This window comes from Pelobates fuscus, chromosome 7 (assembly GCF_036172605.1).
Source record: "Pelobates fuscus isolate aPelFus1 chromosome 7, aPelFus1.pri, whole genome shotgun sequence".
In the NCBI taxonomy this organism is placed as follows: domain Eukaryota; kingdom Metazoa; phylum Chordata; class Amphibia; order Anura; family Pelobatidae; genus Pelobates; species Pelobates fuscus.
In genome coordinates, this window is record NC_086323.1 from 170,016,947 (window position 1) to 170,089,035 (window position 72,089).

At 42.3% G+C, this 72,089-nt stretch overlaps 1 protein-coding gene across 1 annotated transcript; it reads left to right on the top strand.

Moving 5' to 3' along the window:
* The first annotated feature begins 15,246 nt into the window (after nucleotides 1-15,246).
* Nucleotides 15,247-55,783, top strand: FAM120A (family with sequence similarity 120 member A). Its single transcript, XM_063426919.1, has 17 exons — nucleotides 15,247-15,840; nucleotides 32,028-32,274; nucleotides 34,221-34,303; nucleotides 37,852-37,980; nucleotides 39,977-40,073; nucleotides 40,739-40,824; nucleotides 42,573-42,835; nucleotides 44,070-44,157; nucleotides 45,230-45,451; nucleotides 45,675-45,849; nucleotides 47,802-48,051; nucleotides 48,638-48,752; nucleotides 50,089-50,298; nucleotides 50,533-50,716; nucleotides 51,823-51,961; nucleotides 52,740-52,836; nucleotides 53,781-55,783. Exons 1-17 carry the CDS (start codon nucleotides 15,367-15,369, stop codon nucleotides 54,090-54,092), a joined length of 3,171 nt encoding a protein of 1,056 aa, XP_063282989.1. The 5' UTR covers nucleotides 15,247-15,366; the 3' UTR covers nucleotides 54,093-55,783.
* Nucleotides 55,784-72,089: the final 16,306 nt, after the last annotated feature.

Here is a 72,089-nt window from a genome sequence, read left to right on the forward strand (position 1 = left end):
AGGGGAATAAATTATTTTGCTTGTCAACGGCGGTTCCAGCATCTCTACACAACAAGGTCTTGCAGGATTACAGTCACCAGAGAATATTGCCTCCTCCATTTAAAAGTTTGAAAAGTCCTCATGTCGCACGAAAATTGCCCTGGCCGCCTCACCCAACCCTCCATGCGTCTCATCCCCCGCAACCCCCCCATGCGCCTCATACTCCACCATCCCCACAATGCGTCTCATACTCCCCCATGCATCTCATCCCCTCAACCCCTCCATGCGTCTTACCCCCTCAGCCCATCCATGTGTCTCATCCCCCCAGCCTATCTATGAGTCTCACCCCCCCAGTCCCTCCAAGTGTGTCATTGCCTCCGTTCCAGCCCCTACATGTCTGTCGTTCCCTCCGGTGTGTGTGTGTGTGTAGGGATGCAGTGTGTGTGTGTGTTTAGGGATGAATATTGTTGTGTTTGTGTGTAAGGGTGCAGTGTGTGTAGGGATGCATATTGTGTGTGTGTGTGTAGGGATGCATATTGTGTGTGTGTAGGGATGCAGTGTGTGTGTGTTTTGTTTGTAGGGACGCATTGTGCGTGTGAGAGCGTTTGTTGGGTAAGACAGGGGCTGTGCGGGATGAAAAGGGAGCATATTTTAAAAATATTTATTTTAATGTAATTTTAAAAAATATATTATTGAGTATATCTCCCACTCTCTACCAGCATCCAGGAAGGGGGCAGCATATTCCCTGGTGGTCCAGTGGTGCTGCAGAAGCTCTCTGCCTTCACCTCTGCCGGGAGATGGGGGTAGGAATGGGACACAGAGAGAGTGGGAGAAATGGGACACATTGAGGTGGCTGGGAGGGAGTACAGTATGGGAAACATAGAGGGGCTGAACATAGAGAGGGGATGGGACATATGGAGGGGCTGGGGGGTGGAGGGTATGGGACACATGGAAGGGCAGAGGAAATGAGACACATGGAAGGGCTTTGGGGTCAAGGGAATGAGACAAATGGGGGGGCCTAGGCGTGGGAATGAGATACGGGGGTGAATGCTGGTCTCACCACGACTGGCTCCCGTCTCAATCTTGGTGATCTCAGCCAATCCAATACTTTCCCACAAGTCACAGAACGCTGCAAATCGATCTTGCTTAAGATTGAGCCCAAACGTGTAACTATGGCTCTGAATGAGCTGGACACACAGGCAAAACGTTTTTGGGGACAACTTTGTAAATGAATTGGGCTCTTGTGTCCACACATTGACTACTCTAGATAAAGTGCAATTTAAGATGCACAAGCTATTTAACCCTAGAGTTTTTGATGGGGCCAGAAAAACCAGGAGCCATCTGTCCGGCTGAATAAACAGAAGTTCTTAGACAGAACCAAGGCTCTTATACTGGCAGAGCTGATTTCCTTGAACAATGCACTATACAAACCTTCTTCCCACAACGTGGTCGACCCTGGGTTGTAAGTGGCCCAAGAGGTGCTCATTCAGGATGAAGACCTTATGGTAAGTCTTCACAATCTCCATTATTCTTTACTGATAGTGGGGGGCAGGCTCACACATTTTATCAGAAGCTTAGGTTCTTCACACTTAGAAAGGGTATTGCATAGACTTCCTTTCTCTACCTGTTCAATGTTCCCCATCGAGGGAAATAGTTTTTTCCCAATAAGATGCAGACCTTGTCTCCGTGGAAATAAGAGAACTGATGCGCAAACAAGCCATCGTAGAGATTCTGGCCCATACCCTGGGTTACGTGAGCAACCTTTTCTTGGTTTCCAAAAAAGGCAAAGGTGTCCATCCAGTGATACATTTCAGAAAGCTCAATGGTTATAAGGCATATCAGCACTTCCAAGATAGAAGGAGGACATTGCTTAAGGGATCTTCTCCAACCAGTAGGTTGGATGGCCAAATTGGATCTGCAGAATGCATATCTCACAGTGCCTATCACAGTCCAACATCAAGATTCCATCAAGATCAAGAACTTCCTGCAGTTCACATGGTAGGGCAGGAAATAGAGGTTCAGGTGCCTCCCATTCGGACTGTCTTCAGCTCCATGGTGCTTCACTAAGCTCATGAAATCTATGGTCGCCCTGCTGCGCAGTCAGAGAGTACGTCTTATAATATATTTAGACAGCATTTTCATTTTCATTCTGGCTCAGTATATTCAATTAATCCGGAAATACCTTGCATGGATTTTGACTCTGTTACTGAACCTAGGCTTCCTGATCAATTGGAATAAATCCATTATCATTTGCATGCAACAAATCAAATTTCTGGGTTATTTTGGATTATTGTAGATTCTACCCTTCAAACTCTACACCTTCCGGTGGCAAATTTAGCCAATATCAAGAAGGAGATAGGCGAACACTATAAACCTCTCAACTCTCTCTCAAACAACTGTCGAGAATGTTAGGCCTTCTAGCGGCATCTATACAGGCCATTTTTCCAGGTTCTCTTGTCTATCGATTCCTACAACGATTACAAACTTCATCTCAAGGGCATCATTGTCACGGTAGTTTACCCCAACTCGCAAGATTTAGTCCAACAATTGACAATATAGAGCAGAGATACGTCTTACCGGACCTTAGAATGGCCGGACTCGACGTAGAGGAGAGAAATACAGAGTCAGGAATGATCCGAGGTCAAGGGTACAAAGAGACAGCGAAAACAAGAACTAGCCAAGGTCTGGTACACAGTAATCAGTAAGTCGGCAAACAGGGCAAAACAGGGATAAAGAGATAAACGGAGTCCGATGCAAAGCCAAGGTCAAGTACGAAAAATCACATAGCCCTTCCAATGCACCAGGTACTGGAGGCGATCCCTGAGAAAACAAGAGTCAAGTACAGCAGCTACTTCGAACTCCTCATGACCCTGAACAGAAACAGGAGGGGGAGGAGGAACATGCCGGGTATAACGGTTACACAGGAGGGGTTTCAACAAGGAGGTGTGAAAGACGTTAGGAATACGTAGGTTCCTAGGAAGATCCAAGGCATATGAAACAGGATTAATCTTATGTAAGATACGAAAAGGACAGATAAAACGAGGAGCCAACTTCATAGAAGGTACACGAAGGCAGATATTGCGAGTGGAAAGCCAAACCCTTTCTCCCACGACATAGGATGGAGCCGCCCTGCGATGCTTGTCAGCTTGAGCCTTCTGGCGAGCAGCGGAGTCCACCAAAGATCGCTGAACCTGCTCCCAAGTAGTACGTAAACCAGCCAAATGCTCATCCAGAACTGGCATGCCCTGTAAGGAGAATGCAGCTGGAAGAACAACAGGATGCCGGCCATAAACAACGTAAAAAGGGCTTTTACCGGAAGATTCATGAGCAGCGTTATTACGAGCAAACTCAGCTCACCATTGTTCTGATGGTGGGATATGAAACAACGAAGATACTGCTCTAGGGATTGGTTGGCACGTTCAGCAGCTCCATTAGACTGGGGGTGGTAAGCGGAGTAAAACGAGAGAGAAATACCCATCTCTGAACAAAAGGCTTTCCAGAACCTGGAAATTAATTGGCTACCCCTATTGGATACAATCGATACAGGAATACCATGCAACCGAAACACTTCCCTGGCGAAGATAGAAGCAAGTTCCTTGGATGAGGGCAATTTGACAAGAGACACAAAATGAGCCATCTTAGAAAACCGATCCACTATCATCAGGATGACTGATTTACCATTCGAAGGAGGCAATTCAACAATAAAATCCATGGCTAGATTGGACCAAGGCCTCTCGGGTATGGGCAATGGGTGCAACAACCCACAAGGAACTCTATGAGAAGACTTCATACTGGCGCAAGTAGTACATGCATGTACGTAATCGGTGACGTCCTTGCGTAAGGAAGCCAACCAAAAATATCTAGAAACTGCTGATAAGGTTTTAGAAATACCAGGATGTCCAGCAGTTTTGGTGTCATGATATAATGACATAATGTCCCATCTTTCGGGGACATCAACGAACAGTTGATCAGCAGGTCTCTCTCTAGGTGCCATGTGTTGTTTAGCCTGTATAACTTGCAAGAGTGAAGAAGAAATAGATAGAAGTAGCGATTATTATATCCTGGGGGAATGACAGGGGTATCATCAAACTCTTGTTTGTCAGTAGTTTCGAATTGTCTGGACAGAGCGTCGGCTTTAGCGTTACGATCACCTGGTCTGTAGGTGATGATATAATTGAAATGAGATAAAAACAGTGACCACCTGGCCTGCCTAGAAGACAATCTTTTGGCTTCACTAAGGTAGGAAAGGTTTTTGTGATCCGTAAAAATGAGGATGGGATCCTTAGTACCCTCTAATAGATGTCTCCACTCCTTAAGTGCTAAAATAATAGCAAGGAGTTCTCGATTGCCTATGTCATAATTCGTTTCGGCTTTGGACATCTGTTTGGAAAAGAAGCCACAAGGATGTAATGGCTTTTCAGGTGATTCTCTTTGAGATAAGACAGCACCTACCCCAATATCAGAAGCATCAACTTCAAGAATATAAGGCAAAGAAGGGACAGGATGCTGTAAAATAGGAGCAGAGGCGAACGTAGTTTTAAGAAATTCAAAAGCCTCAAGCGCCTCTGGGGACCAGAAACCAGTATTACCATCCTTTTTAGTCATACGGGTTATAGGCGCTACAATAGAAGAAAAACCTTTAATAAAGCGTCTATAATAGTTAGAAAACCCAAGAAAACGCTGAATGGCTTTCTGTCAGGGTACCTGTGGTCTCTACCTCCGAAAGAGGTAGAGACTTAGCTGTTCCTCCATCCAGACGGTCTGATGGCTCCCTTCCCCGCGGTCTATCCGGTCATGCTAGGCCGGCCGCGAGGGAGTGACTGCCTTTTACAGCATCTAGGCAGGAAGTAGTCATCAGGACACTCCCCCGGAACGACCTGTCAGTCAATTGCTGCAGGACCAATCAGGACGCCTCGGAGGCGTGGTTACTGCTCTGAACAGGGTATTTAACAGAGCTTCTTTCATTAGCTCATTGCCCTGTCGTGGTTCTAGCTTGTTCTAGTCACTCAGTGCTTGTGTATTCTATTATCCCTTTTGGTTTTGACCCGGCTTGTTTACCTTACTCTGCTTATCTCTGTTACCCTTGATTCGGCTTGTCTCTCGCTTACCTGTCTTCTGTTACCCTCGACCTCGGCTTGTCTTTGACCATTCTATACTGTACTACTTACGTTAGTCCGGCCATTCTAAGGTCCGGTATACGTATCTGGCTACTGTTTGTACTCTGCGTGTTGGATCCCTGTCCCGATCCTGACACTTTCAAACCTTGAGGTAGAGGCCATTCTATGACTGCAGAAAGCTTCTGGGGATCCATACAAAAACCCTTAGCAGAAATTAAATACCCCAAAAACTGGATTTCGGATTGATCAAATAAACATTTTTCTAGTTTACAATAAAGACCATTAACAAGAAGGGTTTTCAAAACTGTTTTAACATGCATGTGATGAGTATGCAAATCCATTGAATATATTAATATGTTGTCCAAGTACACTATTACAAATGTGTGAATAAACTCTCGTAAGAAGTCATTAATAAATTCTTGAAACACTGCTGGGGCGTTACAAAGACCAAATGGCATCACACGCAGTTTTCCATTCTTGGTCTTTCTTTATACGTATTAGATTGTATGCACCTCTAAAGGTCCAGTTTAGTAAAGACAGTAGCGTGTTTGAGCCTGTCAAATAGTTCCGTGATTAAAGGTATAGGGTAAGCATTTTTTATGGTGATTTTATTTAGACCCCTATAATCGATACAAGGTCTCAAATCGCCCTCCTTCTTCGACACAAAGAAGAACCCAGCCCCTGCCGGAGAGGAGGATCTCCTTATAAACCCCTTTTGTAGAGATTCTTTAATAAATTCCTCCATGACACGGTTTTCTTGAGGAGATAAAGGATACACCCTGCCTTTGGGAGGTATAGTGCCAGGCAATAAATCAATAGCCCAATCGTAGGGTCTATGAGGCGGTAATTTGTCAGCCTCCCTTTTATCGAAGACAGACTTGAGAGATAAGTACTGAGGATGTATAACAGTAGACAAAGGAGGAGTAGTAGGAACATTAATAGAATTTAAAGGGGTGATTTTAACGATACAAGACTCTTGGCAGGTCTCGCTCCAAGATACTATTTGTCCTGACTCCCATTCAAAAATGGTATTGTGAGAACGTAACCATGGGTACCCTAACATGATATGAGGGGAAGGAGAGGTAATGACCTGAAACCGAATGGTTTCTAAGTGTAAAATCCCTGTATTCATATGCAATGGTTCAGTTTCATGTGTAATAACTGGGGAGCATAATGGTCTACCATCTATGGCATCAACGGCCAAGGGTGTCTTCTTCTCTCTAATGGGAATGTTGTTTTTCCTATCAAAACCAGAATCTATTAAATTCTCAGCTGCCCCAGAATCAACCAGGGCTAGTATGTTCCCAGCTATGCAATTCTTTTCCATATGCAGAGAGACAGGGAGAAGTAATCGGTTAAGAGGCAATTTTGGGGACTTAGATATCACACCCAAGGCCAGTCCCCTATATGGCCTTAGGTGCGATAGTTTTCCGGAAGCACGGGACATTCTTTTAGCATTCTTTTTTCTCCTATACAATTTTTCAGCATCAGAGAGTTTGGCAACCCCTAATTGCATGGGTTCCTCCTCTGATACCTTGAAACTCTCAGGATTAGCAACTCTAGGAGTATTTAATGTAACAAAACGTCTATTCCTATTCTTAGTATAGAGTCTGTCATGAATCCTATTGTCTATATCAATGAGATAGTCGATAAGGTCCTCTAATGGGATAGGAAGATCCCTAGCCACTACCTCATCCAATATAGTGTCAGATACACCTTCCATAAATACAGTAGTTAGCCCATTGTTGGTCCAATCTACCTGTGAAGCAAGGGTACGAAACTGAATAGCATAGTCAGCAACAGACCTAGATCCCTGTTTAATTCTCATTAATGCTCTGGCAGCATTCTTCGACCTTTTAGTTGTGTCAAAGGTTCTACGAAAAGCCGTAAGGAAGCTATTGAAATCATGCACCATAGGTCCATTAGCCTCCCAAATAGGATTTGCTCACTCAAGTGCTTTATCAGTAAGTTGGTACATAAGGAACCCAACTTTAGACCTATCAGTGGGAAAGGAACGTGGATACATCTCAAAGTGGAATTCCACTTGATTAATTAATCCCCTGCACGTCTTAGCTTCCCCTCCATAACTAGGAGGAGGGGTTAAATGTGCAGAAGCATTAGGCATGGTAGATACATCTGGAACAAGAGGTGCAGGAGGATCTGGTACGGTTACTGGAGTAGTTCTAGATAAGAGTGTCTGGAGGGCCTGGGCTATCTGATCCATACGGTGATCCTGCTCTACAAATCTAGCCTCATGAGAAGCCATTTGCTGAGCTAAATCTGCGGGGTCCATGGCCCTATCGTAATGTCACGGTAGTTTACCCCAACTCGCAAGATTTAGTCCAACAATTGACAATATAGAGCAGAGATACGTCTTACCGGACCTTAGAATGGCCGGACTCGACGTAGAGGAGAGAAATACAGAGTCAGGAACGATCCGAGGTCAAGGGTACAGAGAGACAGCGAAAACAAGAACTAGCCAAGGTCTGGTACACAGTAATCAGTAAGCCGGCAAACAGGACAAAACAGGGATAAAGAGATAAACGGAGTCAGATACAAAGCCAAGGTCAAGTACGAAAAATCACAACTGAACACAAGCGCTAAAGGGAACTGAAACAGAAACCACGATAGAGCAGGGAGTTAAGGGAGAGGTAAGTATAAATACCCTAACATTTAATTTGATTGGCCCCTTTCATATCCACGCCCCCAAAATGTGAGTGAATGGGGAATGTGGGATGACAGGGGCCATTGGGAGACCGTTTTATTTTTTGGCTCCCACTTCCCCTTTAAGAGTGTGCCCGAGATGCGGGGCGTGCTCTTGGAGCTAGGCGGGACACGTGACCGCATCCCGCGGTCAGTGCCCGCCGTCATCCGAGCCCCGAGCGGCGGGAACTGAGGACCTCGTCCGGCCCCCGGATAAGGTAAGTACCGCTACAATCATACACAGATATGGTAACTCTGCACTCAGAAGCGAAGAACGAACTCTAATGTTGGCTTCTTCACATGGAAGCTTGAAATGAACTCACCATATTCTGTACAGCTCCAGATTTGATAATCAAATCCGATGCAAGTTTGCATGGTTGGGGCGTGCAATGCGGAAATATTTCCACCAAGGGCAGCTGGTCACACTTGGAATCGACACTCCACATCAATTGTTTGGAACTTCTGGCCAGTTTCTTTGCAGTCTGCAGTTTCTCACTAACTCAAGTATGCCAGCTGTCCGCTACATCAATCACCTGGAGGCACAAAATACAAAATTCTGACCTACAGGGCTCGTGATTTCTGGCAATTTTGCCTGATGCACGGCATTTGTCATGGCAGAATATATTCAAGGTCTCTCCAACACTACGGCGGAATGGTATTCACGCCAACAGAGATTCCAGCGACTGTCACTTGGATTCCACGGTCTTCCAAGAGATCTTATGGGAGCATGAACTTCATTCCACTACATTACGGAATCCTTTGAAACAGGAACTCTTCATCTCCTACCAAAAGTCACGTCTTCAGGTGTCTACCCTAGCCTGGTGGGTCAAATACGTTATGTCTCTAGCAGGTATTGATATCTATGTGTTTGCACCTCATTCGGTTCGTATTGCAATGGCTTGTAAGGCATCCTCGATTTGGTTGTCTCTTGGAGGATATTATGAGAGCGGCTGGTCTTCGGAGTCTACATTCCATGATTTCTACTTTAGACCTATTCAACACTTCACAGGAAACATAATTTCACAGCTTTACACTAGCATAATTGGAATTCACAGATTTTACTATTAAGATGAAGTAAATCCATGATTTTAGTAATGACACGGAGGCGAGTATTATCCCGCCCTCCCATCCCTGAAGGTTTAGTCTTCACTGGGTAAGTTGACTTCACGGTAAGTCTTTTTTTAATACTGGGTTTTATCCTTGTTAATGACTGTCAAGAGCTTAAGGTTTGAAGAAACTGAATTTCATGTTATGTATATACACTGCGTGCAGAATTATTAGGCAAATTAGTATTTTGACCACATCATCCTCTTTATGCATGTTGTCTTACTCCAAGCTGTATAGGCTTGAAAGCCTACTACCAATTAAGCATATTAGGTGATGTGCATCTCTGTAATGAGAAGGGGTGTGGTCTAATGAAATCAACACCCTATATCAGGTGTGCATAATTATTAGGCAACCTCCTTTCCTTTGGCAAAATGGGTCAAAAGAAGGACTTGACAGGCTCAGAAAAGTTAAAAATAGTGAGATATCTTGCAGAGGGATGCAGCACTCTTAAAATTGCAAAGCTTCTGAAGCGTGATCATCGAACAATCAAGCGTTTCATTCAAAATAGTTAACAGGGTCGCAAGAAGCGTGTGGAGAAACCAAGGCGCAAAATAACTGCCCATGAACTGAGAAAAGTCAAGCGTGCAGCTGCCAAGATGCCACTTGCCACCAGTTTGGCCATATTTCAGAGCTGCAACATCACTGGAGTGCCCGAAAGCACAAGGTGTGCAATACTCAGAGACATGGCCAAGGTAAGAAAGGCTGAAAGACGACCACCACTGAACAAGACACACAAGCTGAAACGTCAAGACTGGGCCAAGAAATATCTCAAGACTGATTTTTCTAAGGTTTTATGGACTGATGAAATGAGAGTGAGTCTTGATGGGCCAGATGGATGGATTGGTAAAGGGCAGAGAGCTCCAGTCCGACTCAGACGCCAGCAAGGTGGAGGTGGAGTACTGGTTTGGGCTGGTATCATCAAAGATGAACTTGTGGGGCCTTTTCGGGTTGAGGATGGAGTCAAGCTCAACTCCCAGTTTCTGGAAGACACCTTCTTCAAGCAGTGGTACAGGAAGAAGTCTGCATCCTTCAAGAAAAATATGATTTTCATGCAGGACAATGCTCCATCACGCGCGTCCAAGTACTCCACAGCGTGGCTGGCAAGAAAGGGTATAAAAGAAGAAAATCTAATGACATGGCCTCCTTGTTCACCTGATCTGAACCCCATTGAGAACCTGTGGTCCATCATCAAATGTGAGATTTACAAGGAGGGAAAACAGTACACCTCTCTGAACAGTGTCTGGGAGGCTGTGGTTGCTGCTGCACGCAATGTTGATGGTGAACAGATCAAATCACTGACAGAATCCATGGATGGCAGGCTTTTGAGTGTCCTTGCAAAGAAAGGTGGCTATATTGGTCACTGATTTGTTTTTGTTATGTTTTTGAATGTCAGAAATGTATATTTGTGAATGTTGAGATGTTATATTGGTTTCACTGGTAAAAATAAATAATTGAAATGGGTATATATTTGTTTTTTGTTAAGTTGCCTAATAATTATGCACAGTAATAGTCACCTGCACACACAGATATCCCCCTAAAATAGCTATAACTAAAAACAAACTAAAAACTACTTCCAAAAATATTCAGCTTTGATATTAATGAGTTTTTTGGGTTCATTGAGAACATGGATGTTGTTCAATAATAAAATTAATCCTCAAAAATACAACTTGCCTAATAATTCTGCACTCCCTGTATATATATATATATATATATATATATATGATATTCCAATATTCCATGTAATGCAATTTGATGCATTTATCCAGTTTTATACTTGGATATTACCATATTCTCCTTTCTCTTCCAGCTTGACTTTGAGGTTCAGGTTAAGGCTCGCATATCCTCTTATTGGAGCCCCACTTTTCATTTGGATTTGTTGTCCTTGTTCGGGATCGCAGGAAAGAGAAAGTAGTATACTGGGCACCGCCTATTATGCTATGAAGAGGAGAACAAAGAAGAAATGTAACTAGTCTCAGTATGGAAATAATCCTGAGACCAGCTACATCACCTGGAAATATGTATAGCAATGTAGTGTGGTAAAAACCTGGCTACAACATATATAGTAAATACTACTAGAGACAGAATATACAGATAATCAAACAAAAGTATATACATGTGGTACTAATACTCCTATGCCAACCACAGAGGTCATATTTTATGGATATAAATCCAAATACTGTATGTATAATCTATACCCAAGCCTAAATTCTAGCTTTATTGAGAATTACTATACAGGGATGAGTACATCATAGTAACAATATCCTGATCATAAGTTTCTTCTGGGAAGTGTCTAGCAGTTCCTCTGTCTAATCAAAACACAAAATAAAGCTGTACTTGTTTCCAAAAAGTAATAATGATAATAAAACCCCATCTGTAGGATTTTAGAGTACCCATAAGATTAGGCAGAAATATAAACAATCCGCTTCTTAAGAGGAATAGGTAGCAAACAGGAACGTGTCCATAAATAGGAACACCAGAGAGAAAAGGGAAATGGTATAGAATGAGAGAATCAGTCTATAACAGACTGATAATGTTAAATTATATTATAGAGCCTCTCTCCCTGGTAAACTAACTAGACAGGCATAGAAGAAAAGAGTAAATAAGTGAAAATTGGAAGGAAAAAATTCCATAATTTAAGTGACAATCATGATGCTAAAACCACCAGTGCCCAGTGCTCATATAATCTAATATGCGAAAAACGCTCAACGCATGTTTTGGTGCCTAAAGAGATGCACCTTAGTCAGGGGACCATGCTATGAAGAGGATGCTGATTGGCTGTTACTATTGCTAGGAAGATATACCTCATGTTATTTACTAGTTTCTTTTTATACTGATTTAAAATTATTTTTCTTTGCTGCTGAGGGAAATAAAGAAAGAGTGCAGCATACTACTCGCCTCAGTGTCATTAATAAAATCATGACTTTATGTCATGTTAATAGTAAAATCTGTGAATTGTTGCTGGATTCATGCAATGTATAGGGACATAGTACACAATGGTAGAAACATTTCCTTACTATAGGGAGGAAGTGACTGGAGTGGGTGGGGGGACACAGTAGACACTGGAAGTAACACTTTCTCAGTTCCATTAAAGGGCCGTGTTGCCTGACCGGCCCCCGATCAGCAATGTCTACTGGGTAAGCCTCAGGTGTGCGAGGCCCCCTGCAGCTTGTAGACCCGGTTTGGCTACACATGCTGTACCAGTGTAGCGGAACGCTGGTCTCTCACAGACTATTTCTGCTGGTAGTCCAGGTGTGGCTCAGGAACAAGCAATAATCCTAGGCACAGTATCCGCAGTGAGAGAATAATCCTGCAGCATAACAAGCACAATCAGCAGTATAATTCCAATAGTATCCCGTCACCTTCCCAATAACTGGACGACACACAGTATTAGGAGCAGAACTTAACTGAGGTTTAATTTCCCATTCCCTGCTTTTATGCAATGCTCCCATGCAAGGGAGACACCCACCCAGTACATTCACCAATCGGATACGTGTTACCGCCCACACATCTCCTCCCCTCTGCCTGTGATACAATTATCTCAACACAATAGAATAACTTAATTATCACAGGCAGAGAAATACAGTTTTTACAAAATATTAATAACTTCCAAAATATACATTCCACAAACATAAAAATTACATATTCGAACTCAGCACACTTAATTATAAACATCAAAAAATTCAAATTATAAACATCAAAATTCAGCCAATTCCATCCACGGGTTAAAAAGTTAGCTGGTGGTACCTTTTTGACCGACCGCAAGCACATTTTCATGCCCAAAACAGTTCCATAGATTTGGGCTGTGCGGTCGGTCTACTTCAGGCTAACTGTGTAGCCGATTTCAGTTCCATGAATTTGGCTCCACACACCGCTGACCGCATTGAATGAAAAAAGATGGCCGCCGCCACGTGTTGGTTTGCAGTTCTGGGTGGTCCGCCTGTGCAGTGAATGGCTCGGTAAGCCCCAATTACCGAACCATAAGGGGAAAAGCCATTTAAAAGGTATTTCCAAAGTCTGGGGACACCGTCTTAAAGGAGCAGTGTCCAAAACAAGTCTGGGGACACAGTCTTAAAGGGGCCTTGTCCCAAATAGGTCTGGGGACAGATTTAAAGGGGCATTGTCCCAAATTTTCTCCATGCCCCAAAATGGTTCTTAAAGGGCTAGCAGCACCATACAAATCCAATATGCCTAAATATTGTACTTAAAGGGCCATATCTTCCCGGGACCATAATCACTGGGTAGGAAGCGGGCCAGCAGCCCCCTCCAAGAATACATGTCAAACTCCGTTAAAGGGGCGAGTTTGCTACAACCAGCATTAGTTCTGTCAATCAGTACACACTAATTGTCGATGGATTGATGCATTGTATAGGACCACCGCACACACTGATGATTGCTGGTTATGCATAGTACACACTGTTGCTGGATTCATATAATGTATATTATTATTATTATTTATAAAGTGCCAACAAATTCCATAGCGTTGTACAATACATGGACTAACAGACATGTAATTGAGCTGGATGCAGCAGAACAGAGGGTACTGAGGGCCCTGCTCAAACAAGCCTACATTCTACAGGGAGTGAGGTAACGTGACACGAGAGGTAAATACACAGTACACAGTGATTGCAGGATCCATGCAGTGTATATACACAGTACACAGTGATTACAGGATCCATGCAGTGTATATAAGCAGTACACAGTGATTGCTGGCTCCATGCAGTGTATATAAGCAGTACACAGTGATTGCTGGCTCCATGCAGTGTATATACACAGTACACAGTGATTGCAGGATCCATGCAGTGTATATGCACAGTACACAGTGATTGCAGGATCCATGCAGTGTATATGCACAGTACACAGTGATTGCAGGATCCATGCAGTGTATATACACAGTACACAGTGATTGCTGGCTCCATGCAGTGTATATACACAGTACACCGTGATTGCAGGATCCATGCAGTGTATATGGACAGTACACAGTGATTGCTGGCTCCATGCAGTGTATATACACAGTACACCGTGATTGCAGGATCCATGCAGTGTATATGGACAGTACACAGTGATTGCTGGATCCATGCAGTGTATATACACAGTACACAGTGATTGCTGGCTCCATGCAGTGTATATACACAGTACACCGTGATTGCAGGATCCATGCAGTGTATATGGACAGTACACAGTGATTGCTGGATCCATGCAGTGTATATACACAGTACACAGTGATTGCTGGCTCCATGCAGTGTATATACACAGTACACAGTGATGGCAGGATCCATGCAGTGTATATACACAGTACACAGTGATGGCAGGATCCATGCAGTGTATATAAGCAGTACACAGTGATTGCTGGCTCCATGCAGTGTATATAAGCAGTACACAGTGATTGCTGGCTCCATGCAGTGTATATGGACAGTACACAGTGATTGCTGGCTCCATGCAGTGTATATGGACAGTACACAGTGATTGCTGGCTCCATGCAGTGTATATAAGCAGTACACAGTGATTGCTGGATCCATGCAGTGTATATACACAGTACACAGTGATTGCTGGCTCCATGCAGTGTATGTACACAGTGATTGCTGGCTCCATGCAGTGTATATGGACAGTACACAGAGATTGCTGGCTCCATGCAGTGTATATGGACAGTGATTGCTGGATCCATGCAGTGTATATGGACAGTACACAGTGATTGCTGGCTCCATGCAGTGTATATAAGCAGTACACAGTGATTGCTGGATCCATGCAGTGTATATACACAGTACACAGTGATTGCTGGCTCCATGCAGTGTATATGGACAGTACACAGAGATTGCTGGCTCCATGCAGTGTATATGGACAGTGATTGCTGGATCCATGCAGTGTATATGGACAGTACACAGTGATTGCTGGCTCCATGCAGTGTATATAAGCAGTACACAGTGATTGCTGGATCCATGCAGTGTATATACACAGTACACAGTGATTGTTGCTCTATGTGCTGCAGGGGGAGGTAGACTCAGACAGGAGGAGCTCAGTAGTGGTGGGGGGGGGGGGGGGCAGAGAGTAAATACTATGAATTGTGGGGGCGGGGCTATGATGTAGTCGGCCGGAAAGGCGGGGCTATGACTTGTGTGGGCTAAGCGACGTTGGAATCTGACAGGGGCGGGGTTAGAATCTGACAGGGGCGGGGTTGTGGGAGGGTTACGGTCTAACATAGACGGGCAGTAGTGAAGCAGATCACGTTACAGAATGGCGGAAGCCATTGATGTCACAGGGAGGCGGAGTCCCGGAGTTTGCCGAGTGCCGGAGTTTGCCGAGTGCCGGGGAGGGCCTTGCTCTCAGTGCCCCCTCCCTCCCCGGCTCCTCCCGTTCCGGGCCCGGTTTCCTGTGCCCCCTCCCTCCCTGTCTCTCCCAGGAGCTGGCTGTGTGATCGGCACATGGCTGCCCCCCCAGCCCCCCGCTGAGTCCCCCCGCTGCCAGGATGGGAGTGCAGGGCTTCCAGGAGTACATCGAGCGGCGCTGCCCGGGCGCGGTGGTGCCGGTGGAGCTGCAGAAACTGGCCCGGGGCAGCCTGGTGGGGGGCGGCCGGCAGAGACCCCCCCAGACCCCCCTCCGCCTGCTGGTCGATGCCGACAACTGCCTGCACCGGCTGTACGGGGGCTTCTACACCGACTGGGTGAGCGGGGGCCAATGGGGCCACATGCTGGGCTACCTGTCCGCCCTGGCCAAGGCCTGCTTCACCGGCAACATCCAGCTCCTGGTCTTCTTCAACGGGGCCCTGGACAAACCCCGGCTGCACGAGTGGGTGAAACGGCAATCCACGGAGCGACAGACCGCCCAGCACATCATCAGCCACGTCCACAGCAAGGGCACCCCGCCCCCCAAAGTCTGGTTCCTGCCCCCCGTGTGCATGGCACACTGCATCCGCCTGGCACTGCTCAGGTTCCACATCAAGGTATGGACCTGCACTGCTCATCGTGTGAAACCACCTGTAAACATCTACCTATTTTTATCCCAAATTTGTAGCAGGGCACCGGGCAACCCCCCCCCGACACGAGTGCGCAGGGCACCGGGCAACCCCCCCCCCCCGGCACGAGTGCGCAGGGCACCGGGCAACCCCCCCCCCGGCACGAGTGCGCAGGGCACCGGGCAACCCCCCCCCGGCACGAGTGCGCAGGGCACCGGGCAACCCCCCCCCCGGCACGAGTGCGCAGGGCACCGGGCAACCCCCCCCGGCACGAGTGCGCAGGGCACCGGGCAACCCCCCCCCCCCCCGGCACGAGTGTGCAGGGTACCGGGCAACCCCCCCCCCCGGCACGAGTGTGCAGGGCACCGGGCAACCCCCCCCCCCCCCGACACGAGTGCGCAGGGCACCGGGCAACCCCCCCCCCCCGACACGAGTGCGCAGGGCACCGGGCAACCCCCCCCCCCCCCGACACGAGTGCGCAGGGCACCGGGCAACCCCCCCCGACACGAGTGCGCAGGGCACCGGGCAACCCCCCCCCCCCCCCGACACGAGTGCGCAGGGCACCGGGCAACCCCCCCCCCCGACACGAGTGCGCAGGGCACCGGGCAACCCCCCCGACACGAGTGCGCAGGGCAACCCCCCCCTTTGGACACGAGTGCGCAGGGCACCGGGCAACCCCCTCCGACACGAGTGCGCAGGGCACCGGGCAACCCCCCCCCCGACACGAGTGCGCAGGGCAACGTCCGATACGAGTGCGCAGGGCACCGTGCAACTCTCCCCCTCCGATACGAGTGCGCAGATCACCTGGCACCCTGACTGGGTACCTTCGTTGAAGGATGCTCCAAGCACTCTGCAGACACCACAACCACCGTAGACCCCACGAATCGCTGCAGCTTGGTTGGGGTCTCGCCTTCTCCTACCCACCCTGGACCTACGACAAGGCTCCAGGTTCCAGTGGGTGAACCTCTCCTCCAAGAGAGTGAAGCAGGAGCAAGCTCTTACAAGAGCTTAGAAGTGATTATCCAAGGGAGCATGCAAAGCATAGCAATCCCTTGTAGTGATATAGGAATTCCCCCAATAAGAGACAGGACTCTAGATTGAGGGTAAAGAAGAACTCTAGTTTAATTACACACACTCTGCTTTTATGCAATTCTCCCCTGCAAGGGAGACGCCCACATCCAATTAAACATTACCCAATCACACAATGGTTACCTCCCACAGATTCCCTCCCCTTAGCCTGAGAGGTAACCCAATTATAACATATAGTTTAAACATACATTTTCATACATTTCTATAACTCCAAAACTATGCATTCAATATTAATAAAAAACACATATTAATAATCAGCATACTTGAAATATGAACACACTCAAAAATCATCATGCAAATCCTTCCATTAGTTCAAAAGTTAGTCGGAAGTCCTTTGTGACCGACCGCAGGCACATTTTCATGCCCAAAACAGTTCCACAGATTCAAGCTGTGCGGTCGGTCTATTTCTGCTCTGAAAATAACAAAGTCCCATCCGAAGGCGCCGTTCGAATCGTCGAACTCACTTCGACTTTTGTCGAAGTGAAACCGGGGTTGTTTCCGTGGTGTTCTATTGTCTACCAGAGGTCTGTTTTACACCCAGAAATGACAAAGTCCCCTTTCGAACATGTGTTCGAATCTTCGAACGGGACTTAGTCTCCAGCCGCAGTGTCGAAGGGTAGGGGACGGTACAGCTCACCGCGTTCGACTGGATTAAAATGGCCGCCGCCACGTGTTCGACTGTAATGGCGGCCACTTCGACTGCATTCGAAGTGCCAGTTCAAAAGTTGGAACACTGCTCCCAAGTATTTAAAAGGGCCAGGAACAGCATACCAAAATCCATTGTGCCCAAATATACTTCTTGAAGGGTTAATACACCCCAGTCGCAGGCCATAGTCGCAGGGCAGGAGGCTAGCAACCAGGCTTCTCCAGTTCACAGTGGCGAGGTTGGTTCCGCCACCCCCCCTCTGATACGAGTGCGCAGGGCACCGCGCAATCCCCCCCTCTGATACGAGTGCGCAGGGCACCGTGCAATCCCCCCTCTGATACGAGTGCCCGGGGCACCGTGCAATCCCCCCCTCTGATACGAGTGCGCGGGGCACCGTGCAATCCCCCCCTCTGATACGAGTGCGCGGGGCACCGTGCAATCCCCCCCCCTCTGATACGAGTGCGCGGGGCACCGTGCAATCCCCCCCCCTCTGATACGAGTGCGCGGGGCACCGTGCAATCCCCCCCCCTCTGATACGAGTGCGCGGGGCACCGTGCAACCCCCCCTCTGATACGAGTGCGCAGGGCACCGTGCAACCCCCCCTCTGATACGAGTGCGCAGGGCACCGTGCAACCCCCCGATACGAGTGCGCAGGGCACCGTGCAACCCCCCGATACGAGTGCGCAGGGCACCGTGCAACCCCCCGATACGAGTGCGCAGGGCACCGTGCAACCCCCCCGATACGAGTGCGCAGGGCACCGTGCAACCCCCCCGATACGAGTGCGCAGGGCACCGTGCAACCCCCCCGATACGAGTGCGCAGGGCACCGTGCAACCCCCCCCGATACGAGTGCGCAGGGCACCGTGCAACCCCCCCGATACGAGTGCGCAGGGCACCGTGCAACCCCCCCGATACGAGTGCGCAGGGCACCGTGCAACCCCCCCGATACGAGTGCGCAGGGCACCGTGCAACCCCCCCGATTCGAGTGCGCAGGGCACTGTGCAACCCCCCCGATACGAGTGCGCAGGGCACCGTGCAACCCCCCGATACGAGTGCGCAGGGCACCGTGCAACCCCCCCGATACGAGTGCGCAGGGCACCGTGCAACCCCCCCGATACGAGTGCGCAGGGCACCGTGCAACCCCCCCGATACGAGTGCGCAGGGCACCGTGCAACCCCCCCGATACGAGTGCGCAGGGCACCGTGCAACCCCCCGATACGAGTGCGCAGGGCACCGTGCAACCCCCCCGATACGAGTGCGCAGGGCACCGTGCAACCCCCCCGATACGAGTGCGCAGGGCACCGTGCAACCCCCCCGATACGAGTGCGCAGGGCACCGTGCAACCCCCCCGATACGAGTGCGCAGGGCACCGTGCAACCCCCCCGATACGAGTGCGCAGGGCACCGTGCAACCCCCCCCGATACGAGTGCGCAGGGCACCGTGCAACCCCCCCCGATACGAGTGCGCAGGGCACCGTGCAACCCCCCCCCGATACGAGTGCGCAGGGCACCGTGCAACCCCCCCCCCCGATACGAGTGCGCAGGGCACCGTGCAACCCCCCCCTCCGATACGAGTGCGCATGGCACCGTGCAACCCCCCCCTCCGATACGAGTGCGCATGGCACCGTGCAACCCCCCCCTCCGATACGAGTGCGCAGGGCACCGTGCAACCCCCCCCTCCGATACGAGTGCGCAGGGCACCGTGCAACCCCCCCCTCCGATACGAGTGCGCAGGGCACCGTGCAACCCCCCCCTCCGATACGAGTGCGCAGGGCACCGTGCAACCCCCCCCTCCGATACGAGTGCGCAGGGCACCGTGCAACCCCCCCTCCGATACGAGTGCGCAGGGCACCGAGCAACCCCCCCCTCCGATACGAGTGCGCAGGGCACCGTGCAACCACCCCTCCCCGATACGAGTGCGCAGGGCACCGTGCAACCCCCCCTCCCCGATACGAGTGCGCAGGGCACCGTGCAACCCCCCCTCCCCGATACGAGTGCGCAGGGCACCGTGCAACCCCCCCTCCCCGATACGAGTGCGCAGGGCACCGTGCAACCCCCCCTCCCCGATACGAGTGCGCAGGGCACCGTGCAACCCCCCCTCCCCGATACGAGTGCGCAGGGCACCGTGCAATCCCCCCTCCGATACGAGTGCGCAGGGCACCGTGCAATCCCCCCTCCGATACGAGTGCGCAGGGCACCGTGCAATCCCCCCTCCGATACGAGTGCGCAGGGCACCGTGCAATCCCCCCTCCGATACGAGTGCGCAGGGCACCGTGCAACCCCCCCTCCGATACGAGTGCGCAGGGCACCGTGCAACCCCCCCTCCGATACGTGTGCGCAGGGCACCGTGCAACCCCCCCTCCGATACGAGTGTGTAAAACACCTCCGATACGAGTGCACAGGGCTCTGTGCAACTCACGGGCACTGCACTTGATCAACAAGGTTCCCTCACTCCCAAATGAACTGTGTGCATACGTATGTTATGACTTATTGCATTGGCCCAGTGCAGCATAGATTTCAGAACAGGGCACACACAGCTAACCAAACTACATCATGTTTTACCCCCAGTTATGTATCGTGTCTGCCTAGCACTCCTGGAATATAAATACATCCACACCCCATATATCTTGAGTTCTCTGCAAACATGTATTGTGCCCTGAGCAAGGTACAGTGTATTAATCTATCTCTGCTAATTTTTGCATTCACCAGTCTTCTCCATGGCAATCGTTAGATTTCATATCAATTTATCTAGTCCTCAACATGCTGTTTGTTAATACACGTTCAACTACCATACTCATCATTCTTCCTGAAATTGCTTTGATTCCACAGCAAAGTGAGGGCCTAACATCCAGCAGGGTTTCTGCCTTTCAGTTAACAGCTGTCTTGACCCTCCTTCTCCAATTTGTACATAGCTGTTGAAAGCTCATACTCTCCCTTCATTTATGCACTGCCACTTGCCATGACTTTCCATCTGAATTCTGTGAGATGGAGTACAGATGACAGTGCTTGCATAATCCTGTATAAACCTGACAAGTCCTCATTCTTTCAAATCTTATATATAACTCCATGGACCTTTTGCTCCTAATCCACTATCCAACTGTTGTGGCCTTGTATGGTCCGGACCTACAGATGCTATATGAGCTTGACAGGGCCTAATGATTCTATTCTGATTCTATATGCTCCCAGAGTTCTATCCACTTAATCCAGTGCGTACTTTAGAATGTTTACCAAGGCCCTATTCTAATCCTGTAAGCCTGGCAAACCTCCCAGGACCCCATTCTCTTAATCATCTGGTAAGGACTCCTATACTACATATCTCCGTAGCCCTGTCCCCACATATGTGTAAAATTCCAGAATGACATTGCTTAAAAATATACAAAATGCATGCCATGTTATCCTAAAACCAATGCACATTACTCCCAAATCTACCATTTTCCATATCTATTCTGCTTCAAGGGTACATTTGTGGCTCTTTGGAGGGAAGGCTTGCTCTAACCAGCTACAATTCAAACCGATCATTCTAAAAATAAACCGTGTGTTCTAAGTAACATTAATGAATGTTCCTATTTTAGTTCATTATGATTCAAACATAAAAAAGATGGCAACTAAAATAAACTTCCTCAGTTGTGGTAAAAATGCACGTGATAAATGTCACTTGCACAAAATAGTGCTGATGCAACACATTTCTAATGTCAATTTAGCGGTCAGACTAATATGCTCACTTTTTTTTTTTCTACATAGATTTACTCAGGATTCTCTGATTAGTAAATTACTAGTGTTACATGCAAAAATATATTTAGTTAATATGGCATGGCATGGCTTGGCTTGTAGTGTAGGACTTTCCAGTGCTATTTTCTAGGCCCAAATTTTGAACTTTGGTTTTCAGCTCACAATAACTGTATTTAGTGGATAAAACACTTGGGCCTCAATTTAATATTTTTGTATAATATTTTCAAATTATATATATATATATATATATTTTTTTTTTTTTCAAAATATGTAATGTTTAAAAATACATTTATCCCAAAATTTTAAATCTTTAAAATAAGAATATTTTCCATGTATTATTAAATTGAGGCAATAGTGTGTTCCCCAGTGCAGCTGTAGGAAGCTGAGGTTTCTATGGTAATTATTAAATACCAAGCACCTGTAGTGGTATATTGGTGCCCTTGTCCTGGTTCTATACAATGTGGGTTCTGTGTATACAGCAATTCTGTGCAACATTTTAAAAGCGAGCAGTCTCCATGGCGACCAGTGGGATATTTCTGCTGAATGCTACACTTTAGTAACTTGCTTTTTATAGATCACTCAATGTGTCCACCTTATAATGATAATTGTATGCTGCTACAATAGTCTCCTTTTAAACAGTAGGTGTAGGATTTACATTGTTTTTAGGCACGGTCATTATGCCTTCAACTCTTCCATTAACACCATCATTTGACAACGTGCAGTCACTTACTTGTGTTACAGTATTTACATTGTGCCTTATGCGTGTGTTACTTCTATACCATATGGAAAACTATGGCAACCTAAATCTGATTGTTGGCTCTATGTCCAAACAGCTGCCGTTTTTATTCTGACAATCTGGAGAGGATTTTCAGGCTGATAAATAGTGTGGATTAATGTGCGATGATATTAAAGCTGAGCTTTGTCTGGCTTTGCTTTACATTAGTGTCAAGGCCTTTATTATCCTGCATTACGTTGCTTTTTAATGCTAAGAGTATATAAATATCTCTTTTGTAGATGCCTAGATTTGTCAGATCTTGTTCCTGATGATCTAGTAATATAAATGACACATGGTTTGTACATATTCTGAGAAATAGAGATACTACAGTCTTCGATAGATGCAATGCATATTTTATAGGTCATATAAGTATATAGTCTTCATCTGCCACACCCCTTCCTATCTACAATACTTCCTTTTCTTCTGCACTTGTTAAACTATATTTAATTACCGTACATCTGCAATAACTTAATACTTTCATAGGTTTTTTTTTTTATGAAAGCGCGTATACAGACTATGCACACATGCACGGCCTGGTTAACAAGCAAATGAGCTTTATAATGAAGCACAGTATTTTTATATATTTTTTTTTTTTATAATTGTAGCTAATTGCAGCTAGATTAGTCAGTGGCTATACAGTTTGGAGATATGTACATCATATTCATAGAGAGCTTTGGGAGAATTATGATTTGGTACCGAGGCATCAGCCATTTCCAGGTCTGAAGAAACCTTGCTGGGAATTATGGTGATTTGCAACAAGGGCTGACTTTTCAAAGCTGAATTAGTGGCGTCCGATGTGAAGCATAGTTTTTACTAATTCATACAAGATTTTGTACTTCAAAATTAAAATGAAGCTCCGATAATGAAATGTATCTCACCAGTTATTACAACTGATCAAAAATAAAAACTTTATTCCACCCCGCTCCTCTCCCCCAATAAGGCCCTGATTTTATATGCAGATGCTTTTTCATCTTTTTATTGTTTGTGTGTTCGCACGCGTGTGTAAGGCAGTTGAATCATTACGTGCCTTTTTGGCTCATGGTCTTTGTTCCCTAATGGCATGGGCATTATGTCACAGTGGGGGTGGTGTTAAATCAGTTATGCATGGCACAGGAGGTCACATTATCAATATTGCAGTATGTAGTGGTTTCTTGTTGGAATGTTCCCTTAAACTTGAGGTACAGGGACATTTTGTGTATTTGCTTCCATATGCAAATTTAAATAAGCTTGTGTTGCCTGGAGAGCCTGCAGTGTATGCTTGCTTAACCCCTTAAGGACACATGACATGTGTGACATGTCATGATTCCCTTTTATTCCAGAAGTTTGGTCCTTAAGGGGTTAAACTTTGCAGTTGAGAAATGACTGACTTTTAATGTGCAAAGCAGGCATTTAATGTTTACCTCAATGATTGTCAAGTCAGTAGATTACATATCCCATCCCATGCTCTGCATCAGCTAAATATAAATCGCAATAGTGCATCTGTAGCTTGCAGAGTACATTCATCGAACGTAGGGAGACCTTGAAGCTTTTTGAGCCACTAACATTCTGCTTATCCAACACACACAATACAGAGACACTTTATTACCTGACTGGCAGTGATTTAAAGGAGCACTATAGGGTCATGAACACAAACATGTATTCCTGACCTTATAGTGTTAAAACCACTATCTAGCTCCTGTTGCCTCCCTAAAAATACTAAAATCTTACATGTATTCAGGTCTGAAGCTGCTGCCTCTGCCTGTGAACTTCCTCTGACATCATCAGAAGTGGTGGTCTGATCAAATCACATAGGATTGGCTGAGACTGACAAAGAGGCAGAGCCAGCACAATTCAAACACCGCCTTGGCCAATCAGCATCTCGTCATAGAGATGCATTGAATCAATGAATCTCTATGAGGAAAGTTCAGTGTCTGCATGCAGAGGGTGGAGACACTGAATGTTTGGATGCATTTTAGGCAGCCATAACCCAGGAAGGAACAGCTATCTGAGGAGTGGCCAGCGAAGTCACAAAGCTGTAATGTAAACACTGCATTTTCTCTGAAAACACAGTGTTTACAACAAAAAGCCTGAAGGTAATGATTCTACTCACTGAACAAATTCAATAATCTGTAGTTGTTCTGGTGATTATAGTGTCCCTTTAAATATATGCAATTCTGATAATGCATTGTAATCTGCATTGTCAAGGAAATCTAGGAGGCACTTTACTATAGAGCAGGTGTGGCCTGTTGGTAGATCACCACAATCCTGTGATGGTATATGCTCATCTTGTTGTAGACCAGTCTGTGGTTTTATGGTATTGCATATGATGCTGGTACAAGTGTGTGTGTGTGTGTGTGTTAAAGTAGAGATTGTAGCCATATTAGTCCAGTGATGTAGATGTAAAAAAAAAAAAAAAAAAACAGAAAAACTTCGTATCTTGTAATACCTTTTTTTTTTTTTTTTTTTTTTTTATTATTGGACTAACAGAATTTTTTTAATGACAAGCTTTCAGGAGAACCTCCCTTTCTCAAGTCTAAAGCATTTCTGATCAAGACGACACACAGAATTCAAAGTTGAGTTGTGATACAGGGGTTAAAGCGACATGAGTGCAAAGAAGACACAGATTTGATAGAGAATAGACACCATTCTTGCAGAGGGTCGTAAATATTTTGTGTGAAGTTCAGAGTGAGGGGGGAGAGAGAGGAAAAACAAAGTAACAAGCAAACCGTGCAAAATATGGTGCTAGAAGCGGAGAGTAAAACATTTATTTTTTTATTTTTTTTAATTTTTAATACTTGTATTAATGAATGAATTCCTATCCAAGCGTTACAGGATTTGCATTAAGGCCTATATTCAGCATAAGCACACACTCACACTTACACACATGTACATATAAAACTCCACGCACGCTCCTGCTACATTAAAGAGAGAAAAAAAAATCTACACAAGTGCCACTTGTGGTCACCTACAACTCAGCTCTTGAGGAAATACGGAAAACCATTAAAGCCCTACAACCAATGTTAACAGAAGATGACACACTATATATATATATATATATATATATATATATATATATATATATATATATATATATATTACAATGTTAAACAAAAATCTGCACACCAGTCAGCCATAAGACTTGCTTTTCCCACAGAAATCACAAATCTGCAGTGATGTTACTACCGCAAAGGACTCTGGGTGGGCATATGCAAATTACATTCAAATGGATGAGGCAACAATTTTTATTTTTGTAATTTTTATCTTTTGTTAAACATGGATTCCTTTGAGTCTGTGTTTGCTGTTTACAACAGCTTTGAAACACAACTTAGGAAAAGATGCAAAGCCAGTAAACCACTCCTGGACAGCTGTTTCATTGTTAATGCAAATCATCAGCATGAGGTTGGTTACTGGTTTGCTTATTGAGGCTTGGTAGTGCTTGGGAAGCAAAATCCAAATAGTTTATGGTGGGGAAAAATTGTGAAATGATAGAGATGGATAGTGGACTGTAGTTATGATGGTTGGAGGAACCATTTAAGCCATCATGTGAAATGCGTTTCAGAAACATCTGATCTTGGTCAGTTAGGGTGTACATCACATTTGCCCCATCTCTACTGAATTCTGCAGCGATTAGAACACTTTATCGTTGTACATTTCATGGATGTGTGCACTGGAGCAAGCTGTGGAAATACAAATGTGTTAGTGCGACTACTGCTTTTCTTAAAGTGACAGTTTCCCTTTCCCATACCCCAATAAATGCTGTTGACGCATATACTTAAAAAGCAGCAGCGATAAGTTGATATCACTCTCCTCCAGTGCACTTCTGAATGTGGATGCTGACCTTTTCCGTTTTGGACTCCAAACGCACACCTGATGTGTTGATGATTGTTATCCTGTGGTGCCTTAGGACTAGCTGAGTAGTATGGGCAATGTGGATGCCATGGTTAGACATCTGCACTCTTTAAATGGTCTCCCTGTATGGCGTACATATGCACACTGTTTGGGGGTTTTGGGGAGTAGATTACATCTGTGTCCTGTACATTGACAGATATAAGTAAATGTATAAATAAAATATAGATTTCTAGTGCCCACATAGTGATTTATGCCAATGCAAATCCCTTTGTATTATGGTTGCCATGGCATGTCTTTTGCTGTGAAGGAATTACAGAATAGCCTAAAGTAGATTCATGTAATTTTATTGTTGCTGTGGGGGAAACCATTTCCTAAAAAATATGCTTAATAATCTACTGACTATAAACAGGGCCCCAGTCTATATTCATGTTGCAAAATACATACTGCGATTGTGTTTTTTTTTTTTTTTTTTTTGTGTGTGTGTGAAAAGTATAAAAAGAAAGAAGATTCGGTTTCTATTCAGATAATTTTGTATGCAGAGTAATCTGATCCAGGGCCATCGGCAGCTTTCCTATACAAAAAGGCATTGGTTGTTCTTCCCCAAGGGTGTATTATTCCTCCACAATGCCCTGCACCTTTCAGGGTTTTTTTTCCCCTTTGTGGTAAAAATGTACGAAAGGTTATACACTAAACAAGAACTGCTGATATTTTGGCCTACAATTTGGAATTCATACTTCACAGTTCAGTTAATATCCCTGATGTTGTTTAATTAGTATATTATCGCCCCAGCACATGCTTCTGTAATTAGATGTACACTGATCTGCCACAATATTAAAACCACCTGCCTAATATCGTGTAGGTCTCCATCGTGCTACCAAAACTGTTCTGTTGCGTTAAGGCATGCCTCTAAACATGTCCTGTGATATCTAATACCAAGACATTGACGGCAGATCCATTAACTCCTGCAAGTTGCGAGGCTGGGGCCTTCAAGGTTTGGATTTGTTGTTCCAGCACATCCCACAGATGATTATTTGGATCCATCTGGAGAATTTGGAGGCTAAAGCAATCCCTGAACAAATTTTGTAGCGTGGCAGGGTGCATTATCCTGCTGAAAAAGGCCACTACCACCAGGAAACACCATTGCCATAAAGGAGTTATGTGGTCTTCAACAATGTCTAGGCAGGTGCTACGTGTCAAAGTAATATCCACATGATTGCCAGGACCCACATTTTCCTGGCTTAACCCCTTAAGGACACATGACGTGTGACATGTCATGATTCCCTTTTATTCCAGAAGTTTGGTCCTTAAGGGGTTAAACCGGCCTATCCTCTTCCTATAGTGCATCCTGCTGCCTTCTCTTCCCCAGTTTTGACATTCACGTCCCCACTGAAGGCATGTTTGGAGGTGGACAGGGCTCATTATGTGCATTGTGACCAGTCTGTGTTCTGACACCTTTTCTATCATGGCCAGTATCCAGTTTTCCAGTAATTTAAGCTGCAGTAGTTCCTGTGTGTGATCTGACTTGATGGTTTAGCCTTTGCTCTACACGTACATCAATGACCCTTACACTGGTTCACCGGTTTTCCTCTCTCTCATCAGTTCTGATGGGTACTAACCACTGCATACCAGGAGCACTCCACAAGACTTGCCTTTTTGTCGACAGTTGTCTAGCCATCACTATTTGTCAAAGTCACACATCTTTTCACTTGCCTATTTTTCCTTATTCCAACACTTAAAATTCAAGAATTGACTGTTCTTTTGCTGCCTAATAATGATCCCACCCATTGACAGGGGCCATTGTAACAATATAATCAATGTTATTCACCTCAGTGCATTTGATGTTATAGCTGATCAGTGTAATGTCTTTAAATGTTTGTATCTCACACACATACATAAATGACTTTTTCATATTTATAGCAGCAGTGCAAACAAGTGGGTTTTGCAACTGTTCCTCCAGGAAGGACAGACAGGACCACCTAATAGAAATTTTAAAATGTCACTTGGTATTCCCTCCCCTATCTCCACCATAAACTCCACAATACTAATGTACACACACTCTTTGTCTATGTTCAACATTCTGTATTATTAAATCTGCCACATGTAAAAAATGACTGCATATTTATCAACCCCTTACACGTTTCATTGTTTAATGGAGTACACTAGTACAATTATTTATGGACACACTGTAATAAACACTTTTCAATCTTTTTTTTTTTATTCCCCTTGCTGATTAGTCCTTACTTTTATCTACTTGCAGTAAGCATTACATGACCTTTGGAGTTGGCTTTTGTTTAATAACTGGAGCTTTGTTATCAGACTGGCCATTTGTATAGATTAAACTGCAGTTCTAATTCTGCCAGTTGGAGTTTGTTGGACAATGCGTTAACTCCTCAATATCCACAATATGGTAGACCTAATATAAAAAAAAATGGATACCCCATATTCTGTATTCCCTTCAATATAAACCCAGCTCTAAGGATGTGAAACCAAAGGCTTACGTTTTTTGCTTTGTGAGGTTGCATTCAAAATAGGGTCTGACTCCTGCCCTTCCAGAGTTTGAGGTTATTATCCCGCCGGGGGTAGGGTACATTTCCCTAGGTGAGAAGTAGGGCAGAAACTCATTTTACACGCATGCCTTTTCACAGTTGTGCTACTTTTCTCACGGAATCCTCTTACCTGTTTGTCACGTCAGCTCCTGTGTACACATAGGGATCCACTAAAGTGTGAATAGTTGTGGTAATTAAAAGTGTTTTTCAGCTAAAGGTAACAATGCCACAAATTGGCTGAATATACTGTGTATGGTGTGTTTCCCATTTCTTGCTTGGCTTTTGCAGGAATTAGGGCTATTATCCCTGCAAGTCCAGAAAGGGTTAAAAGGCATCTGTCATACTCCAAACATCCTCTGCTCATAAGATTGAGGATAAGATGTTTATGTATACATTGTGCTGGCGGTTTTGAGATCAAATGTATAGATTAGGATACATTTTTGTTTTGACAGCTGTCAATCAATGCATCGGCATGCCGAAGCATTGACTGACTAGGAATAGCAGATCTCCCACATGAGGTCCCTCTGCTCTCCTCCCATAGCAACTGCGGCTGCTATGGAAACTCCCTGGCCAGCGGTCCTAGTGCCAGCTGGGGAGTATAGGAATGGAATGACATGTCGTCACTCCGTTCCGACGCTGTCTATCAAGCATTACACGAAGAGTAACGTCCACGAAGCAGGGCTGTAACGGTGGAGACGTGAAAAATATTTTGCTTTACCTTGCATACACCGTGGTATATAGAAGCGATTTTAAGGGAAGTTGTTTTTTTACATTACAGGATCACTTTTTAGCTTTGGTTATACTAATTTCTTGGTGGTCCTGTGGGGGACTATGACTGGCTCTGTGTGTGCACATGCAGACCTCGCACTTCTTGCCCTAGTAACAACCCCCACCCAACAGCAGGGCTTTAATAGTGTCAAAAACTGCCTAACTGGAACTGCATGCCTGGGCACTATAATTTCCAGATATTTGCTGTTGGGATTTCGCATGCTACGAGTTGGTTATTCAATAAACACTGAATTGAAGTAAAAAAACAAATTGCAATGTTTGTTTGTTTGTGGTTTTTTTTTTTTTTTTTTTTTTTATTTTCTTTTTTTTATTAGTGACATTGTCTTAAATTTGCATTTCGATACACGTTTGCACCAGAATTTCATGTTTAGTAAACAAACCCCTTAGTCTCTATTTACACATCCTGATCAAGTGCTCTGGATGTCTCTTTTGTATAGTATCTGGCAGTCTTGTGCAATTATTTGCATAGCTGCAGAGAGCCAGTACGATTAGTAACACATTAATGCTTTTTTATTTCCGGAGGCCTTTACTTTAGAGATTGCATAGCTTCTGGATCAAGGAGTAGAGAGAACAGCTGTCAAATAGGGCTTTAAATACAGTTCTCGGGTGTTACTTTTTTTTTTTTTTTTTTTTTTTGAAAGTGTGAATTGAGAGAAAATCTTGTAGATAAAAAAAACACAATTCTTTGCTATTTGATACAACCCAGACAGTGGGTGGTCTCCAAGAAGTGTGTGATGTAAAAGAAAAACTTGTGCCTTGTAAGGTTTGCTGTAAATGTGTTTATCAGTAGACTACAGACTATTTTTATGGCTACTACTGGTTTCATTAGGGTTTGCTGCCTTTTATATGTGATGGGCACTCACAATTAAGGGACCACTTAATCTTACTACATATTAATACCCCACCTCCCTCCCCAGGTGCTGGCAGAGTATTAGTACCAGAGTCCCTACAAGCACATGGTCCGCTCTTGCTGACAGAGCGTTTTAGCTCATCATCCAACCCTGACTGAGGTTTATCATCCAAATACATGTTTAATACAGTGGGTGCTGCCTCTGAGATTTATACCTGGAGCTTTGGCAATGATTGTATTACAGGGGTATTCAATTTACTGAACAAACAAGTTCTCATAGTGAAAATCAATATCTAGACTTTTAAAGGGCTTTTAGGTTTTTCCCAAAGGATAAAAAAGCTGCCACACTGGACGTGAGTGTATTAAATTTCCTGCGCAATTTATCTTTTTTAGATTCTCCGTCCCAGTCAGTGTTTTAATCCCCATACGGACTAATACCTTCTCCTTTCCATACCATTCCAAATAGCTTATTATTGACCAGTGTTTCACCTCCCTTGTCATGGCACATTTTATTGCAGTTGGCGAGTTTGTACATTTACCTAAAATTTGCAGATCCTTTGTAGATTTTGTTTCCTTTCGACATTCCGTTTAAATCTCTCAGGTTACCATGGAGGTCCCAGACCTTTTGCCTTATTTTCACCTCTCGTTTGCAATGCAAAAACTGAATTATTGGGCATCCCTAACTCCTCTTTCCCAATACAGCTGGGTTCTGTCTTATCCTGCCCCATGAATATTTACAACACGTGAAGTCTTAGCAGACATGATATGTAATCAGGACCAGCCACTAGCAAACATCATCATAAGAGCTGCTTTTTTAGCAAAGTATTGCTTGAAATGCTAGTGTTAAAAACAAAGGCTATTTTTAGATTCGACAGGTTTGTGACCATGTCTTTTTTGGCACCTTTACCATGCGTTCATTCTTACACAATTTCAGCTTTTCTGCACCCAAACCTGTATAATTTTTAAAGGAGGAATACGTCTTTCGTTTGGTACCCAATAAGAATACATAACACAATAACCCTTCGGCAGGTCCACCACGTATAACCATCTCTTGTTTTCTGTATTATGGGTAGGCTCACTTTGAGCACTGTTCAAAAATCATCTGTCAGTCTGGGGCCACTAAGTTTGGCCTCAGCTCACAGAGGGTATCATCGGGTATCCAATGATACATGCCGCATGGAATTTAACCCTGCTGGAACTTTTAATGCATGGTGCTGAAAGCGTTAAAGCCCTGTACTGCATGATAGTCATGTGGTCACTAAGTGGTTAATTGCAGCAGGAAGCCTTGATTTAAATCCCTGTACTGCATGATAGTCATACAGTCATGGTCACTGAGGGGTTAAAATTAATTTATCAAGCCACATTCTTCGAAGTAACTGAATAAAGTTTTTGAAATGATGAAATACAAAAAAAAAACCCTTTTTAAGATCTTATGGGTATTTTATCTGCAGACATTTCCAGGTCCCTCTGCACAGTTTGCCTTTGGTCGCAGTATCAGAGGATATCCTACTTTTCCGGTTTTCCTTTATTAGAAAGAAAAATGTTAAAGGTCAAACTGTTGCTCATAGCCACAGAATAGCTGTAAAAGAGGCCAAATGTTTGCTGAATTAATCCGACCTCTTCCACTCACAAGATATTTATTGATATATGTTCCAATATAACCACCACCTACCCTCCCTATGTTTCTCATTTGCAGCCTGTTTCACAGTATTGTAGTGTTCTGAGAAATCTGTATTGCTTATTTGCTATGTGTATTTATCCTAAGGCTAATGAATGGTAACTGTACAAATGCATTTTGACGTTAAAAATACACTTTATCCTTTTAGCCCATCCTTATTTCTACATATAAATTTCTTACCATGGATGAAGACACTCCTAGAGAACTCCATTTGGTTAATGTACTGTAATCTCTTTTTTACCCCAGGTTGCACAGAGCATTGAAGATCATCACCAGGAAGTCATTAGTTTCTGTCGTGAGAATGGATTTCACGGCCTTGTCGCGTATGACTCTGACTACGCCCTGTGCAACATCCCCTACTACTTCAGTGCCCATGCACTAAAGCTGAGCCGCAACGGGAAAAGCCTCACAACCAGCCAGTATCTGATGCACGAAGTGGCCAAGCAACTGGACCTCAACCCAAATAGATTCCCTATTTTTGCTGCTCTTCTGGGTAAGTTTTAAAGGAACAGTACAAGCGCCATAACCACTACAGCAATCAGCCGATACTCTTAGGTGATTGTCTAATGAAAGTTCCTGCCTCAGAACGTCTGTCTCTCTAGCTATGGTAGTACAGGTAGGAAAAGGTGCCCTGCAGATTCCATGTAAGAAGTCAAACTGTTTAAATCGTTTGACTCCTTACAGCTTGCTGTGGTGTTTATTGTGCTTGAAGTGTTGATTCATGTGGTAAAAGGCACACTATGTTTATCTTGCTCTTAAAGGGACATGAATCACTTTGAGACAAAGTTTTAGCATTGAGTAAGACAGTTGCCTCACTCTGCAGGCTTGAAAAAGCAGGTAAATATGATTTATTTCTCATATTTACATGCTTCTTATTTCTTCTGCTTTCCAAACACACACACACACACACTCCAGGGTGGAGACTGGTTTAATCAATCAATGTCCTATCCCTAGAAACGCAGGAAAAGTGCATTTTGTATGCCCGACACATTTACACCTGTGTGGTTGAAAGATCTCTTCACCTTGCAACAAGCTGAGAAGGGAAAGGACTTTTTTACTGGTGTGATCCTTCAGAGCAGCCTCTGGTGTTGGGTTTCTCTCTCCTGCTTCTGCACAATGATTCCCTGCTTCTGTCTTTTAGTGGACCTGCCTGAAACTGAGATACGGGGAGGGCAGGGCTGGAGAAACGTAGCTGAGAGTCTTGCCCAATGATGCAAAGTGACAAAGTTTATATTCAGTTTTTAGAAATGTTTTACTTACTTGTCAGTTTCTTGCTGTGTTTTAGTTTGTATATTTGTTTAACCCCTTAAGGACACATGACATGTGTGACATGTCATGATTCCCTTTTATTCCAGAAGTTTGGTCCTTAAGGGGTTAAAAATGTTTAAGGATTTAGAGAAAATAGTCAACTGATAGGTCCCTTTTATTGTGTGGTTTATCCAACTCTTTATGCTAATCACTCTAAAAGGATCCATTTTTATAGCGTTGTATATGATCGCACATAGCTCTTTATCTGCCTATTACAGACTGCACAGATCTAAAGCTCACTCTTGATTGTAAAGTGTGTACAATCTTTATTAGTTCTCTTTAGTTCTCCATAGAGAGTTCAGTGAGAGTGAAAATGTCTCCAGACCTCTAGAAAACACTAGAAAATGGAGCATTTTAGCTTTAGAAGCTAGTGACAGTAAAACACATACACCTGCATGCCAAAGCTACAGAACCTTGTGGTATGGTTTAAGATGTTAAAGGGACAATATAGTCACCACAACAACTACAGCTTAATGTAGTTGTTCTGGTGAGTATAAACATTGCCTTCAGGCATTTTCATTCCTAGGGATACCCCCAAGTGGCCACTGGAGATGCTGCAGAGTAGGCAGCAATGTGGGGACGCTGAATTTTCCTCTTAGAGATGCATTGATTCAATGCATCTCTATGAAGAAGTGCTGCGTTTGACCCCGCCCCCTTCCTGCCTCCTTGCCGATTTTAGCCAATCCAATGCTTTCCTTATGGGAAAGCATTGGATTGGCTAAAAATCGGCAATTCTGATGTCATCAAGGAGGCCGATGCGGGGCTGGTGCTGGCGGACCCGTGCAGCGCTGGGAAAAAGGTGAGTTTTAATTCTTTTTTAGGAGGATGAGGGGAGGCAAGCCACCTAAATGGTGGGTTTACCACTTTAGGGTGAGGAATACATGTTTGTCTTCCTGATCCTATAGTGTTCCTTTAATATTGTATAAAGGGAGCCAAGTCCCTCTGTAATTAGATCCATCAGTCCATAGTTCATCTCTCTCTCCCTTTTACATCTGTCTGCACTTTCAGGGGTGCAGAGGACTTGACTAGCTGTGTCTCAAGTGGCAGTTTTCTCATTAGAACTTACCTTTTGGACTTTGGCTAAGTTGAAATACTTTTTTTAAAACCTGTAAATCAATGTCTTTACTTTAGGAAACCACATTCTACTTGATGAAGATTTGGCTGCCTTTCACTGGAGTCTACTTGGCCCAGATCATCCATTGGCATCCCTGAAGGTATGAAGGAAACAAATTATTAATGTTGTGCAATGTATCCACTACGGTTAATGTGGTTCTTGTCTTGTGGCTCTTATTTAATGAAATAACTATAATGATACAAGAAGATAAATGTGCAGGCTCAGTAAATATAGCCCATTACATCATACTTTTAAATCATATCTGATCTAAATGCATCCCAGGCACAGTGAGTTCTATCTTCTCCCTTCCTCCCCCCACTTATTTTTATTTTTTTGGAAGTTGGAAACTGTTTATTATATGATTAGGATATGTCGGCAGGTAAATGAGAAACAAAGTGATATCTAGACCAGGGATAAGCAACCTTCGGCACTCCAGATATTGTGGACTACATCTCCCCTGATGCTTTGTCAGCATTATGGGAGATGTAGTCCACATCTGGAGTGCCAAGTGTTGCCTACCCATTATCTAGACAGAAACAAGTTGCTGGTACTGCTGAGATGCGCTTACTGCTAGGAACAGACACACATTGTGTACTGTCAGGGTATTTATATCGGCAGACATTTTGTGCTATGATGGAAATTAAAATGTATATTGTCAGTCACTCTGAACAGAGCAGACTCCATTTTGTTATTTTCAAGCTAACAAAAGACACAAGATTTCTATCCCTTCTGTAAAACTAACCACTTTGCCAGAAGCTAAGGAATGCTTAGTATATACAAATCAACTGATAAGGAATGAGAACGGGGGATGGATAGACTTTAGCTAAATGCTAATGGAATATAATTAATTCTAAAACCCAGACACCAGTGACCAGATAAGACTTAGTAATTAATTTTACTTTCTAAATTTCACAAGATTCCCATTGTAAGAGAAAAGTGAGACTAAGTTTATGAACAGTCATATTAGAAATTATAGCCGAATTTGGAGACACATAGTCTGAAGAAAGCCCAAAGAAAAAGCTTTGAACTGACAAGTAACCTTAAATTATATTAACCATAAAGATAAGCTAAATGACGTCAAAATAGCCACCAGGAAAAGTTAACTCTTTCCTGGATAGGAATGTTTAGTGGGACGAGACTGCCCTCTATAGACCAAATACTTAAATTGTTATCTGGAAGGTAACACCTCCAGTGTTTCTATTGGTCTATCACCTAGTGAATTTTCCTTTAAAAAGTTAAGACAAAGGGAAGAGAGGTATGCAGAGAAAGCAAGAGAGTGGGCAAGGCAGGCGAAAGCAGGCTAAGAAAGAAAAGACACATGAAACATTCCTCGACACTTAGCTACCTGAGAACATCTCTTTAACTGGTAAATATACTGGCTTAATTTAATTTAAATTAATTAAAATGTTCTAATAGCATGATATGACTGGATAAATCACGATCAGATTTCGATATTTAGAAATCTTGGTTAACTAAGTATATATTTATAACCATTCCATGCTGCAGATGGAATTAGAATAAGTATGTATTTATGTGACATATCACATGTTAGCACATCGTGATATTTATCCAGGTGTATTGATTTGCTCTAAAATAAGATAAAATATCTGTTTAGGCAAGTTAAAATTCTGCTTATTGAACATGGTAGATTACTCTTATTGGATGGTTCCAGGAAATGACTAATGAACTGGTTTAATTGTTATTTTATTTAAAATTACATGAGAATAGATCTTAATTACCTAGGAGGTCAAGCCAGCATTGAAAGGGTTATTTTAACTGTCAGCTAAAGTTTTATGGCCTTAAGCTGCAAGCTGTGTCTGTGCGTAAGTTTCACTTTCGTTTCTCTGTGAAAGACAGTCATAAATCTTGTCTTAACCATTGGAAATTGTATTGCATACCATGTTATACTGAATATTCATTGATTATTGTCACGCATGTTACATATTATTATTTAAATTGTCACAATAAATTGGATCTATTTTTATAACAAATTGTGATTTTATTTATATGGAATACATTTCACTTACACGATAACTATCTTTGGGATCTGAGAATTGAAATAGTGGGCAATTCTCAACTGTTTACTATTATTATCCCATAAATATCCCCACAGTACTTGGTGACACATTCTTCAATTGTATTATAATTCAAGGAACCTTCACAGTGCTGCTTCAATGAACAACTGTTTGTTTTCCTATTCACCCTCCCCTCCCTACAAAAACGACTTGATCGGTTCAAGGGTCCTGTGCTTTAGTTGTACTCTTAATAATAATAATTTAAAAAAATATATATATTTACTAATGTAATTCATAACTCCCATCAGAGCCAGTGCAAGGATTTTTGACTCCCTAGGGAAACAAAAAATTGCCACCCCCTCATATGCTCTGCCCATCATGTGATACCACAATGCCCCACCCATATGATCTGCCATATGAGTTAACACCAGTGCTGCACACAGTGTCTTTTCTCTGAAAACGCAGTGTGTTTACATTAAAAAGCCTGTAGGAACAGGCTATTGACACCAGAACCACTACATCAAGCTGTAGTGGTTCTGGTGACTATAGTGTCCCTTTAATGTAAATGAGAGATTAGTGAGTCTGCTTACCACCAGATGAGGACAAGAGGTTGATGATGGGCTCAGGCTGCAGTCTGGCTCCACTGGTCAGGTGTAGAACAAGCTCTCTGGAGGATGTTTGTAACTCTGCTCACAAAAATCAACAAACAGGAAGCCGCTCCATTTTTTTGAGGCCCCTTACACAGCTCAAGTTCTGGGCCCCCTGTGTGTGTGTGTGAGATTCACTGTATGTTTCAGTGTGAGTGTAGGGATGCATTGTATGTGTAAGGATGCATTGTGTATGTATGTCGTGTGAAAGAGAGTGTTTGTGGCTCCTCTGTGTGTCTTTCCCCTCCCACCCCCAGGTCCCTCTGTGCGTCTCCCTCCTGAGCCCGTTTGTGTGTCCCTTAGTAAACTTCTGTTCCTTCTCCACCCACCCTTCCCGTGACGGTCTCTTCTCCACCCACCCTTCCCGTGACGGTCTCTTCTCCACCCACCCTTCCCGTGACGGTCTCTTCTCCACCCACCCTTCCCGTGACGGTCTCTTCTCCACCCACCCTTCCCGTGACGGTCTCTTCTCCACCCACCCTTCCCGTGACGGTCTCTTCTCCACCCACCCTTCCCGTGACGGTCTCTTCTCCACCCACCCTTCCCCTGACGGTCTCTTCTCCACCCACCCTTCCCCTGGTGGTCTCTTTCTTCTTCCCCCCCCCCCCCCCCCCCCCCCTTCCAACTCCCTTCCCCTGGTGGTCTCTTCTCCCCCCCACCTCTTCCCCCCCCACCTCTTCCCTTGTTTTCCTCCGACCTCCCTGTATAGCGTGGCCGGACAGTGCGAACTGTGGAGAACACTTCCTGTAAGTCCGGACGTATACTGCCTTATTTCAATGTACTACTCTCTGAAATGTCAGTTGTCTGTTATAGTTTTTTTTTATTTTTTTTTTTTTTCCCTTGTTTGGTGCCTTCTGTTTATTATTGTAACATGTCTCATGATTTGCAGAATATCCGCTTTTCTCCAATTATTAGTGTCACTCTTGGTTCTGCAAATGAGTGCTTCTTCATTCGCTTAACTTTTTCAAACTCATTTGCCCATACAGGTTCGTGCCCACCAACTCGTTTTGCCACCTTGCGATGTAGTCATTAAAGCAGTTGCGGATTATGTCCGCAACATTCAGGATACTAACGATTTGGATGCCATTGCAAATGATGTTTTTCAGCACTCTCAGGTAATCAATTCCTTCTGTCTGTGCCCTGCGTATTAGACTAGTGCTATGGACTAATAGTTAAGTTATGCCCAGGACTTTTAACAATGTCCGACCATGGCTTTTGTCAGTTTTTTTTTTTTTTGAGCAGCAGTGACATTGGGGGATGTGCACCGTGTATACAGACATTCTGGTCATGTTGGATAGATTTAAAGGGACACTATAGTCACCAGAACTACAGCTTAATGTAGTTGTTCTGGTTAGTATAATAGTTCCCTTCAAGCTTTTTTTCATGCAAACACTGCCTTTTCAGAGAAAAGGCAGTGTTTACATTGCCCCTAGGGACACCTTTAAGTGGCCACACCTTAGATGGCCACTGGAGGTGCTTCCTGGGTCAGTGCTGCTGAAAAAGCAGCCCTGATGGTCAGTGTCCCCACGCATGGGGAAGCATTGGATTTGCAAAAAATCAGACATTTTGATGTCTCAAAGGTGTCTAAATGGTGGGTTAAACACTAGGGTCAGGAATACATGTTTGTGTTCCTGATCCTATAGTGTTCCTTTAATTATTAAAGGGACACTCCAGGCACCCAGATCACTTCTGCCCATTGGAGTGGTCTTGGTGCCAACTCCCATCACCCAGCTTTTATGAACTGCAATAATTACCTTGCTGGGTTAAGTCCTCCTCTAGTGGCGGTCTATCAGACAACGACTAGAGGGTCTTCTAGGTTCTTAAACTACTTTTTGGTCGCTGGACGTCCTCACGTTCTGCATGAGGACCTCCAGTGTCGCCGGAATCCCCATAGGGAAAATAACGCGTTGCATGCGCATTAGGTATCCCCGCTGGTGAACGTCAACGGGGGAGGAGCGTGGGCGAGGGATATCGGCGCTGGATTCAGGTAAGTGTCTGAAGGGGTTTTAACCCCTTAAGCAACATAGGATGGGGGGCACTGTAGGATTTTCTAGTGTCAGGAAAATGGGTTTGTTTTCCTGGCATTGGAAAGTCCCTTTTAAAGGAGAATGTAAATGTTTTTGGTATCTGGTACAGGAAGGCAGTTTTGTAGCTCTTGTAAATTTTGCTACTCCCAGTTGTTGCAAGCCACTGCATGCAGGGACACCATGATGGTGGCCCTCCTTGCAACCATAACTCTATGCAGTAAGTGTGTTAACAGAGGGTAACTGTCCCACACGAGATCCAATCAGAGGTGTCTTATAGAAAAGCCTTTGCTTGGACCATTTAATGCGTGCTATCAGAGCGAGCAAGGGGTGGAGGGAAGCATTAAAAAAAAAAATCTTTAAAAATAAATAAAAATAGATTAAATGTGTTGATTGTGAGAGGGGAGGGCTGCACAGATAAGGAGAGAGGGTAGTCACATCCAGGCTTTCTTTTGCAGTCTTTGTCTGCTAGTAGAAGCTCAATAGTCAGCGCAATGTGCGCTGACGACGGCCTTACTTTATGCCCATAATTAAATTATTTTTTTAACCCCAAACTGGGTTTTTGACTGTGCAACTAGCCCCCCGGCACACAAGTGCCAATATCTCTGTGCGTGTGTGCTTCAAACTCAAACACTGCATATACTGACTGAAACCACGACGACCACTAGTAATAGCAGAAATATGTTTGTATGGTGTGTGAAGTTAAATGTAGAATTCCGCTGGCTCTATCTTTTTTTTTTTTTGCATCTTGCAGTCTGAATAAAAAGGTGGGGGGGAAAGGGCAAAATTAAAAATGTTTAAATTTCTTCCTCTCATTTGCAATGTTTGCCATAGCTTTGACTTGACTGAAATGAATGTTATTTGCTAAATCTTAAATACATCCTAAAGTTATAGGTATTTTAGTTGTGTAGATTCCAGAGAAGTGACCGTTCCCCTCTAAAGACCGCCTGTAATCCTGAAAGTCCATACCGGTTAATGCACCTTGCTCCAGAATGTGTTGTTTTTTGGTTTTTTTTGTTTGTTTGTCTTTGGGAAAAAATGTTTGTTTGTCTTTGGGAAAAATTAACCACCTGTTTTTCTGTCTCAGTCTAGAACGGATGACAAAGTTTCCCGTTTCAAGCGAGCTATTGCATATTACAGAGCGACCAACAAACCCCTGCCGTATCCTGGGGCTCCACATGTAGGTCAGTAAAAGTGCTTCTCTATTCAGATACAATCTGTTGCTTGTAAAATATTGTCATTCTTGTTACTGCATGGAATAAATGCCTATTGTCTTTTATGATGGTTCTTTACATTATTTTGTAGTATTGCATGTCAGTAGGTATACTATTTTATGTTTAAATCACAGAAAAAGTGGTTCCTGTTTCATCGAAATATCCACTGATTAGCTGACTGCACAGAAACTGCTTTCTAGTATAAATGAATTAGTGGACTCCTGTTGCATTACATAAATGAATGGGCTTATCCTTGGATTAGGTTAATCTTTTCATATGCTTTGTCCCTGTCAGTGAGGAGGCTGGCACCCTCTGCTGGCTCTTGCCGATGTTTACTGACTAACAATGCAGATGGTGTGTGCACGGGTTCCTTCATAATGCATGTGATTATATTAGAGCTTTCCATGGATTGCACTGATAAGAAATTGCCTTTTAAAGCATATCAAAGTATAGATCTGTTACATATTCTTCCACAATTAATGTTTCTTCATTACCTTTATCATTGTATTGCTACCTGCAAAGCCAGGCTGGTCTTGTACAAGCAAATTGTTGGTGTTCATTGAATATCCCCACATGGTCATAACAAGGCATATAACACCATGAACACGGTTTGTATTCTTATTTCCTTGGTGCAGGCAGACCAGGTCCCGGTGGAGTCCCTGGTGTATTGTCACCATACAATCTGAACATTCAGCCAGCCTCCGTACAATCAAAACCTATGGTGAGTAGGTTACCAACAGATTATTGATCAGCATTTATCCTGTGCTGACTCTCTGCATCCTTTCTTCCATAGTGGTATTGTCACCTTTTAAAATACAACAAACCATTACATAAATTCATATCCTTGATTTGTGCACATTGACTAGTTTTGGGATTTACAAATGTATTTGAATTTGAATACTGTACAATAATAATAAAGATTGAGAAATGCAAGTTATGTAACAGTAGATGCGTTGGGTTACCTGCTGTCCATGCCCCCTCCATTGACGCAGAGTACATTCTGGCAACAATTTTATGTTGTTGCAATCCTTATTGACACCACATGTCATTCTGGCATTTACTTGTTGCATCCTTCTATACTGATACTCCTTTTTGCCTTTTTAGTCCTCTATGGCGTGAACCTCCATGTACAAATATATCCCTCGCTCCATTTAGCCAGAGCTCTGCTGGGTTTCTTCTTACCCAAGAGTACATTTATGTATTTGTATTGTGATTTCTTTGGTTTTGACCCAGCTCAATTTGACCATTTTGGTTTACTGTGTTGCTTGACTTTGGCTTACTTTAACATTCTGCTGAGCCTGTATAATCTTAGACCTTGGCCTGTTTCTAACTTTGCGCTACCTGCTTGCAGTTGGGTTTGGCCTATCCTAGATTTCCCTGCTGGGACTTATTTTCTTTTGTCCTATTCTCTAGGTGATGGGGTCAATGACCCCGACATTGTGCATATAAATAAAGTAAGTTAAATTGCTACAACCATGTCCTAGAACAGCAGTTCCCAACCTGTGGTACGTGTACCCCCAGAGCCGTGAACCAGTTACTCATAAAAAAAAAATAGGGGTGCTGCAGCATTATATATCATCTATTATGTGTGTGTTTAAAGGACCACTATAGGTACCCAGACCACTTCAGCTTAATGAATTGGTCTGGGTCCCAGGTGCAACTAGGTTTAACCCTTTTTTCTATAAACATAGCAGTTTCAGAGAAACTGCTATGTTTATAATAGGGTTAATCGAGCCTCTAGTGGCTGTCTCATTGACAGCCACTAGAGGCGCTTCTCACTGTGATTTTCACACTGAGAAGACACCAGCGTCCATCGGCAAGCATTGAGAATGCTTTCCTATGGACTGGCTGAATGCGCGCCCGGCTCGTGCCGCGCATTCAGCCGAGGAGGAGGAGGAGGAGAGTCCCCTGTCCGGCGCTGGAGAAAGGTCAATTTAACCCCTTCCTCCCCCTAGAGCATGGCAGGAGGGGGGCCCTGAGGGTGGGGGCACCCTCAGGGCACTATAGTGCCAGGAAAACAAGTGTTTTCCTGGCACTATAGTGGTCCTTTAAGCTCTGGATTGCATCTGTCACATGATACGTTGTGGAATTGTGTTCACCAGAAGTGAAGATGTGAAGATGCTGTAAAGCAGGGCTGTCCAACCTGCGCCCCCCCCCCCAGATTTGCCAAACTACAACTCCCGTGATTCTTTCAATTAAACAGCCAGGTATTCATGGGAGTTGTATTTCAGCAACATCTGGGGGGGCCGCAGGTTGGACAGCCCTGCTGTAAAGCATGGGTGCCAGACTACTCCTGCACCAAGCAATTGTTTTAAAGCCGATAATAGGCTGCAGCTCAATTCTCATATTCCGTGTGGCTGAGCTTATCTAATATATAAGGAAGTTAAATGGAATTTTGGGTGGTTTTTAGCTTTTTCTCTCATTGCAGTGTTGACTGAAAATTAGTCATTGCGATTTCTCTATTCCTAGGCCCCACACATGATTGGCCATACCGGTGCTTCAGGGAAGGGTCCATATCCGTTCAGCCTTTCTGAATCTGCTGGTGGAAAGAGCGAACAGAATAACTACACTAACATTCCTCATGAAGGGAAGCACACTCCCCTGTATGAGCGATCGTCTCCAATAAACCCAGCACAAAGCGTGAGTCCAAACCACGTGGACCCTGCTGGTTTTCCTGCATCTTCACCTTCATCTTGCTCCGACAATGATGAAGGCAATGGAACAGCCACCAAGTAAGTTATAACAATAACCAGTAATTCATCACTTTCCACTCGCATTATGTACTCACTTTAGTTATACAAATAATCCTGTTGGGATTGATACTATGGCTGGCTCACGGGAGTGCCTTTTAGCTTGCAGCCACATCAAAGAAATACTTGATGTCAGTCATTTGGCACCATGACACTATATGAACGTTAAGTAAAGGGCAATGGAGCAATATTGACATGGTGAATTAATGAGAGGGCAGATATAGTGATAAGAGCAGGATCTGGGCAATAAGTACATTACATAATTGCCACGTTACCAAACGACTCTTTATTCCTCAGATCCTATTTCCTTATAACTGCTTATGGAGAGGGAACTGATGTAATGACAGATAATGAAAGTAGCTGGATATGGAAAATGATTGGATGAATGATGGGTAGGGAAAAAGAAGTAATGTTAGGAGGAATTAAACTGATAAAAGGAGCAGAGGATGGGGAATAATAGGAAGGCACAAGGAAATGGAATGGGTAGGGAACAGAATGTTCTATCCAGATTGTTCTTTTTATTTTAGTTTTTTATATATTTTAATTGTAAATGAAATCTTCCTCCATGAGAGAACCATGACCAAGTGCATTGTAATAACAGGAAAATGGTCTCTTATTTCTTATGATGTCCTTCTAACTCTGCTACTGCATGAGGCCTAAGAGTCTCAGTGTAATATACTGATCGTACTTGCTGCATATTCATGCTAGAAATAAGCCGTAGTAGCCATTTTTAGAAATGAGCAAACCTCAACTAAGTAACTATAGATATTGACAATTAAATATGTAAATGAGGCTCTCAACAGGACTGTGCCATAATGTCCTTAGAACCGACGCTAGAGCAAGGTTTGAAAAGTAGTATTCTTTTACGAACCTCCGCAGCCATGGTAAACTGTGCCAAACTCAGCTGGGGAAGTAGAAGTATGTGCATATTTTGCAAATAAAGTGCCAAACCATCATGACTGTTCAGTAGTTTATTCAGTGACTGTTCGGCAGTATATTCAGTGACGAAGTAGTTCTTACCACATTGCTTTGCATATGCCCCAGCAGGTGTATAATTCACAACAAAAGGAATATTTAGTAGGCTAGGTGTTTCTATTTTCATTCCTTGTCCTGCCGTTTTATTTATTCAGTCTCAATGTATTTTTGTCATTTATGTGCATGCTTTAGTGTTTGATTTACTGATTTCCATTTTTAATTACGTCTTTACATATTTTAGCCATGTTGCTGGGAACAAGCCAGGCTGGGATAAGAAAGGAAAACAGCTGGGAAAACTAAACAAGCGAGACTCTGCAGACCAACCTAAGGTAACATACCTCTGCATGCTGGTGGTTGGTTATCTGTCTGATGTTACTAGAACCTAGAGCTGTTAACCCCTTAAGGACACATGACATGAAGTTTGGTCCTTAAGGGGCTAAAGGACACTGGCACCCATACCACTTCAGCTCATTGACGTGGACTGGATGAACTGTCCCTATTGCACTTAGTGCGGTAATGCAGAGCACTAAGTGTAAATGTAAAGCGTTCCAGAGAAACTGAAATGTTTACAGTGCAGCACTAAGTCTGCCTCTAGGGTTTTTAACTCTTTATTTACTGCGGTGGGAAGGAGGGCACAAGTTATGGGGGAGGCAGAGGAAACTATAGTGCCAGGATTAAAGCTTTGTATTCCTGGCACTTCTAGTATCCCTTTTAAGAGACGTGGCTGCAGCTTTTGACAGATCAAGTCTAGTAAATTATTCTTACAATGTGTAATTTTTCATTGGACTTACAATGCACTCGATTAGTTTCATGGTTATTGAAACTGAAGTGATACTCTGCATAACTATGTATTTTTCCTGTCAAACATCTCATCTTTTCATCAGTAGTAGCCAAATGTCTTATTAAACGCAAAGAGCTACATTTTAGGTATTCACTTTAGTAAAACAAAGTACTAGTTGCATTCACACAAGCAATGGCATGTCCACAGCTTTGTTGATGTTACACCATTGTATCCCACTACTCTAAACAGGGTAAATCCCTCCCATGACGCCCACACGCTGGCTAGAGGAGTAGCCGCAACACATTCACTGTAGCTCCTGTTACAGAGAGCAGAATCTAATGTAAGGAGACATCTCCTGCTTGTCTTTGCCTGTCAGTCAATCAATAATTAAAAAAAAAAATTGAAATAAACATAAAGAGGATCAAAACAGGCAACTACTCATGGCTTGTGTACATTAAGGAGCTTGTCTGGGGAGATGCTGTATTTAGTGAAGATGAAATCCAAAGAAGATTCCAAACACTGTTAATGTACTTGATTATGGGGGAAAAGATGGAAACTGTTCAATAACAATCCATACATCCTGTGCAATTTATTTTATTTACAAACGCCTTTCTGTCTAGATGGAAGTTTCTTCTCCAGCCTCATCTGGTAAATCCACTGATAAAAAAGGCAATCAAGCTGGCAGCCTACAGATCCCATGCCTGCTATCAATGCCAACTAGGAACCACATGGATATTACCACACCACCTCTGCCACCGGTTGCACCAGAAGTATTGAGAGTTGCTGAACATAGACACAAAAAGGGCTTAATGTACCCGTACATCTACCACATTCTTACAAAGGTAACTATTGCTACCATTTTTTATTATTTGTATCCATTTTAATATGTATGTTAAAATAGTTTTCATTCATAGCTAATGCTGCAAAAAAGGTCACTTTAACAAACAACGGTTTGCTCTAGTATTCACAGAGATTCTTAATAACTCCTCATCCAGTTATCGTGCTTCCTGTTCTGAGAGAATGTTAATACTAACCGTATCTTTACACTTTATCTTTTACACAAAGGGAGAAATTAAAATTCCAGTTACCATTGAAGATGAAGTTAACAAGGACCTTCCCCCAGCAGTCATTCTCTATAGACCCATAAGGCAGTATGTTTATGGCGTCCTATTTAGCCTGGCAGAGAGCAGGAAGAAGACAGAGCGCCTTGCATTTCGTAAAAACAGAATGCCACCCGAGCGTAAGTACTGGCATTTTGTGCCCTTTGGCACACAGAAAGCAAGATTCATTATTTTCTTTTGGAGATTAGGAATTTGGATTCTTCTATAAGCAAACCATAATAAATTCACATTTATTTTATTTTTTCTCAATAATATATTCTCTAGCTACAATAGAAATGGTAATTTCTGCTTTGAGCACAGAGTCCCTGCCTCATTGGTTCAAATAAAATGTAATAGGACCGCTTTTTAAGGAACCTATCGTGCAAAATCTAAAATTAAACCAGGGCACTGTTGCCCCTCTTTCCTTCATCTTGTATGAAGAAACAAAAAATCTAAGAAATGTGATGGTGCCTCTCAGGAAGCATTGCACAAGGTTTCATCCACACACACACATATGCACTTTATGCTGTTTTAGAATGCAGTCTCCTCTATAAATGGCTAGCAGCCCTTAGTGGGTCCTCACAGAACTTAATTCTCAGAGGGGACGTGGGGACAAAAGGCTAAATAAAAATATACCTTGCCAACAGTAAAATGAAAAGGACTTACACTATTATCTGCACGAAAATAAATGGCGACTAGTAAGGAGAAATCAAAAAGAACAAGTGTCCACAGATGGATTTTTTTGTTGTCGATGATGGTCAAGCAATGTAGACCATATAGTTGTGGTGTTGGGAAGCCTGTAACTGGGCAGTTAGTTGTTAATGTATCTACCACTTTGGCTAGCATAGATTTTAGTTCCAGTTTGGAAGATAGCGGGGGATTCTTTCAATTATCTACCCAATGCTCTCCTTGCTGCCAAAGCTACTCTCGCAGATTAGGTTATTTCCTTCAGTAGGACAAGAGAAGAGGAAGCATGATTTATTTCAATATGCTGTATATGTAATTATAAAAACCTGGCTTTTAGTGCACTATTACTAGTTGTAGGCATTGTGGTTTCATTTGGAACTAGTCACAATTCCCGAGATTTACTATGATGGCTGAAAAGATCACATATATGGATCACAGACTGAACATCAGACTGTATAAATTACTGTGGTCCACCATACAGTACCTTACTCCTGTTAATGTTTCAATAAAAAAAATAAACGAGAAGCACTTGTGGCACTGTAATTATGTCAAATGAAACACCAGGACAAACAACTCTTAAATCAACAGAGTCCATGGCACGTATTTTTCAAAAGGCAGATCATGTCAAATCCTGTAGTGCATGGTGAATCACAATATGCAATAAGAAAGTGGGATATTGTGATTTGCAGGGCCATTCATTTCAGGGCAACATTGATACATTTAATTTGTTTCCAGTTGCTGATATGCCCTGAATGCATGGGTAGACAGATCATGCTGTGTCTTGTGCCTTGTTAATAAAGGGATAGTGGCTGAATTAGGCATCAGAATGACTGGAATATGAATATCAAAGGCACCTTAACTGTAGCTCTAACTTAAACCAAAAAACATATGCTTCAAGGGACACTATAGTCAACAGAACTACAGCGCTTTGCATGCAGACGCTGATCTTTTCCTATAGAGATGCATTGATTCAGTTAATCTTTATGAGGAGGTGCTGATTGGTCAGGACGGCCCGTCTCCTTGGCAGATTACATCAATTCTGATGTCTGCCAAGGAGGTGGATTGGGAGCCAATCAGGACCTGCAGACCCCTGCAAAGCTGGAATAAAGGTAAGTAAATTAAGTGGAATAAAGGGGGGGACAACCATCTAAATAGTTTACCACTATAGGGTCTGGAATACATGCTTGTGTTACTGACCCTATAGTCTTCCTTTAATTGTGAAATATGTATTGGGTGAAATGGAATGCCATCTCTGGAGACATTGATAAATCACTTGACATTCTGTTTCATGGTTTGTCTCAAACTCTTGAATGACATTGTGAATGTTAAAATATGCATACCTTTGTTTACTGTCCAGCTTGTTCTTATTTGACAAAATTCATTGAAACTTTGCTTTGTACTATAGATCATCCAGTGATTATTAAAGAGTGGGCAGCCTACAAGGGTAAGTCCCCACAAACTCCAGAGCTAGTGGAAGCTCTGGCCTTCAGAGAGTGGACATGCCCAAATTTAAAGAAATTATGGTTGGGTAAAGCTGTTGAAGATAAAAACAGAAGAATGAGGGCTTTCTTGGCATGTATGAGATCTGATACCCCAGCCATGCTTAACCCAGCCCATGTACCCACTCACCTCATGGTCCTGTGCTGTGTGTTGCGGTAAGTAGCTCTCCACCTAAATGCCTGTGATTGGTGTCAGCATGCTTCTTGTACATCCAGTATCCACTGCTGCATATTAGGGCATTTTTCCCCTTAAAGGAACACTGTAGGCGCTTTAATTTCATCTTATTGAGGTTGGTATAGTGCCTGCATTCCCCCGTCCACTTCAATCCACACCTCCAAGCCCTCTGGGTATAAAAGCTCAGAAACCAACTTCCTGGTTCACATACCGTAACGTCATACACCAATGATTCTCCATGGAGGAATTGTAGGCTCATTGCGCCTCCTTTCCCCAATGTGGAGGTTGTGGCAGCTCAGAGACACTCTGAGATGAAGGGTAAGCAATTTATTTAATTTTTGTGCAGATGGGCGGTGGCAAAATGTTAATAGACACCAGGACTGTAGTGTTAGGAATACAGGTAAGCATTCCTAATCCTACAGTGTTTAATTTTCCTGAAGGGTACACAATTCGATATGTTGGTGTTTTATATATGACATTTCAGGCCCTTATGTTAATCTTATAACAAACTTGCAAAACTTTTGACAGGTTGTAGGCCCACTTTAAGAAAGCACTTTTTTACTGCAGGTATATGGTGCAGTGGCCAGGAATCCGAATACTACGGCGACAGGAACTAGATGCCTTTCTGGCACAGGCACTTTCACCCAAATTATATGAGCCAGATCAGCTGCAGGAACTTAAGGTAAATCAATTTTGTATTCGTATCTCATTAGGTTCAGAGCCAGAGCAGATACTTATCCCATACTGATTCAGGCAGAAATATATATTACAAGTATTTAGTCAATGAACAGGCAATTGTGGTTAAGTCATATTTTAATTATAAAATGTATAGGGTAAAAATAGACAAACTGGGGGGGGGAGCTAAATATTCCACTTGGCATTAGTCTGTGTTTTGTTTTCCTGTTGTCAAAAATCACAAATTCAGTACACTAACATACATAGTGATAAGCATGAAACCATTATAGCAGCACTGTCCCTTGCAGAGTATTTACAGTTTTCCCAAAGACATCACAACATGAATGAGCAGTGGATGCATTTTGCAATAAATACCAAAAAAGTGGTGTGCTTGGAATACCTAATGCAATGATCTTCCAAAAAATTAAACTGGAAAACAATAATACAAATTCAAAATCGTGCAGACCATCTGATATCCCTATTGTCCGAATACACTAATATGCCCAACACGCAGAACTTAAGTAAAAAAAATAAATAAAGGAAACCCTAAGACTTATTACCAGGCCTTAGAATGGCCGGATTTAACGTATAAAAGGAAAAACACAAGACAGGCTGAGGACAAGAACACAGAAAACACGAAAACTTATGTGCACGTGGCCGGAGGGGGAGAGCAGATGGGGAGTTATTTATTTAACTTGTCAACAAGCTGCTTTTGGTAAATTAATGGCCTAAACTCCACCTTTTGGCTAAAATTGACCAATAGTCCTTACTTTGTATCATACATTGTATGATTGTAGAATTCCAGCACAGTTGAGCTCTCCATAAAGATTCTATCTTTTTGAAAAGCTCAAGAGTGACAGAGCTGTTTTAAGGGAATGTTAAAAGCTACACTTTGTAGTGTGACTACTACAACAAGCAGAGTGTGGCTGCTATAAAGATCCATTATTAGTTATCACTGTTTCAGTACTTGTTCCAAACAGTGGAATGAGGCTCCTAATTAGTTTCTGGTGCAATTTGATTCCCTTCAGAGCTGGTCATTTCTTCTAACCTACTATCCTTGTTAATCCTGTCAAAATTGAAGACCAGTGTTTATATGTCAAGTGCAGTGTTCCTGGGACTTTTGCTTACTTGGTAAGAAGTTTGGTACCAAAGACTTGTGGAAATCTACCTATAATTGGGAAAATTAGAGTATTGCAGTCATTTACTGAGATCTTTGTCTTGAAACCATGAAAATGAATGGTCTGTGTGAATAGTGTTTATTTTTTTGCATTGTAAGTCTTTGAGAAATGTATAGGGGAAAAAACCCAACTTTATATTTTATAGATATACTCGTCTTGTTACAGATTGATAACCTGGACTCACGTGGCATTCAGTTGTCTGCTCTGTTCATGACTGGGGTGGATATGGCTCTGCTAGCAAATGATGCATGTGGTCAACCAATCCCTTGGGAACACTGCTGTCCTTGGATGTATTTTGATGGAAAATTATTCCAGACCAAACTCATTAAAGCCACCAGGGAGAAAGCTTCTCTCATTGACCTCTGTGATGGTCAGGTATGTTTCTTATTTAACATGATTCCGAACAAGTGTTTATTTATTTTGACTACTATTAAGGCAGTCAGTGAAACAGTCTAACAATACTGAATGATAACATCCAGTCCATGACTAGTTTGCCTGGCTGATGTTTCATTAATCAATGCCTGAGCGCACCAGCGTGTCCTAGGAATGTGTCAGCTAACATGTTCTGTTACCTGTTAAATCCAATGTCCTGTCTGTAATCCCATGTAGGCCGATCAGGCTGCAAAGGTGGAAAAGATGCGCCAGAGCATTTTGGAAGGCTTGCACTTTTCACGGCCGAGTCATCCACTTCAATTCCCACCTCCGCCTGCTATGCCTTTCTATCCCGCTGCTATGTACCCTCGACCATTTGGGCCTATTCCACCACCTCAAGGGCGTGGGCGAGCATTCTCTGGTTAGTATTTTTATAATTGTACATGAAAACTTTGTACGATTACAGAACCTCCAATCTATAATATCTTGTGTTGCTTCTATGTGTATATAACCTTGAACTGCAGAGAACCCCTACGAGGATGTATGTTCCAGGTAAGTGGGTTAATGTTTAAAGAACAGTCATGTTGGTTGGTATGGAATAGAACTTGCCAACAATTGGGTACATCGTTGTTGTGACAGACTTATGCATTGCATTATATGCTGTACCTAAATCCCCATTATTTTAACCTACATGAGGTGTTTTTAAAAACTTTGTGAGCTTTTAAAGCTAGTTTGAAGTGCAATGCAGTTTGTTTTATTTGATTGCTGTCCACACCCTTATAAAATAAGCTTGTTTAACCGAGTGAAGCCTTTGCAAAAGTTTTAGGCAGTGTTAAAAACTGAAAGAAATGGTGTATCTGAATATTTGAAACCAGTGTCTTCCTTGATATTTGTTGTTGGGAGAGACTTTGCTGATGCGGTATAACTACTTGGTGTCTTGTTGCTGTGCTTAGTCCTCCCACCATATGACTTTTGGTATTAAAAGGTCTTCAGTAACCTTACCTTGTTAGCAGAATTTGGCTGTTTCTCACCCGTGTTTATTCCTTGTACACCGCTCTTTCTGTTTTACGTAATTGTTTTTCAACCTACATTTTAGATTTGATCATTAGCACCAGTTTTGTATAATTGTTCCCGGACGTTGTGCAAAATCGTACCTAGAAGAATTGATATTGCTTGAAGGAATGGAGGAGTCACCTCAAATATTGAGTTGTTTTCGATTTTTCTTCTGTTAACTAACTTTGTAGTTAATCGATCAAAAATAAGCTGCAAACATTTCTATTTTGAAAGCATTCTTGACAAATCTTTTCTTACACCTGGCTAAAATCTTTGCATTGTAATCTATATGTTAGTGTGTTTGAATCTGGTCTTCTACTTATCCTTACTGATTGCACAGTGAAAGATTAGTTTACAAAAAGAAATAAGAAAAAACAAAACTCTATTGCAATCAGTTGTTATAGAAAAATAAAAATATGGTGTTGCTCTGTTTATCTTGGATTGGTATCCGCTATTTACCCCCTTCTCTTGCAGGAGTTCAGCCTATTCCTTCTCATGGAGGAAAGCTTGAGATTGCGGGCACTGTGGTCGGCCAGTGGGCTGGGACAAGACGTGGACGTGGCAGGGGATCATTCCCCCTGCAGGTTGTTTCTGTTGGCGGTGCAAACAGAGGGTATGTTTTGATTATTAATTTTCTTGTGTTAAAATATTGGGTAAACACTATATAAATACTTTAGAGAACTAAGCTTTGTGAGGCTCTTTCATTTTAAAGCTACATTTTCTGCTACCTGCTTGTATGGTGTGTTTATCTGCAGCACTCCGATCATTCAGTGATAAAGATTTGAATGAGCAGTGGATGCATTTTGCAATAAATACCAAAAAAGTGGTGCACTTGGAATACTTAATGCAATGATCTTCCACAAAATTAAACCGGAAAACAATAATACAAATGCAAAATAGTGCAGACCATCTGATATGCCTATAAAACAATAGTGTAATGAAGAAACCTATATCTGTGGGCCAACTCACATTCCCCAGAGCCCTGTCAACCCCTTGCTTTGGGTATAAAGAACTGCACTGAAGAGGGAAATATTCCACACTGGAAAGAATCCACTGCTACTCACTATCTTAAGCTTGCATCTTGACTAGGGAGAAACTAGAAGCAAAAGAGCCTAATGGTGCAGCATCAAATACATTTATTACCAAAGCAGTTTACTGAAAGTCTTGGAGGATTTCGCAATCGATTTTCACTTAAACCATTAAAACGCTGGCGTGGTCCTCCTTCTGAGTTCTGGTTGCCTGTTGCTCTTAGCTCGGCCTCCCGCTGACGCCCAGTGTGACACATTTAATAAAGAAGTGCTTGCTTTAGGTATTTGTGAATGGTGTGGCTGTGTTTTTTTGTTTGTTTTTTTTTTCCCTGTAATTTTATTATGAATTGTTTACTAACACAGCCGTCCCAGAGGAGTGATCTCCACACCAGTGATAAGAACTTTCGGAAGGGGAGGCCGATATTATGGAAGAGGATACAAAAACCAAGGGGTATCTCAGGTATGACCTGTATTAAACATTAAGTATTTCAGCTTGCAGTCAGGAATAAGTTATTAGTTTTTTATTTTTTCTTTGTGTGCAATTCCTGCTTTAACCTTGCTCTTTGGGGATGTCTATATTTCTCCTGTTAGAAGCACAGTTTAGCCAACCGTAAATGTGAGTTACCCAAGTGGTACTGTTCATTCACAAATCCTGATGTCATGTGCACAAGGCATCTCAAACATAACCTCTGAGGTAGTTTCTCACCTTCAAATCGTGCACTCTTAGATAAGTGGTGTATCTGACCATAATGGCTTAAGATGGCTGAACCCACAGTGCATCACTGACCCAGGATATGGACTGTATAGGGATACACCACTACCCAAATCCACCTCCCGCTCTTCCCCTAAAAATGTTTAGTAAATATATTCCCAATGAATACATGCATTTAAATGTATGTATTTATTTTTAAATCTAAATACAGCTTGCAAAAGCTGCAGATCTCTTGTCAAGCCCTTTCTTCTAACCCCACCCAGTCTGTCTGTGACTAGCCAATCACAGATTTCCCAATGCAGCTCAATTAGAAAGTGAAAACAGGAAACTTTTAACACACAGCAGGTTCTTGGCACACACCTACACGCTCGCTGCAGAATAATGGTCGACAAGGCTATATTACATGTTAGTCATTTCTTTGATATTGCTAAATAAACAGGTTACCATTTTAAATTGACTTGGTTACTCAACCATTTCCATGAAGAAGAAATAAAAATAATTGTAAGCTTTTAACTAGTATGCCATTTTTAGTTGTGACAATAAATGCAGGACTGCATGTATAATACACGTGAGTACTTTTAGGCTTGCTGTTAATTGGTGTGTCCAAGTGTGTTTGTCAAAACCATTACCTACTTTTCTGAATATCTGTGTTTTTGCTGATTCTAAAGAGTCTTGATCTGTCACTACCATAGGCCAAGCCTCCATACGCCACTTCAGCAGCAGAAGTGGCTAAACAGCTTAAGACACAGTCAGAAGACTCCAAATCATCGGCTATGTCTTCAGATGGATCTCTGGCAGAAAATGGTTTGGTGAATGAAGAAACGCCAGCTTCCGAAATAAACGGAGGCTCCGAACAAGTGAGGGCTTCCAATCACTCTGAAAGTGCCTTAAGTAATGACTCTAAGACGTGCAATAGCGATCCTCACTTAAATGCACTAAATGCAGACAGCATTTGCCCCAAGGATGAGACCCTTGAGGCTGCTGTCTTAAAACAAGAAGAGTAAACTTATTTTTCTAGAGGGTGAAGAATGTTGGAAGGTTCTGGATTAGGAATATCTAGAAAGAAGGAGAGCCTGCAGTTATGTACATTTTTTTCCTTTCCGTAAGTGAAAAATGATGACTTCGGAAATTCGGATCCCTCTCTTGATATCAGACAACAGCATAAAAAACGAAAAAAAAAACGTAAAAAAAAAAAGGAAATCTTATTTTTTAACCAGTTGTAGTCAAAATGCAACAAAATACAAAAGTTGGTTTAACTATGAAGAGCATTTGACTCCCTTACTTTAAGAGAAACATGCACAAAAGCTGTAACTGGTTATAACAAAAACAACAAAAAACAAAAACGCTTGTAGTTCTGTTTCTTGAGATATAAAGAAAAAAACAAAACACACTTTTGGCAGTTTTTCAGTATATATAGCTTAAAATATGATTTAGAGTATTTGGCACCTTACGTATGCCGTTATATTTGATTTTTACGTTGTGTCACAAAAAAGCTTTTGAATTCTGGTTTCCAGATTACAAACAGAATTAAGGCACAAACACAGGTTTGTTTTAGGGTTTTTTGTTTTCCCTCGGTCATTGGCATTGATAATTTTTTTTATTTTTCTCATTTTGCAATGAAACCTGCAACATAGTAATGAAATAAATCAAATTATATTGCAACACTGCAAATTATAAGATATGCATAAGACATATTACTAAAGCAAGTAACCTAATTCATAGAAGAGGTAACCAATGTTTTCTTTTCTCCAAAACAAACCCGTGTTCTGAAAGTTTCCGTGATTTAATAACATGCATCTGTGCTCAATGAACTGTGTGTTTTTTCAATCAGATGTAACCCGTTAGTGAACTCTTGCATGGTTCATCATTTTTAAAGCGTGTGCTTAATAATTATGCATGTTATTGTCCTAATTCTGCCATTCCTACAAGTAATGTGCCCATTTAAAAAGAAAAATACACAAAAAATTACAGCTAATAATCAGTACTAGTCCTATGAAAATGTTTAATATGTTTAGTCATTGACTGATCTCGCTCTAACCTTACAATTTTGTGATTATTGACCTCTGTTGCATTTATCCTAAAACAAAAAAAAAAATTATCTAGCCGTTTAAATATCAACGTTACCCTGGTGTATTCATTGCTCGTAAAGCATTTATTGTTCTCTGTTGCTGTTTTTTATTCTTTCATATTCGCAAATATGAAATTCTGTGGAAAAAAAAATCATTAAAAAAAAAAAAAAAGTGCTTTGTTCTTTAAATCCTTCCTCCCCCGTTCTGTAGCAGGAGAAGGATCGCTCGTTCCTGATCCTCCCTCATTCAGGAATCTTTAGTCTAAGCAGAAAGTAACGTACACCTGTATCAATTTTGGTGTTTCTCTTAGTGTTTCCAGACTTTTTAATGTACTTTTTAAAATTCTGAATCATTTATTTCTCTTTGTTTCCATCTAATTCTCCTGATGCTCTTCATTACACATTAGTGATCAGAAATGAACTGTAACCCCCCCAGTCCTGCCCGCTAAAGATGAGTAGGCATATTAATGTAAGTTGAAGGGAGTTTTGCCCCGGCTCATGGATTGTGTAAGAATGAACTGCTGTTGGGTCTGGCTGGCTGTTGATGGATTGTGGAGTGTTCTGTTTGAAGGCTATTGATTGCAACTTACAATGCTTAATAAAAATCTTTATTCTTTTAGTATAAAACAGTCTATTGTCTTTCTTTTTAATCTATATATGCGGTTTGGAGACATTCATATTGATCATATGTTTTTAAAGGGACACTCTAAGCACTTAAACAGCTACAGCTTAGAGTTACTCCAACCACCATGACCACTTATGCTTTTAGAAGTGATCATGGTGGCAGGAGTCAGTATGTGCAGTGTTCCAAGGTGAAATTCTGCACCTACAGAGATATTTGCACTTGTGTGCTAGGGGCTACTTAAACCACCGGTACAAGTGACTTATAGGCAACCTGGACTGCCTAATGTCAATGTGTTTAACGTTATGACTGTCGTCAAGACGCACGGACTGTCTTCTTATTTTTTTTCACATAACTTTATTTTATGCAGTGTATTTTTATTTTTATTTTTTATTATTATTATTATTATATAAATAAAGCCCAGAGCCGGAAAAGAAGGCAAAAATAAAAATTTGTAAGCACTTTCCAAGTTTGCAACAAACTAGGAAACAATTCCTTCTCAACCCCGGAAAGGCAGTCAGATCTCTCCTTTGATCAGGAAGCTGTTATCCCACACTTTAAAAATTATATCCCATATAATGTTTTTGCAGGTATTCATCCAGTTGCTGTTTATACATCTGTTCAGATTCTATTAAAATCACCTCTTCAAGCAGAGAATACCACATTCTTATTGTTCGTACTGTAAAAAGAACAAAAAACGTTTTTGATTAAATATCCAGTCTAAATAGGTAACATTGTGTCATATGGATAGGCCAGTTCTGAATGGATTTTCAGACAGTGGTTTGTATTGACCCCGAATATATTTGTATAATGTTATAATTAACCTTCAACGCCTATTTCAAGATCATTCATAAACCGGTTAAAAAAAAAAAAAAAAAAAAGTGGTCCCAGAACTTACCATATTTAGCTCCTTAATTACTTAGTTTTTTGATACCGTCAAGCACCGCATCTTTGTTTACATTAACTTTCTTAAGTTGCTGCAGCACCTCGTCTTGAGTCGCCTAATAAAAAAATTTCTGCAGGTGTTTTTTCCTTTTCTATCTTCTTGATCATTTTGTATTCTGGTCTCCCTGACCTAGCTTCATCTTATCACATCAGTGGTTGCCAACCCAGGACATACCAGTACAGGATTTAGGGATTACCCAGTTGTCTCAGGTGTTTTTAGAAGAAGAAGAAAAAAAACACTTTACACACAACAGGGTAATCCCTAAATCCTGGACTGGTAGGGGGTGCTTGAGGACAGAGTTGGGAACACCTGGTCTAATTGATTTGTGGTTTCCCGTGACTCTGGCTAGTCCTGACAGTTCATTCTGTTTTACTTGAAGTCCGGCCGCTCTAAGGTAACACGCTTTATTACTAAGGTTGTACTGTGTGTACTGTATTATACTTACCTGTAAGTGGTCCATGCCACTGTCCTCTCTCGCCTTGACTACTGCAATCCACTTTTCAATGGTCTTACATGATCCCAACCTGCCCCATTGCAGTCTATGATGAATGCGGCGGCAAAGCTCATCTTCCTGTCCCCTTCCTTGATCCCCCTTGATGTAGGGTTACTGCTGCTAAAGCTCCCTTAAGATTAAAACAAGGAAGAAACTGTTCCCTTGGTGATTACACTTTAGAGATTTATACTTTTGGCGTCAAAGGCACAATGAAATAAGCAGTCATAATGTATTTATGAATGGTTTATCAGTGGTGTCGCTTGATGGAATAGCTCTAAAGGTTTGCAAGACGATTTACTCACATACTTCTCACCCATAGATGAGACTCGCGTATAGACAAACCACAAGGAATGAACCAGTAGGTTTTCACCCAGAAGGGCATTGTTTTTTTTCCTGCTATTGAGGCACCTCCTCCTTCTCCTACAGAAGCAATGCAGCTTAGTCTCACCAAGCTCACTAAGGTAGGAAAGATGTATAGGAGAAGAGGAAGAAATGACACCTTAGTTTACAATGCCCAAATAGACCGAAAAACTCTTGCACGTAAGGCTTGAAAAAGGACGGGCCTTGGTTTTAGTTTATACATCCTCTATAATAGTATGGGCACAGAAAGGGTTTTTTTAACCTTTTCTAAGCCGGTTGGGAACAGCACTATTGTTTATGGAATACAAATTCGTATTTTTCTTACATTATAAAATCCCAATAATGATAGTGGATAGGTTTTCTAAGATGTCCCTGGAATATAGGACACTTCCCTCTCACTTTAACTAGCTCCACCCCTGTGATGGCTCGCATGGCACCCATCTTGACTGAGTGAGTGTGATGCAGTATTGCTACATAGGATGTTTTACTCCTGTGTTCCTGTGAGTTACAATATGCCAAACATTTACTGAACAGTAAATGTTTAGTAATAAAGCAAGGCTGCATGTAACTACTGGCCTCAAATGCATAGCAGTCAGGGCCATAACGCCTAACTCCTGGGAATTAGCCACCATGTTTGCGAAGGAGGTGTTTCTTTTTTTTAGTTCAGTTTATTAGGTTGAAAGGTACATACAATGAAAATAATGCAATTTATCTGAGAATGCATAAGTATCAAAAAAGAAAATAAGCAAAAGTATTACATAAAAATATTAGACCATCATCGAAGAAAGGCATCTGCATGGAGTATACTACACTTTTGATAAAACAGCATTATCCAGCATAATAACACGAGGCCTGTTGTCAAACAGACAAGACAGAGATAAAACAGCGGAGGTAGCATGTAAGGTTAGGCCTATATACATGTGGGAAATGCGGCTTTGCATAGCTTAGGGCAGGCATTTGTGCCAGTAGAATGTTGCATCAATGAGACCGTGTAGAGTTGCGTATTAAGACTTAGCTGGTTATAGTGTCACAAAGCCTATGAACCAGTTGTTGAAAGGTACATCAAGTATTCATCAGGACCTTTTTTGTTGTTGTTGTTGCTATTTGAGACTTATAGGTCTGTTGGCTGAGCCCTAATGTAACTAAATTAGATTGGTATACACTTTGCTCGTAGGCAGTCCAAGGTGCGAGCTTGGGTGTAGTAGTGGTCGGTCTTCCACGCTCACTTGGGAGAGGGAAAGTGTATGTGGACGCATTTGAAATACAAAGACTTTGAAGAAGGTAGAAAGAAGCCGGGCCCCAAACTCCTTGGTCTCCAGCATGGTTATGTCATTATAAATTGGTGAGAGTCCCGGCGTAGCGTCCATGATTCCGTTATGGGTTGAGGAGGTGTCTCATCTTAATGGTATTCCTCTCGAAATAGCCTCAGATAGGGGTACTCGGTTTATTTTCAAAATCTGGAGATAATTTTGTTCTGAACTTGGGATCCAATTAAATTTTATTCTTCCGGTCATTCCCAGACAAATGGAACAGCTGAATGGTTAAAAAAAGGCCTTAGAACAATACTTTAGATGTTTCATAAATGTCCATCATGACAGTTGGGCAGATCTGCCCCTATAGGCGGAATTTGCTCACAACAATATTAAGCACGACTCAACAGAGCATAGTCATTTCTTTATTACATATGGGTATCATCCTACAGTGTTACCTACCGCTTTTCCAGCTAGGGATATGCTTTTATGCCTGCTTTGGATCAGCATCTCCAGGTATTGCATTGCATGATACTTTGTAGAAGGTGTAGCATGTTTTCGCTAATCAATCCAGATTCGCCAATAGATGCAGAAAATCCACTCCTGTTTATCAAATAGGTGACTGTGTATAATTAAAGGACCGCTATAGGCACCGAGACGACTAGGATTAACCCTTTTTTCTATAAACATAGCAGTTTCAGAGAAACTGCTATGTTTACTTTAGGGTTAATCCAGCCTCTAGTGGCTGTCTCATTGACAGCCGCTAGAGGGCTTCCGCGCTTCTCACTGTGATTTTCACATTGAGAAGACGCCAGCGTCCATAGGAAAGCATTGCGCATTCAGCCGAGGAGGAGGAGAGTCCCCTGCCCGGCGCTGGAGAAAGAGGTAAGTTTAACCCCTTCCACCACCTACAGCCCGGTGGGAGGGGGACCCTGAGGGTGGGGGCACTATAGTGGTCCTTTAAGTAGCCATAATATCAGGTTGAAAGTTCCAGATATAGTTCCTTAAAGGTTCTTAGACAAATTAATCCGGTTTCTACAACCTTGATTTGCCGCCTTCTATGCTTATCACTTGCACATTTCATATCTCTGTATTGAAGCCCTTGCTATGCAATCATTTCACAAGCCTTCCTGCTCCTCCCTCTTCGATTGCTGTGGAAGATAATGGGAATTTGAGATACAGTCTATAATTGACTCAAGGTTTTCTAGGGATAAACTTCAATATCTTATTCATTGACTTGGCTATGGTCTGGAGGAGCATTCCAAGGCTGTTGCGTCTGATGTTGATGTCCCCCATTTGGTTCATGGCTTCCATGCCAGGTTCTCCTCGTGTCCATCTTTGTCCTGACCAGTGGGCGGTCCATACATTTTAGGGGAAAACGCTAACTTTTATTCATCAACTAAGGGTAAATGCAAAAAAAGCGTGTTTGCTCATAAATAAAATAAGATGATGCATTAAAAAGAAACAATATCCCTTGAGACCGGAACATGCTAACACCAAACAAAAAAAAATTGGGAATGAGTTTCGAAAAACTAGGGTGAAACATCCCACTATAGTCAAATCTCTTAAACCAGGGCAAGAAGTGCAGGCTAAAATAATCAGTAACAGGGTACTTTGGATGGGCCAGAGACCGAAGGAAAGGATTGGATGAAATAAATGCCTCACCCCTAAAACTCAAAGGGGTAAAAGCTAGTCCCCCAAATATTTGATAAGGCCAATCAGACCCACCTGTGCCCACAAAAATAACAAATTAGGCAATAAACTAATTGGGGGAATGTCATAGGGTGTTGGTAAATACTCCTCCCCTCCCCCCCCCCCCCCAAAAAAAATGTACTACCTATATTGTTTAACAAAAGTTGTGGTAAACCGTAGGACACAACAATTAATCTACAGTTAGCATGGGAGAATGAGAGGGAAATCCCTGCCTAGCACAAGATAAACTGGACAACTCCCTTAAGCCAAACCTACAACAATAACCTGATTGCCTTTACTCACAGACTACTCTGCTAGTGTCTACTTAAAGGAACACTATAGGGTCAGGAACATAAACAAGTAATCCTGACCCTTTGGTGTTAAAACCACTCTCTAGCACCCCCCTCCCCTCCCCCCACCCCCCTTGGCACCCCACTTGCCTCCCTAAATATAATAAAATCTTACTTGTATTCAAGTCTACAGCTACTAAATCTGCCCCTGATCTGCCTTCTTGGCTGACATCAAAAGTGATTATGTGAGCCAATTATAATGCTTTCCCATAGGATTGGCTGAGGCTTTCAAGGATGTTGATCAGGTGCAGAGCCAGCACAAGTCAAACACAGCCCTGTCCATTCAGCATCTCCTAATAGAGCTGCATTGAATCAATGCATCTCTATGAGGAAAGTTCAGTGTCTCCATGTAGAGGGTGGAGACACTGAATGGCAATGCTGCACACTGTGCAGCACTGCCTCAGGAAGCCCCTCTAGTAGCCATCTGGAGCCAGTAGCCAGTGGAGGTATCACTAGGCTGTAATGTAAACAATGTGTTTTCTCTGAAAAGACAGTGTTTACAGCAAAAAGCCTGAAGGTAATGATTCTACTCACCAGAACAAATACAATAATACTGTTGTTCATGGACTATAGTGTCTCTTTAAACCTGCTAGCCCTCAATCTTGAACTAAGAAAAAGTGCAAAATAAAATCAAGCTGTGCTACCCATAATGTGCTCAAAACGATACATGAAATAATGACCTAAACAGCCCAACGCATGTTTTGTCGGTTCAACATGCCGTCTTCAGCCAATCGTTCCCCAGGGGTATCAGAGCGAGAAGACAATCATAAAGTGAGAGAGGCGGATCAATACTGAGTATAAACCTCACAACCCGTTATTGGACTTTTAACCCATGTGGGGACTGGGCAGGCTGACTAAGCGTCTGCTGAGGCCCATCCTTCAATATAGCTGGTACTGCTGCCTGAAAAGGGAGAGGGGGACCTCTCATTTGAGAAGCGGACTCTCATAAGGCATGCACGTCTGGGCAATTACGCCTTCAGACTACAAAATGGCACAGTTTCAAGTGTACATTGTCCTGTTGTGGATCTAACATGACCCACTAGCGCATATATACTATTTTGAAATACTGTTACTAACCCAGCTATCCTCTTGACCATTCTGTATTCAGGTATCCCTGACCTGTCTTTGTCTTATCATCTATTTACATAGTTATATATATAACTATAGCTTAATGTAGTTGTTCTGAAGTCCCTGAACGCTTTTAAATGTAAATACTGACTTTTCAGACAAAATTCGGCAGTGTTTACATTGTTGCCTAGTGACACCTCTAGCAACAGTCACTCAGACAGCCTCTAGAGGTGCTTCCTGGGTCAGTGCTTCACACTGTGCAGCACCTACGTTAATGTTCCCTATACGGATGCATTGATTCAATGCATCTCTATGAGAAGTTAAAGTTGTCATATCCCTACTCAGCTCCCTCTCGCGCACAGTTTAGTGAGCCGAGGGCCAGAGTGACACCATGATCCGGCTCCCGGCATCACTGCAAGCCGCGGGAGGGAGCAGAGCAGGGAGATTACAGCTCCCTCGCCATGGCACAAGTCAGCTGTCCGCCTCCCTCTGAGCTCCATTACACGGCCGTTCCCCTCCGTCAGTCGCCCACCTCCCTCTCACAGCTCTCCATGAGCCGGCTGCCTAATTCCCTCCTTCAGCCTCCTGCCTGCCTCAGCCCTCAGTGATCCGACTGCCTGCCTCTGCTCTCAGGCAGCCGGTCACCCTGGGGGCTGAACAGGCTCACAAATCCCAGGTACCTGGGATTTGTCAAGCCCTGTATATAATACACATATATTAATATACATTTATGCAAATATATAGATGCATACTACTCCCACAAATCACCAAAATTACATAGATAAAGCAAAAGTATATATATATTTTTTTTATTCAATCTGTTATTTTAAATTAAAAAAAAAAAACAGATATAGACAGACACATGGATTTCTAATAAGGGATACTCACTGGTACACACACTGGCGTGTAGTCACTGATGCCCACACATACGCGTACTGACATATACTCATCAACAGACACTGGCACACAAACTAATGCTGCATCCCATACAAACACTGGCACACAATCACTAATGCATACATACTCCCTGACATACACACACATTGATCCATAATGACACACACAGATGGAAAAAAAAAGATAGTAATTTTGGAGCGCTGTTTGAAAAAATGAAAAGATTTTTAAATAAATTGCTACTGAGAGTTGGTATGGTTTTTCACTGCTAGCAACACTCTAAATGTGATACCCTTAAAACACACAAAGATATATACAAAAGAAAATGGTAAATAAGAGTGGGGAAAAAATATAGTAATTTTGGAGCGCTAACTTTTGATAGAGATGATATGGAGTTCATGGATGAGTGGTATACCTTTATGGATAACTTCTCTTCACAAACCATGAACTTCACCATCAAACGGAGGCGTTCGCTTCTGCATCGCTCCATGAAGTCAGAGTCTCCAGTTACCACATCTGAATAAGGCGGGCAGTGAGTAGCGGCGTATGCCGTGCCAAACTCACCACTCCTTCTTGTAAGCGTCAGTTTTTCTAGTGTACAGTGTACGTTTTTTTTTTACTTTGTAAATACCTTTGTTGTGATTAAATCTTTTGTACCTTATATTTGTTTGACCTCACCTACTCAATCTATATATTTCCTTAACCCTTTATCTGGGCACAAACTGGTGGAATATTATTAGAAAATGATTACAATCTACACTATTATGTGTTCTTTATGTATTTTTTTCGTGTGCTGAATATAACAACTGGAAGTCATAAATACACGCTCAAATATACACACACTACAAGAATCAGTAAAATTAACATGAAATGCCTAGGTGCCACTGCTCACCGAGCCTACCTTGCTCCTTGAAATGATCTGGATTCAGTTCCTTCCCAGCAGCCTGCCTCCAGCTCTCTCACAGGGCTCCCTGCTTGGCAGTACTTTACACACAAGAAGCAAAACTTCAGAAGACCTGCGTGGGCTGCCCTGCTCTGCCTGATTGCCAGGTCACATGCTTCCTGTGTGTGAAGGCTTATAGGCAGGGATCGGGACTGCCATCCTCCTTGCACTTACTCCAGGCTTCTGCCGGCTGTCTGCTCATTATGTCTCACTCGCGAGCAGCATTGGAACTTCAATTTCCAGCACCTGCAGATACCAATGTAATTTAACCCCTTAAGGACACATGACATGTGTGACATGTCATGATTCCCTTTTATTCCAGAAGCTTGGTCCTTAAGGGGTTAAACCTATTTAGTTTAGAAAAATGTCGTCTGAGAGGGGATATGATAACATTATACAAATATATTCGGGCCCAATACAAACCATTGTGTGGAAATCTATTCGCAAACCGGACTTTACATAGGACACAAGGCCATGCGTTTAGACTGGAAGAAAGAAGATTTCGTCTAAGGCAAAGGAAAGGTTTTTTTTTTACTGTAAGAACAATCAGGGTGTGGAATTCTCTGCCTAAAGAAGTGGTTTTATCAGAGTCCATACAGATGTTCAAACAGCTACTAGATGCATACTTGCAAAAACAGAATATCCAAGGATATAATCTTTCAATGTAGGGTAATAACTGCTTGATCCAAGGATAAATCTGACTGCCACTCTGGGGTCAAGAAGGAATTTTTTCCTAGCTTGTTGCAAAATTGTGCTTCAAACTGGGTATTTTTGCCTTCTTTTGGATCAACAGCAAAAAACAAATGTGAGGAAGGCTGAACTTGATGGACGCAAGTCTCTTTTCAGCTATGTAACTATGTAATGTATAGGGAAAACATCTAGACCTAAAAAAAAATTAGCACTGCTACAAAATAGGAACACCAGAGTCCAGGGTAGTTATTAAAACACAAAGTAAAAATAGCACAACACTTTTCAACCTTTCCAAGGTCTTTCTCAGGTGCATATATTTCACAGACTGAACAAGTATGGCTATATATATGCCAGGAAATAAGCTAAACAATGTTAAACATATGTGTCTAAAAAACACCCACACCCAAATATAGTCAGGGCCGGATATGTACCGCCATTCCCAATATGGCGGTACGTCCGGTCTCGAGCATAACTCCCTTTCCCACCCCAAGATGTCTGCAATGCTCATATTGTCTCCTTTTTTCAGTTCCGTCTTGTCTGTCCTTATGTCACTTCCTGTGATGTTTTTTTAATACCGAGCATTGGTCTCCAGTTCTTCCAGTCGGCATAATCCCAATACGTCACTTCCTGTGACGTAGATGTCGTCAAACATCTGGTGGTAGGTGGTTTAACTCTTAATCATTTAGTGGGAGTGATTTGACTCAAAGTTGCCCAAAGGTTCATGTAGCACATTGAAGTGAATATTGAAAGAAAAATATATATTAAAATCACATAGAAAATATATATAAATAATGTATTATCTGGGGCCTCTGATTACTATCTGCTTGTTTATTTAAATATTCTTGCTCTGGAATCTTTTTCATTCTGGATACATATATATATAAATGTCAATGCATACATACTTCCTGTATATTGGTTTCCTTGGTGACCATAGCCATGTGATTATGGTTGGGAGGATCCCAATCATTGTGGGTGGCCACCCATCACACTCAGTTGTTTATTTTTTGATTTTTGCCTTATGTTTGGGTATAAAAGGGTGTTCCATTTTTTTTTTTAACATGCTTCCTTGATAAAGGCAATTTTGCTGAAACGTTGGGGGCTTTTTGGTTGATTTTCTACCTCTTCTCACTACTTCTGGTATTGTTTCTTTTGATGGTATGTATTACTTGTTGGGTAACTTGTTTCAGGTAACCATACAACTCGGAATGTGTAATAGTATTATTGCCTTTTTCTAGCTATCTTTCATGTATGTATGTGATTGTGGTACATTTTGTATATTTCGTGGACTATTGTTAATAAAGTGTTCTTTCTATCTTTATGGTTGTGCTCCTCATTTAGTATTATCTGTAGATTTTTCAGATCATTGCGGAAATAGAGCCTTTGAGTGAGCACCCTGTTTTTGTTATTTTGTTTTTGTCAATATACTCATGTCATTTGACTAGTGCCCACCTTATCTTAATTAAATTGTCCAAAACACCTGGGGTGCAAGAATCCCCTGAAAAAGGGAGATCCAAATCTGTTGCCAATACAAAACATCTTATTTACTTTATGTGTAATGTTTCTTTGCCAGGTGGATTTCAAAAGAAAATGTGTAATGCGTGTATGGAAGAAGCTGCAGAGTCAGCAAAACATACCAAACTGTCTTACTTCATTAGCTGGCTTTAGCAAAATTTAAAACAGACATTTCAGGATATTAAAACACTGACTCTACAAAATATCCCTGCTGTTACTGATCAGGATTCTTTTTTCCTGGAATTCCCATAAGAAAATAACCAGAATTCCTGATAATTCTAAATCAGAGGGGTGTGACACCAACTCATCTTCAGTTTGCTCTGAAGATATTATGTTTTTTTATGTAGGTTTCATTGGTAAACTGATAAAAGAGGTATCTCCGGTAATGGAAATGGATGAAGGTATTTTCTCTCATAAGAAAAATCTAAGGCTTTTCCATTCCATCCTATATTTAAAAAAATCCAGATAAAAAGGCATTTTTAACCAAACATTTAAAGAAAAATGTCTGTTTTATCTGAAGATGATAAACAATTCATATTAATCCTTAGGCACAACCAGGGGGGTTGGGGAGGGGGGTGGAGGGGTGGTGGCTATCATTCATACTGGTGAAATGTCCGGTTTACAAGGCCCTACTATGGACAAGAAGTCAGAAACGTAATTGAAAAGGATTTTCCAGGATTCGGCTTCTCAGAGTAAAGCTCGTATATCAGGTTCTTCAGTGGCAAAGGCGCAGAGAATCTGATTGGAATTTTTTTTTTTTTAAAAAAGCACTTGCATGATAATCCTGTGGATTTATTACAAAACATTAACATGGCTTCTTATTTCCTTTGAGACACAACAAATTAAAGTCTTCAGCAAGAAACACGGGCGTTGCATAAGTGAGGAGAAGAGCAGTATAGCTAAGATCTTGGTCAGCGATGCCCCTTCCAAATATGCGCTATGTTATATACCTTTTGAACAAGACCAGCCTTTTGGTTCATCTTTACAAAAGTCTATGGCAGAAGGTAAGAAAACCTTATTGGAACACGGTAGGAAAAATTCTTATTAGAACAATAAGTTCTTCTCAGGAAGAAATTAGCAAGAAATCCTCTCAGCAAAAATACTCTGGCCCAAGTAAAATGCATACATTTGAAGACAAGGAGGCACAGCATGACTTCACAAGATAGCCAGACTCATTTTCTTGTAGTTTCATCAAGCTAATACCAAAGTAACTTTAAAAACCTAAACTCAACTCACTGGTCCTCCAACAGAAGCAGATACACTCCGGCAGCGACTGGAGCATCCAAGGGAGTCCAGGATTACACCAACTAAGCTGCTAATGTAACTTTGATGAGTTTGATGTCTAGTGCTACTGTCAGCTCTTTCGGGTGTGAGAAATGGTTGATCTCCCAGCCTGAGGACAGCTGTACATCTTGGCATTTTATTTGAGGCCCATTGTTCCCCCCACCTCCCCGAACGGACTGTGGTTGTTATTCTGGTCCCTACATGAAAATCTATTATGCCGTCTAACAACACAGTCACCCTTTGACATTTTGATCAGTTTAAGACAGCCTCCTCATCTGCGTCCTAGCACACTCTGCAGCCTGGGAAGCTGTTCAGCGGTAGGACGAAACCTTTTGTGAGGAACATGAAGAGGTAATAACCTCTGGCAATGCATATGTGATTGCAAACCCCTGCTCCCTATTATGGTTGACATGCAGGTCCCAAGTGGTGTCTCAGCCCATCACTACCCCTCTGGACCAGGAACCCAGATGGAAGAAGTTGTAGTCAGCCTTCCACAACCTTGGGAAGATCTCTATGGAAATGGACTCTCACAGGACTTTGACCTGAACACTGGGAGCAGAGGGATCAATGGACTTATGGAGTAGGTTCTATTAATTACCAAATCTTGGAAAGATGGAGAATTCAGGCACTATGATGCCAACCTCAACTGACCAACAAGTCCTTTTTTTTCTTGCATGGGGTGGAGGCCACATCACTTACCACATCCCAACGTGGTCTTGATGTGGCATAGGCTAACTGTTTAATAACCAATAATCAAAAGGAGATTTAACTCTGTGTGAAGCCGAATCTTAGCCATTATATTTTCTAGGGTATTTCCTCCTGCCTTTCAACGGTCTCTTTAGTGCCTTGCTGTAACTTATGTGGCATCTTTTTTTTTTTTTTTTTTTTTTTTTTTTAAACCTGTTACTATAATTTGGTTGTAATTCTGTAAAAAGCTAACATTTCATTCTAAGATTGTAGGTCACTACTTTATGTCAATACTTTGTATTTTGCTATACCCTTCTAATGCTTAGTTATACCCAGTGACACTAGCCCTGCCATTCAAAGAAAATGTCTTGTTTATATCCTGAAGTTTGAATTTTTCTTTTACATACAAGTCATCTAAATGCTGTGGTGCAATTACTGCTACATGATTGTCACACTTGTTATATATGCACTACCACAAGAGGACATAGTCTTAAGTGAGAGGGGCAAAGATTTTAAAATAATATCAGGAAGTATTACTTTACTATGCATAGGATGAGGTAGAGGCACAAAATATGCCTGCACAGTCTTAGTATAAAAAACAAAAAGTTTAAACCTGAGCTGCAGAGGCTCCCACCGTAGCTCCAACAGTGTAGTCAGCAAACAGAGAAAGAAATTGAGTTCTGCGCATCCAGTTAGTTTGTGCACACCCAGGACATTAGCATTGAAAAAGGGCTTGTGTCCTCAAATAAACTGTAGTAGCTCCTGGGTGTGCACAAACTAACTGGATGCCCAGATCTCCATTTCTTTCTCTTTTTGCTGAAGTATTACTTTACTGAGAGGGTAGTGGATGCATGGAATAGCCTTCCAGCTGAAGTGGTAGAGGTTAACACAGTAAAGGAGTTTAAAGGGACACTCTAGGCACCCAGACCACTTCTGCTCATTGGAGTGGTCTGGGTGCCAACTCCCACTACTCTTAACCCTGAAAGTGTAATTATTGCAGTTTTTTTATAAACTGCAATAATTACCTTGCAGGGTTAACTCCATCTCTAGTTGCTGTCTATTAGACAGCCACTAGAGGGAACTTCCTGGTTTCTAGCACAGGAAACCTGTGCTAGAGCGTCGCTGGACGTCCTCACGCTGTGTGACGACCTCCAGCATCGTTCAAAACCCCATAGGAAAGCATTGAAATGATTTTTCAATGCTTTCCTATGGGGAGACGTAATGCGCATGCATAGAGAGGTCCCCTCGGCCGGTGAGCGAGATCAGTCTTGCCCACCGGCCGACGCAATGGATAGGAGGAGCGTCGCGGAGGCGGAGACAGCGGCGAGGGACATCACCGCTGCCTCAGGTAAGTCACTGAAGGGGTTTTTACCCCTTCAGTAACCGGGGATTGGGGGGTGGGAGGGAGAGGGACCCTCCAGTGCCAGGAAAACGGATTGTTTTCCTGGCACTGGAGATTCCTTTCAGCATGCATTGGATAGGCATAAGGCTATCCTAGATATAAGGCCAGGGACTAATGAAAGTATTTAGAAAATTGGGCAGACTAGATGGGCCAAATGGTTCTTATCTGCCGTCACATTCTATGTTTCTATATTATAACAAAACAAGTGATATTGTTCTCTTTGTACAAATATATTTTTTAAATTGTCTATTACATATACAGTCATGGGAAAAGAAAGCTTTGAATTCTATGGTTTTACATATCAGGACATAATAACAATCATCTGTTCCTTAGCAGGTCTTAAACTAAGATAATTAAAATAAAGTAGGGAATCCTCATTCAAATAGGCTGAAATGCAACAAGAAAAAAAAACAAGCTATAAAAAAATAGTTCAAGGAGACAAAATGCATCTTCCTCCTTACCATAAAAGTGCAGTTTTGCAAAATATTATAGTAAGAAAAAAAGGGGAAGGAACAGCGCTACAGTACTGATCACAAGGGGAGATAAAGCAGCACGCCGGAAAGGAAGGGTAACCCTCAAACCCTTCAGAAAATGGAGATAACAAAAGACAACAAATACAGGGTGCGCTAAATAGAAATGAAAAGTCTCTTTAGGTACAATGTAGACCTTGAGTGAATATTCTTTTGTTCTTGCTTTGAAATCTCAGTAGTCGAATATCGAATACAAAAGCAGAGAAGGGAGACCAATAGTGCAAAACCGTAATGAGGAATGGATCACGAACAACACAGAAGTGGAGAAATGCCAACTTACAATATAAAGAGCTATGCCCAGCTCTAGGTAAAACAGCATACAGTGGTATTTAATACTCCCCACATGTAGGATATTGCTGGAAAATTGGAGGTGCCTTCTCAAGATTCCTTACACCATCTCAGATAAACGTCAGCATATAAAATACATAAAAGAGGGAAAGACCCAATGGTGCAATAACGTAAATGATACTGCAACAACAGACAACACTGAGGTCCTAAGAGTGCTAACTTACAATTTGAAGAGCTATAACCAGCTCTGAGTAAAACAGCATACAGTGGTATTTAAACTCCCCACATGTAGGATATCCTTCTAGCGATGCTTGCAGTGCCGGTCTTATGAAAATAACATCACAAGAGAGGGCCCATATTGTTTTCCATACATAAAATGACAGTAGAAAATAAAATGAAACGTACTTACAGTGTTCAGAGCAGCCACACTGCTCTATGAACCAGGTGTAGGTGGAATAATCCCCACCAAGGATTTCTTTTGCAGTACTGGATCTTTAAAAATTGTAAAAATCAGCCAGGATAAAACAGCAACAAATAAAGTAAGTGTACTGACCATAGGCAAGTGGTAGTCACAAAATACTTTAATACTCTTTATATTGTAAGTTGGCATTTCTCCACTTCTGTGTTGTTCGTGATCCATTCCTCATTACGGTTTTGCACTATTGGTCTCCCTTCTCTGCTTTTGTATTCCATATTCGACTACTGAGATTTCAAAGCAAGAACAAAAAAATATTCACCCAAGGTCTACATTGTACCTAAAGAGACTTTTCATTTCTATTTAGCGCACCCTGTATTTGTTGTCTTTTGTTATCTCCATTTTCTGAAGGGTTTGAGGGTTACCCTTCCTTTCCGGCGTGCTGCTTTCCGGCCATGTGATCAGTACTGTAGCGCTGTTCCTTCCCCTTTTTTTCTTACTATAATATTTTGCAAAAGCTGCACTTTTATGGTAAGGAGGAAGATGCATTTTGTCTCCTTGAACTATTTTTTTATAGCTTGTTTTTTTTTCTTGTTGCATTTCAGCCTATTTGAATGAGGATTCCCTACTTTATTTTAATTATCTTAGTTTAAGACCTGCTAAGGAACAGATGATTGTTATTATGTCCTGATATGTAAAACCATAGAATTCAAAGCTTTCTTTTCCCATGACTGTATATGTAATAGACAATTTCAAAAATATATTTGTACAAAGAGAACAATATCACTTGTTTTGTTATAATATAGAAACATAGAATGTGACGGCAGATAAGAACCATTTGGCCCATCTAGTCTGCCCAATTTTCTAAATACTTTCATTAGTCCCTGGCCTTATATCTAGGATAGCCTTATGCCTATCCAATGCATGCTGAAAGGAATCTCCAGTGCCAGGAAAACAATCCGTTTTCCTGGCACTGGAGGGTCCCTCTCCCTCCCACCCCCCAATCCCCGGTTACTGAAGGTTATCCCCGGTTACATAAAATGACAGTAGAAAATAAAATGAAACGTACTTACAGTGTTCAGAGCAGCCACACTGCTCTATGAACCAGGTGTAGGTGGAATAATCCCCACCAAGGATTTCTTTTGCAGTACTGGATCTTTAAAAATGATAAAAATCAGCCAGGATAAAACAGCAACAAATAAAGTAAGTGTACTGACCATAGGCAAGTGGTAGTCACAAAATACTTTAATACTCTTTATATTGTAAGTTGGCATTTCTCCACTTCTGTGTTGTTCGTGATCCATTCCTCATTACGGTTTTGCACTATTGGTCTCCCTTCTCTGCTTTTGTATTCCATATTCGACTACTGAGATTTCAAAGCAAGAACAAAAAAATATTCACCCAAGGTCTACATTGTACCTAAAGAGACTTTCCATCTCCCTTTGTTCTATTTAGCGCACCCTGTATTTGTTGTATTTTGTTATTTGCTAAATATTATGCCTCTCTT

Bases quoted from the DNA above. Each gene is read 5' to 3' on its own strand.
- FAM120A (XM_063426919.1), top strand. From the start codon at position 15,367: ATGGGAGTGCAGGGCTTCCAGGAGTACATCGAGCGGCGCTGCCCGGGC. The intron at 40,074-40,738 runs GTCAGTAAAAGT...TCCTTGGTGCAG, and splicing joins TCCTGGGGCTCCACATGTAG to GCAGACCAGGTCCCGGTGGA. The intron at 45,850-47,801 runs GTAAGTACTGGC...TTTGTACTATAG, and splicing joins AAACAGAATGCCACCCGAGC to ATCATCCAGTGATTATTAAA.